The sequence below is a fragment of the Dermacentor silvarum genome, chromosome 9 (genome assembly GCF_013339745.2).
Source record: "Dermacentor silvarum isolate Dsil-2018 chromosome 9, BIME_Dsil_1.4, whole genome shotgun sequence".
NCBI classification, from domain to species: domain Eukaryota; kingdom Metazoa; phylum Arthropoda; class Arachnida; order Ixodida; family Ixodidae; genus Dermacentor; species Dermacentor silvarum.
The window spans coordinates 108,305,905-108,377,263 of record NC_051162.1 but is presented as its reverse complement, the minus strand read 5'-3'; the positions used below and the strand labels follow the sequence as shown (position 1 = coordinate 108,377,263).

General features: G+C 44.5%; 4 protein-coding genes across 4 annotated transcripts; 2 read left to right on the top strand and 2 right to left on the bottom strand.

The window, feature by feature from the left end:
* The first annotated feature begins 5,569 nt into the window (after nt 1–5,569).
* LOC119464091 (uncharacterized) lies at nt 5,570–9,723 on the top strand. The gene is made up of 4 exons (XM_037724923.2): nt 5,570–5,786; nt 7,573–7,726; nt 7,893–8,025; nt 9,407–9,723. The coding sequence occupies exons 1-4, from the start codon at nt 5,654–5,656 to the stop codon at nt 9,479–9,481; spliced, it is 495 nt and encodes a 164-aa protein (XP_037580851.1). The 5' UTR covers nt 5,570–5,653; the 3' UTR covers nt 9,482–9,723.
* An 8,177-nt stretch (nt 9,724–17,900) lies between these two features.
* On the bottom strand, nt 17,901–19,857 carry LOC119464090 (uncharacterized). The gene is made up of 3 exons (XM_037724922.2): nt 19,637–19,857; nt 19,162–19,315; nt 17,901–18,113 (listed from the first exon to the last, which is right to left on the bottom strand). Exons 1-3 carry the CDS (start codon nt 19,840–19,842, stop codon nt 18,000–18,002), a joined length of 474 nt encoding a protein of 157 aa, XP_037580850.2. The 5' UTR covers nt 19,843–19,857; the 3' UTR covers nt 17,901–17,999.
* Nucleotides 19,858–27,086: 7,229 nt separating this feature from the next.
* Nucleotides 27,087–31,521, bottom strand: LOC119464089 (uncharacterized). Its single transcript, XM_037724920.2, has 4 exons — nt 31,280–31,521; nt 29,332–29,509; nt 28,315–28,447; nt 27,087–27,279 (listed from the first exon to the last, which is right to left on the bottom strand). The coding sequence occupies exons 1-4, from the start codon at nt 31,371–31,373 to the stop codon at nt 27,166–27,168; spliced, it is 519 nt and encodes a 172-aa protein (XP_037580848.1). The 5' UTR covers nt 31,374–31,521; the 3' UTR covers nt 27,087–27,165.
* An 8,612-nt stretch (nt 31,522–40,133) lies between these two features.
* On the top strand, nt 40,134–63,058 carry LOC119464906 (uncharacterized). Its single transcript, XM_037725779.2, has 4 exons — nt 40,134–40,579; nt 47,905–48,091; nt 60,715–60,856; nt 62,824–63,058. Exons 1-4 carry the CDS (start codon nt 40,414–40,416, stop codon nt 62,908–62,910), a joined length of 582 nt encoding a protein of 193 aa, XP_037581707.2. The 5' UTR covers nt 40,134–40,413; the 3' UTR covers nt 62,911–63,058.
* Nucleotides 63,059–71,359: the final 8,301 nt, after the last annotated feature.

The window sequence follows — 71,359 nt, the reverse complement described above, 5'->3', positions numbered from 1 at the left end:
TCGTAATTTTTACCGGGAAGCGCTTGCGGCGAACGCAATGCGCCAAGGCCAGCTTTCTGGTTCTTTTTCCCCCGCACGGCCAGTGCCGCAGCTGCAACGGATGCGCGGACGTGAGCGCCACCTGGGGGAACTTCAAGTTGGCTTCCTCCGTTTTCCTCCTCATGCTTCAGCGGCACCCTCCGCCTCCAATTTCCTCCTCACCCTCTATTCGATCTCGCCGTATTTCATCTGCCGCTGCGCTCCGCCTTCGCTCTTTCATCTTTCGCTGTAGTCGTTCGCTCGGTTACGCCACCGAGGCACGGCGACGCTCAACGCAGAAACGGGCGCCTGAGAGAGGCGCTGTAAAAATGTTACCTCGTATTAACGTATTCTAAAGAAAGGAAATGATTGGCGCGAGAATACCCTACAGCTGCGCTGTTGACATTCGACGGTGGATAGACAGATAATTTCCGACAGAGGAGACACGCCCTTGACTACCCCAGAAAGGTGTGGCAAGCGGCTTGCGCCGAGTGTGCGGATGAATAGCGGGACCGTCACAGTATTGTGATATTGCGGTATGACGTTGATAACAATAGGCGGCACTGTCGCGTAAAATTGCTCAGTCTTCTGTGTCTGAAACGAGGAAGCGGCGTGCGCAGGGTGCACTCGTGTTGACGGGGCTCTACCTCGACATTTTATTGTCTCCTGCTTTCTCTCGTCCTCCGCTTTGTTCACTGAGTGTCATCGAGAAAACTTGGACGAGCGAGAAACTAGGGCCAAACTGCCTATAGCACCGTTCGTGAAGCTACGAAGCTGTCCTCAGTTATAGCAGCTGCAAGTGAGGCCACACCTACGACAGGCTTATGAAGCAATGATATGCGCGGGCTACGACGGCACCCTATGGAGTAATCACTGTCGAAAGCTGCAAAATAGGCGCCGGCGCGCTGAGCGACGTTTCGCAGCTGCGTCTATAAATCACGAACCGGATACTCGCGGTTTCCAGAACATTCGCACCTATAGTGACACTGCACGCCAAAGTTACGAGTAATCAAGGTATGTAGTTCCTTCTCGCAACAAGGTATCCTCGGCTTTGAAGATCATCTTCCGCCAACCATCTAATGGCCAGCACCCGTGTGTTACAGCAGTGATGTGGCAAAATACAATAATGGAACAGACAGAACATTTAGTCTAAACTACAACCAAATAAACGGCATTCAACAGGCTTTTTTGGGTCTCTGAAATGAATGTACAGCTTCGAGGGTTTACGGTAGCGCGATTAAAAGACAGGACAAAAGACGACCCACAGGGGCAAACAGGGCGCTAACTTCCAACAATGTTTATTATCGAAGACCAGTTCGCACTTATAAACCAAGCCATTATGATTCACAGCCACGTGAACACTTAGACATTCAAAGCGAGAAAATTTTTATACAGTGATATGCTAAGGCATGCGCAAAATTTTCAATTCTTTATCAGAGAGAGCCAATGACGGTTTATTCATACAGGATTCTCCAAAGGCATCAATCTGTTCAGCTTCTACTATAAGTCTAGTAAATTTGCACTTACTTCTACCAGTAATGGTTGTTGACTCATAGAGAGGGGAGTAATGATGTTGCTTACAATGAAGGGAGAGCAACCCATCTGATGCAACTTTGTCGACTTTCTTTTTGTGTTCTCGGAAGCTATCATTAATGCATCTGCCCGTCTGCCCGATGTAATACTTTCCGCACGATGTGCAAGACTTCGATTATATATCGCATACCCATATCGTGCGGAAAGTATTACATCGGTATTACAGGTTTAAGTGTTCGCGTGACTGTGACTCGTGATAGCTTTGTGTTTTAGTACGAACTGGTCTTCGATAATAAACATTGTTGGAATTTAGCGCTGTGTGTTTCCCTGTGTTTCTTCTTTTGTCCTTTCTTTTATTCGCGCTACCGTAAACCCTGCAAGATGTGTTACCAACAAGCCCACATTGCAACCCTCGTGAATGTAGAGCCTCCCGACTTTTTAGCTATATCGCGCGAGCGTCCATCACGCGTCATTTTAGCGCCTTTAAGCAGCGATAATCAGCGCGACCGGCAAAAGTACTCTCAAGTACACTAAGCACTCTCCTGTGCAAGAGACGTCTAATGCGATGTTCCCTTCAGGACGACGTACGACCATATTTGTTCTAGCGCGATATAGCTAAAAATGCGGGAGGCTGTACTCCAGGATTTTGACGTGGAGCAAATGACAGAAAATGCGGCACATGCAAAATATAACAAAGTGTCGGTACGCGAAGGCTACCAAGAATAAGTGGTGTGTGTGTGTGTGTGTGTGTGTGTGTGTGTGCGTGTGTGTGTGCGTGCGTGTGTGTGTGTGTGTGTGTGTGTGTGTGTCTTTTGCGCTCTGAAGCAACTTAATAAGAACGTTAACGCTGGCAATTGTCGCGGGATTTCTGAAGTGCAGTGTCTTCCATAACGCACAACCGAGAAACTGACCTCCTTATCTCAATCTTGATATTCTTAAACAATGTCCAATGTATATTCGTTGAAACATTCGACAGATCGTCTAAAAATATCAGTGGAGTAAATCTTGTCTCAGTGACATTTCAGGAAGGTTAGGAAAATCTACTGGATTGTAAGCTCGATAAAAGGATGAGTGGCAAAAATAAAGGAACAAGTGGCAAGATTCAAGAGCGAGTAAAGCGGTATCGCTCAGCTTCAGACATGGTATAGCTGAGTAAAACGGGTGAAGTATTATTCTATACATTCAACTATCTCAAGGTCACGTATTCCAAAAGACTGGAAGGAACTAAGGCAGGAAATTCTTTATTCGGAGAGGTTTCAGGTGTATTGTAATTCAGCGCACACTGACACGAATTATAAACATGACGCTATCAACACATCCAGGTCATTTTGTGAATATTTCCGAACAGCTTGTTAATGCCTCTTCAAAACGATATGACCAGCTATTTATATAGTGTCAATGCAAACCGGACCGCCAAGGGCGCGTGTTCACTCCCGACTGCTATAATTTGCAATACATTGTGTGGTTTATATTTGTTCAAGTAGGTATATTCGCTGTTTTTTCTGTGTTTTGTGGAAGCTTAAAAACGTGGTCGACGTTGTCTGAATAGTTACTCACGCGTGGATACGTATAAATTATAGGCAGCTGGCACAAAGCGCCCGCATTGCAATCGACATTAAAACCTTCCGGAAGTACCCATCTCACAGTGACTGTCGACGCTAGTGAGATTACCATTCAAGAAGTGTAGGGCCACGTGATATTTCTAAAGCAACCTTTATTTACAATTTGTAGTGGGGGAAGTAGACTAAGGATGTTGATCGCAACAATGCACCCACGCGCCACATCGCCACCACAGACCGCAGCGTGTACAGCTTTGGACGCCACAAAGAAAGCTTCAATAAACGCGGCATCCACAAACGCCGACAGTTTGTCCCGCTGGCACTGCCGAGCTTGAGTCCAGCTCGTCTGACTTCGAATGAACTACGGCGCGATTGCGTTGGCGTATTCTTCAGGCGTAAAACTTCTTCAGGTGCGTTCTCACTTTTAACGCGAAAGCGTTAAGGACCCCATGTCGCAGAAAATGCAGCGTCGGCGTCGGCGCACTAGCGTCCGTGCCTGAAAAAATCATCCCGAACAACCCCGACCACGCCGGCCCTCCGCGTGGCGCTGAGGCGTTAGTGAACAAAATTGAATTTCTCAAAGTAAGATGCGTCAGAAAAATCGTAAAGCACGACTTAACCACAACCTACAGACATGATAGCGTCGGATTGTAATTCGAATGTACGACAAAACATAATGCGGTTACGAGGAAACTGAAACACAAAGCTCTTTTCTAGCATTCCTACCATACTAACAGCGGCACGCCAGGATAGGGTACTCGCAAAAATCCCATCCAGTTGGCGCTCGCCTCCTCGGCAGCGTAAAACGGCAGCGGCGCGCAGAGGCGAAGGTGGAGAAAAAAGCAAGCTGCAGTTGCCCGGCAAGCCTAACAAGCATTCAAGGATCTTTGAATTCTATCGCGTTTCATTCTTCAATGCGAAGCTTAAGCGTGCTCCAAATTTTTATCAGTTGGGTATGTAATTTCCTTTTTTTTTCGCGGGCTAGATGGCAACAGCGCGTCAAAGTGGGTGCAGTAGACCACCAATGGTAATCTCACTAATAAAGGCATAGGTCGCAATGAAGTTTTTTAATAAGCTCTGGACGTAATAATGAGCGACTTCATAGAGCGAGACGAATTACAGTAATCGAGGGGGTCGATATTCAGCAACAACCACATGAAGGAAAAAGACCCTGAAACCAAAGAATGCTTATTATGGGCAAAGAAACTGGTCTTTTTTGTTTAGTTGAAACTTTCATTTACTTATGAATAATGCTGAACTTCGCGCAATAATATTCACGTTCTGAATGAAGGAACAAACAATTCGAAGAAAAGTCAACTTGCTGCCAGTGTGGAATAAACCAATAAACAAATAATAACCAGTAAATCAACCAAACGGTAATTTACCGTGCCCAGAAACAACCCTAAGGTCAGAGTGCTGGCGCACACATATATAACACATAAAAACAGAACTACAGGGGAATATAGGTAAAACAAACAAAAACACAATGAATATGAAGCATACTTATGAAAGAAAGTGAATATTAATATAAAGCATTTATTTCCATCCGTGCACTGATGGGTAAGACAGAGGGAGAAAAAGCTCGTCATGTCTTGACTAGCTCTCCCCTCTCCAGGAAGAAAGCATACATATTTTTGCTGTGTTTCTTGTTTTGATTTTCTGTGTTATGTTGGCAAACAGGGGTTAGATTACTTTACATAGCTATTGAAACAAGCAAGTCTAGTTAACAATAAATATAGGCAAATGACCCAGAAAATGGCACAAGTCACAACTGATAGTTACAATTTTCAGCCTAATCGTCAGGCACAATAGCCAGCATAAAACATTAAACGCAGTAAATACACTTGTTAGACAATCAGCGCAGAAAATTACAAAACGATCACTACAAAATTAAGAAAAAATACGTAGTATATGGATGATATATTAAAGTATGCAATACAGAGGAAGTCTTTTAATTAAGTATATAGAAGAATTTTGATATCTATTCTTTACTCCCTCATTTAACCCTCATTCATGATTGCACTACAAATCAGTTTGTAAATAAATCTGTTTACCGCTATCTTTCGAATCGCATCAATATTCTTGGATTCATATGGTTGAAAAACAGATTCGACATGCACGATTTTCTTATTCAGGTTTTTCGGATGTCCTATTACACGCTTGCTTTTACTTTTTCCGTACTCGACTGTATTTCAGCACGAAACTCGACGATAATTGGTAAAAATGAAAGGGTGTTTTTTTAATTTTTTGCGACTGCTGACGAATGAAACTTTTCAGTGGGAATTCTGCGGAAGGCAACATGTTTTTGCCAACTCCAGCGATCGTTGGAGCGATTCGAGAATTCGGGCCCCACATTAGCACGTCTGCGTACACTCGCTCAATGTGTGTTGTCGCGAGGTAACCGGGGCACAGTCGAAGCCACTCGCATACTCTCTCATGCTGTTGCGCAAAATAGAAATAAACACGAATAGTGCGCAGCTGTTGCGGCTGCACCCATTTCGCTGCCATCTCGCTCGGTGCGTGTTATCAGCCACACTGTTCACATGGCCCACATCGAGACTTCGCTTCAACGCCGCTGCTACACGTCGACGATAGCAGCTTTGGGCCTCGCGGCACTGTTTTCCTTGGGCTTTGCCAAGCCGACCCTGAGACGCTATCCGCTTAACCCCTGCTTAAGTGAGTATCAGTCTGAGATGTAATCACGTTTAGAAACTCCTCCGAACTTCGAGTGAACTTGCACCGTAGGTGTCGGGCTTTTAGTGTCGTGCTAGCTTAGCTTGTCGTTCGCATCTCGTGCTTGCGTTCAAGTAAACTTGCTGCTGCTAGCTTAGTTTAGTGTACCACAATCCCAGCGCTTAGCAATATCGAATGTCACGTTCGCATCCATTCTTTGAAAGTGTCACAATACCCGTTGCCTCTGGCTTATTTAGTATGGCGTGCTCCATAAGCGAAAGGTGCGTTCTGCTGAAGCCTAAAGAAGTCGTGATTGCCTTGTGAAGCTTTAGCTTTGCATCGTACGTGCATTTCGTTTAGCTTAGTATAGATCAGATCAATTTCACATCATTCTGTGTGTTACAGGGTACTTAGGTAAGCTAGAGTAAGCACGAGCGTGCCGCGCTACTAATGCTTAGCCTGTCTAGACTAGACGTCGGGTATGCGTACGGTATCTAATGGCAAATCTATCAATCAATATTTAATATTCAACATAAATGTTGCAAGGGCGAAATGCTTTTATGAGAAAGCTGATGGACCTATTTAAACGAAATGCGTTGCATTTGAAAGAGCAAGATAAAGTCTAATATAGGAAGCAAAATTTTAATTTAGGACAGCATGTCTTACTCAAATTGCCAAAAGCTCGTATGTATAAAACAAATAGAAACACGAAGTCTGCAAATCCCTAACATTGCACCAAAAGCAGATATCAAAGATTTGTGAATTGCGACTGCTGGAGCATCACAAGCGGACAAATCAGATATCACAATTCACGCCTTCCCTGAAATAGTTATGTTTACAAGAATTTTGCCAAAGTTCTGGTCACAAATTAATGCTACATTTCAGATTGGTATATAATATATTCATTTCGCCAGACTTATATGTAATAAGTGCGTTTACAAAATTGTCAGAGTCTTTATTTTAAGGCTGAGTTATATGTTGGCAAATGCGATACTTGAGTATTTTTAACTTATCCTTAATTATTCTACAACATTTATGGCACGAATTTAAAGCCCACTTCTTACAGTTACTGTAATCTAAGGTACATTTTTTTTGTACTGTCATGCCAACCTCATCTGAATTGGCACACCCTGGTTCCAGAAAAAAAAGGACACCTCCAATCTCATGTATTCAGAAGGAAGATCCCAATACTTTTCTTGTCATGAATTTGTAGTTTCTGTGACCGACTCAGAAAGTTGCAGAACGTTGAATCGCATTTTTGTGCATGTTTATCTATATATTTACCCCTGCTCTCCTTTCCCTAGCACAAGGTACACAACGGGTAGGACTTATGCTCGCTAACCTCCCTGTATTTGCAACTCATTTTCCCCCTCCCTCCTGAGGTACAGCTTCCTCTCAATGCACTGACACGTATCTACCGATGCCATGTTGCTAGGCTTTGTAACAGCTGTCAGTGTGCGTGCACATATAACTTTGACGGCGGTAGAACGCCGAGTGAGTGTGTTTAGGTGCACGTATTTTTCGTTATTCAACCTATTCAAACGAGTTAAGCGAGGGCCGTAAGTAGCAGCTGCGTGATTTTATGGTTGTACATGTGAAAGCTTAATCGCGAATGTTCTTTTTGGTAAATGTCTTTGGACCACAAGTTGGCAACTCTTACCCTTATGCCCCAATTCGAGAGTGTATGAGCTTATCATACGTCGATGATCTCGGCACTTTCTTGTGGTTGTACAGGAACATGCAACTTGTTTTTTTTTCGGTGTTTTTATTCGTAACGTGTTCGATGCAGCGTCCGCATCGGCCAGGATCCAAAATGTCGTAGTCCAAAGCAAAATGGACCGAGGACAGGCACTGCTTTCCTTCGACGTCATTGTGACAGGACGCCTGGTGGACCCTAAAGTTCGCGTCACTGCGCGTGGCGAAGAATTGAGCCCTCTCACACCGTGAGTATCAAGTTTTCTATCAGCGTCAATAGATTTTGTTCCTGTGGTACTACTATACACTTTAAGGCGATTGGCTTTTTCCTTCATTCATTATGCTTTTCCTTTTGAATAAGTCTGAGCATGCGAGAAATTCGCTGATCGCAGCTCCTGCCTGTTATCATTGTAGGGATTACCACCTGTGCGAGCTACTGAAACCAGGACCCAAGGGCGCACCCTCAAAACCGTGTGACTTCAAGCCCAATGTGTACCACGCGGAAATACAGGTTTCAGGTTACCAAGCGTTCTACTTAACGACGGAGGTAAGCTTTTGCAGAGGTATCGTTTCCGTTTTACAAACTCATCTACTGAATCCTCAAAATGCAAAGGAGTGCAAGCGAATCTGAGCAGAACAGAAAATGGTAGCGGAGTTTGCCTCAGGAGAAAGGTATTCCCGCACTTCCATGGTAGAGTAAATATCGTCGCTGCCTCGATATTCATATACACCCACTTTTGCTTTTTCTCGTATGTGCGTGTAAATATTCCGCTTAGATCTAAGTTTTCTTACAGACTGCGTCTAAACGATATTTATGGTTTTTGGATTATTTTCGCACGTAATATTTTCGTTTTTGCACTAAGGTATGCTTTCCCATTAACGGTCAGGCTTTAGCTTTCGAAGCCTATTTTGATCCATGTTTCTGGTGAAGGGTCCTGCTATTGGATCCCTCAAAGAACTTCATTCCGAACGTTTCCAAATACATACGGCTGGGATAGTGCGGGGTGAGAATGAGTAACAGTGAAAATTCTTCCTTCTGAGATATTACGTGCCAAAACCAGTTCTGAATATGAGGCACGCCGTACTGGAGGGCTCCGGATTAATTTTTACCACCTCGGGTTCTTTAATGTGCACTACAGCGCAAGCACACGGGCATTCTTGAATTTCGCCTCCATCTAAATGCGGCCGCCGCGGCCAGGATTCGATCCCGCGATCTCGTGCTCAGCAGCGCAACGCCTTAGCTGACTGAGCCACCGCGGAGGGTGAGTAACCGTGAATGGTGTCGGAATAAAGTACTTATGTTTAATTGCGAGGCACCTAACAAAATCGAGTGAAAAAGTGTCATTACTTGCGATATGATTATATGGCACACAAACCCTTCAGTCTCTAGCCTGAAATCACGTCTGCCGAGCCCCGTCGCTCTGGCGCCGGAAGCTTGGTTTGAAATACTGAAAGCGCCTCCATGAATAGTATTTTACAATGCTCAACTTCTGTTTCATTTTGACATGACTGCCCACTAACGTCGTATGTTTATTGACATGGTCTATGCCAATACCCACTTCAATGCATGCTAAGCGATTGTCTGAGCACTCGGCCTTCCCTAAGTAGCACGTTTAATTCTGGAATCCCAAGAAACTATTCGTTAACGGTTAGTTATAGGTGAGATATTTGATTACGTATACAATCTGACCGTTCTTCACTGCCTCGTGAAGCATGTCCTTCACAATTCACTTTCCGTGTGCACTCATACTGTAATAAAAATTTACTGATTTCCTTCAATCTTTGCACAAAGGTCACTGTAAAGCATAGTCTCTCGAAGACGAACGGATCAATTTCTAATGGTACAATTTTCTCGATGTTTAATATACAACTTTATACGCGCATCACTCATCACCTGCGCCTAATATGATTCACTCGTTGACTCACAGGGTGGGAAGAGTGACGTGCGCTTCGAAGTCATCGACAACGGAGCAGTCGTGGGATGTAACTCGAGTGAGCCGTGACTGCTCAGCGTGGACAATGATTCTCTGATCGCTCGTTTGAGTGAATTGAACGAACAATCAGCACGTCCTGTCTATGCACGATGCGGGAGGCGTACAATGTTCTCTCAGAGCTTTAACAAACAATGTTCCGCTTGACCTGCTCTCGGCGTCAGCGAGTCCATCTCTCCTGATATGGTCACAAGGTGGTGCAGTAGAATGAAAATAAAAAAAAAACATGCCAGATTGACGCCTGCTTATACGCCCGTAAAGGTGACGGCGTTGCGCACGAAATGTTTCAATAAAGTCAGTGTCCTTACCTACCAGTGTCTGTTGTAACACTTGCTCTCGTCACTCAAGACTACCGAATGCTCATAACCCCCCCCCCACACACACCGAAGCGGGTACTGGATCGTGAGGCTACAGATGCAGGAACGTTAGTGATCAGTTCCGAGTGCGTGTAGTACTTGTTTACCATGTGTTTTTTTTTTATTTTGATGACCTGTCTACTCAGAAGTGCTAATCCACCATTCAATACTTGCAAGGAAGGAGAGCATGTTTGCGTGGTCTTGAAGCTGTACGCCTTGATGCCTCCTGTGCGAACGCACTCCTGAAATCCCTGTTCCGGCGCTCTATGCAAGCAATGAAACAGCAAGCGGGTACAGTGAGCCTTGAGCTTAAGGGGAAGCTTTAGCTCGGGTGCAACTCCAATGCCGCGTATTGAAATGCATGCAAACTGCAAAAGTGCGTTGATAAGATAATCCATCTGCCAGATTTTGATGAAGTTTATTTCATTTGAGAGAGAAAATTGAATTCTAGTGACTGCTGCAAGCGGAATTTCGATTTATGGCCTGAATATTTTTACCGAATTGCCTAAATGCAGTAAGTATGAAAAATATAGAAGCACGAAATTCACAAATCTTGTAAGCCTGCACCAAGAGCAGATATCACAGTTCTGTGTAACTGCAATCATTAGGAATTTCCAAAACGGACAAATTTTATGAAGAATAATTTATAGCTTACCTGAATTTGTTACAGGGTTTAAACGTGTTTTGTGAAAGTCCTGCTCAAGTGTTGGTGCTGCATTTACCAGCTATGTATAAAACATTAATTTTACCCGTTTAGATACACTCTTGATGGAAATGACACAATTGTGATATCATTTTTCATTTCTGAGTTTAAGAGTTGTAAGTAAGTTGTATATTTCACTTTCTGAAAATTTGTGAACTTTCAGGAATTTTTATTAAAAATCGACGGCCAAAATCAACAATTCCTTTCGCACAGTCACTAGATTATACCTTTTTCGTTCAACTGCAACAAACCTTATCATAGTTGGTGCAGTATTTGCGATAAAAAAATGATTTCACCGTTCCCATGCGCTTAGATCGGAGCCCCCGAGCTAAAGCTCCCTCTTAAAAACACCTGCCCACACTTGCATAGACTCCACGAAATGTTTCCCGACAAACACAGCGACAGATGTCCTGCGGTGGACCTGCGTTCCGACCAGATCTGAGGTGCAGACCAGACTGAACGGGTCGGTGCTGTTCCTGTGGTGAACAAGCGTTCGAGCCCAGCGGTACCTGATGACCTACCCAAACACCTACCCATCCTTACATAGACTCCACAAAATATTTCCCGACAAACACAGCTACAGATGTCCGTGGTGCGACTCCACCCCGACACTAGAACAAATCACTTACTAATGCACGCAGCGTCCGGCAGACGCCGTCCCGTCGCTACTTAACGACACACTCGGCAATTGGTCGTGGGAGGCCCGACCCTCCGAACTGGACTTGGGAAACCAATTGGCGACCCTCGACCAGGCCCGGCGCGCCGCAATAGCCAGTGGGGCCCTGGAAGAGGGGGTCCACCCGCAGTTACCAAGCACAATCTTTATTTAAATAAAGTTTCTTCTCTCTCTCTCTCCTCTTAAAAAGTAGCTTTAGCTTGGCGGCTCCTATCTAAACATATCGAAACGGAGAAATTGTTTTCCTCGTCAACCAAAATACCAAATTTGATGAGGTGTGTTGAATTTCAAGAAAATGATATCATCTATATTGACTGAAGGAAATTTATTTTTATGCCATCGTTTCTTTTTTCAATTGCTCAGCATCTCTACTTTGAAAATTAAAAACCTAAGTATTAAGCTTACAACTCTGCATTGTGAGAATAAAAAAGTGTATCACAGATCTGTATATTGCACTAATGATACATCTAAGGCGGATTAAATATTTCAGAGCAAAAACCGCTTTGAAATATATACCACTAATTTGTCAGTAGGACTTTCGCAAAATTGTCGGAAACATTGTAACTTTTACAAAAGTTGTAAATTTATAGATAAGAATGAGTCCGATTTAGATGCTCTAACTGATGCAGTTTACCTAACTACAATGTCTGTTTTCAGTGTAGCGTTCAAGATTTGTAAACTTCGTGCACCAATTTTTTTTAAGACTTACCCAATGTTTTTGCTTTTGCAAACACTTCCAAGCTCTAAATCCAAATTCTGTTTCCTGAGTCACTAGAATTTAACTTTAGATCTGCAACGCAACCAATTGCATGCAAACTGGTCCAGCGGTTGTGTCATAAAAGCATTTCTGAGGTTTACATGCATTTGAATAGGGAAGTCTAATTGGACCCCCAGCTAAAGCCTTGCACGCAGGGTTTAAGCCGGGGTGGGGGGGGGGAAGGGCCTAGCCTCCCATCCATTCTGTAAGGGGCTTGTTCTTAGCTCACCAGGTTAACCGCAGCACTGCGGCATCTATTCGACAAGCTGCTGGAGGTGATGGTATTAGCAGCAGTGCCTTGTGCAGGGTAATTCTAACTCTCCAATTGTTTGATTAATATTATTATCTCCATTAATCGGCTGACGGGCCATGATCAAAAGCAGAAAAGCAGGTGTTGTGCTGCTGCATTCATTTCCCCAAGGCACTGCACAGACGGTCACCACCCTTGTTCCACTAAGATTCTTGGTGCAGCACACTGTTTCATGAGCCACCTCAGCGGGAAGCTACCTGCTCGTGAATTCGGTAATGTTTCTCCGTGCGTATATTCTTTGACCTGTTTCACTGCCGGATCCTATGATTACACAATCTTCTCATATATATATGAACGAAACGAAAGGAAACCTAGGCGCCCGATTCTCATTAGTCATGTCATACGAAGCCAACAAAGACACCAAGAATGTCCTTCGCGCCTTTGTTGGCTTCTTATGGCATCAATATATATATATATATATATATATATATATATATAACTGAAGAAAACGTTCTGTAGGTCCGGGGCATAAGTAGTTGAAGAAACGAAGGGGAATACTTACGAAAATTGCATATTTAATGGTTTAACGTTTCGGCCGTCGACCAGTATGGCGCGTGCATGCTCATATATATGAGCATGAATAGTAAAAACCAGTCAAAAGACGAAGGACAGAGAAGAGACGTGGCACACAGGACGACTGGACTAACAACTGTGCTTTATTGAAAACCCCCGTCTCTCAGGAAAACCCGGCGAGCATGCGCAGCTCAAAAGCCGACACCCACACGCAAACAAAGGTGATTGCAAAACGCCACGTAGCTAACGCCAGTGCCATAGGAAACTAAGTTCCTTCTGCATCAGTGAGAGAGAGGTAGAACTGATGCAATTATCCCCTTGCAAATTGATATGATAAGCTTCGAGAATTTCACGCTCCGCCTTGCCCTTGCCCCTACCAAGGATTTTAACATTGGAAACGTCTCTTCTCTGTCCTTCGTCTTTTGACTGGTTTTTACTATTCAGTATGTACCAACTGACCCAGACTGCTACTCTGCTGATATGAGCATACGCGCGCCATACTGGTCGCCGCTCTCATATCCCCCCCCCCCCTCCACTGAAGGCAGACTAAGCCCTGCTCGCAAGTTATTCTGCAGATTAAAACTCTCACTCGCCCGAATTCGTTCATACTTCGGGAAAATGCAGGGCGACTGGGACGAAGACAGGAGAACACAAACACTAAGGACAGGCGCTTGGCTCAAGCATTTGAGTTCTCCTGCCGTCATCCCAGTGGTGTGGCGTTCCCGCTTATAGTCTGAAGGTGCACGGCTACGCAGAAGAACTGCTATATGCAGCACTCGCTCCTTTACGCCCTATACCACACTGCTCTTGAACTGCATTCGTCATGAAGCGTATGCATTTCAACTGCAACGCAAACTGCATTGCAGCGGCTTCAAAGAACGAGCCTTGCGCTCGGATGTTCCTCTCAACAAAAAGCACACCTGTAACATGCGCATTCGCTCATGCTCGAGCCCAATGCCACTTTTCTATGACGCTCCCAACTGCTGGTGTTTACTGCAGTCGGCATTGCGGAAACTCTGCGGAATGTGAACAAACCGGCCAGCGGCCGTGGCTGCTGACGCACACAGGACACTCGTTACATGACGTCGCTTCTGTGAAAGTACAATGTTTATGTGAGCATCCGCGAGCATTCGCACGATCGATCACTTCCGGTGCCAACCCGCACAATGTTCGGAGCTCACGTTTGTCCACACTGTTGTGAGGTATGCAGCCGTCGTAGCCGCTCACATGCCGAAAGCGCTACGCTGAAATTGAGTAAAAACAAAACGACACAACGCAGCTGTGGCTGCAGCGGTAACTTTGCCGCCGCAGACGAACTATGCGCAGATCTTTTTTTTTTTTCTTTTATTTATACCTTTCCCTCATTAGGGTGGGCCACGCCAAGTCGTCGTCACTGTGCATCGATAAACGCAGTGTCGAAGCCTCAAAACCTAGCGTTTTAAAAGAGCGATAGCTCATTTCAACAGTTACTCCAATCAAGAGCGTGGCCGTCATGACAATTTACAATGAAGCGGGAGCCACAGATGCCTCCATATATGACAGTGCTATTTCATAGCGTATGCGTAAACATTAAATGCAGTACACTCGCCAAACACCATACAGTAGTAGCAGCAGTAGCAGTATGTGTTTTATTGTCCTTTTCAACAATACTGTAATAATATACAGACAGAGGAATCAGAGTACAATGCTGGATTCATATATATATATATATATATATATATATATATATATATAGGGTTTAATGTCTTCGTATTAATTACAATTATTGACAGCATACAAGCAGTTGTAGTACTGGCACCACATATACCAAAAAAAGCACAGTCAACCACAAAAGTTTAGGAACCACGTGATCTGAGGAAAGTTTGAATTTCCAAGCAGCCTGTAACAGTAGCCAGTAAAACCGTACATGAAAATGTTCGCATATACTAGTAGATGCTGTAAATGTGAATATCAGGCTGTGTTCTGAGGCCGCGGAGATATTCTGCTTTTTCGCAGATCCCGTGGTCCGTAAACATTTGTAGTCGACTGTACGATAACATATCGTACGTACACCACAGAAACACAATTCAGTACGGTGCACGCGCAGTGAGGACAACGCTATTTATTTACGTTTGTAATGCGTTTGCGCGTGTTTGCAAATGCTACCTAATACTATCTGTTCTTCAAAACATTAAACTTGCGGCATTGCGTGTTTTTCCCCTTCTTCTACCTATCCATTTCTGTAGCCGCTTTTCACTAGTATCTGCTGCAGATTCATTTGCGCTTACCCAACTTCTTATTTCTTGCTTAAGTGTATTTTGAATGGGTATTTTGAATATCCGATCTTGCTTCAGTCGAGTAGTTTTATTTTCACGAAAAGAGATTTTGGTCGAATCATTTCTTTAGAGAGCACAAAATGTGTAACCCGAGTCCAATATTTCGATTTGCAGTGTTTGTTTTAACATCATGACTGATAATAACAACGGTAACATTTTTATGCTTGATCTATTTGTTGTTGTTTTTTTTGTTAATTTAAAATTATATAAATTATCTTACGAGTACATATGACTCAGATGAACTTTGTTCTTTTTCTCTCGTTATGTTTTTGTTATTCTTGTGCCCCGAATCACAAGGCAACTACGATGTTATGGGGTACAGTAATCGAAACAACGCAATTCAACTCCAACTGTCCTCAAATCCTAAGGCCGAAAGGACGCTATTCACTTCCACATTTATCGTTGTGCGGATGCACACGGAGCACCACGCTGATAGTTACAGCGTTTAGAGGTCGGTCGTCCGACTGGTTGAACACGGAAATGGCGGAACATCTGCCTGACAACACAATGACAAGGCCATCAAAGCATAACTGGGCTTTTTGCGATTCACCGGCCTCGGTGAAAGCACACTGGGCTTTCTGCTGTTACCTCTTCCCTTTTGTATTCCTGCAATTTTTCTAGTCCTTCAATGAAGCGGTGTGAAAGAGAACCGTTACAGTAAATTATTCTTACACCTTCCTCTCATTATTCCTCCCGCTGGTGATCGGCAATCGTAAAAAGACCAAGACTCGATTGAGGGTCCTTCAATAACAAAACATGTGCTGGACGCTAGAAACATTGTGGATATAATGACATATGTGTACGAGCTTTGACCACAAAGAAAGGGCAGGCTGGACTTCCGCCCACATTGAAGCCCACCACCAACATCTGCTTCTCTTGGGTTTAAGACCGCATAACAGGTCCTTACCGTAACTATGAAATCTCCCAACCCCGGGCACGGGGAAATAGGCCAGTAAAATAAACGGAAGTCACTCAAACTCCCTCTCTAAATATATTTATATATTTATTTATTGAAAGTACCTCAAGTGCCCTGTACACAGGGTTTTCCTGTGTTTGTGTTTTCCTTTGGGCTTCACTCGGACTCAGGTTCGTCAGAATTCTACCACGCCGGTCTCACTCGGACTCCAGCTCACGGTTGGTCTGAGTCTGTGGAAGCTGACTAATTATAGTGAGAGGGACAAAATAACAATATTATTTGTCCTTCTCGTTCTCTTCCTCCTATTTCTCTTCCCGGTTAGTGAGCTCCCGTTAGACAACAAATTATTTTTCTTGGTAAGTGGCCCAAATCACAAGGTGCTCGGTGCAATATATCGTCCCACTGAGAGCATTTCGTTCGCAGAGCCCAAGAACTACCGCTACCTCGGTGCCACAGCGGCCTTGGTGATGGCAGATGTGTGCTGCCTCACAGCTGCCGTCTATTGTGGATCCTAAAAAGCTCCGATCGCTGTGCATTGCTTCCGAGATAAGCGACGGGGCACCGCGTTGACAGTCACGGAAGCCGTGTTTCTCATTCGCCGTAGAGCTTGCAGGGGGCGCAAGTCCCGCGCATAGGGCCACACATTCGGGTATTTTCGGATTGCGCTGGCCGCATTCGTTTTCCAGCAAGACGTATCAGCCAGATCAGCCATCAATCATAGCCAATTTCCGCAGTTTTTGGACATAAAAGCTCCATCAACTCTATAATAAAGGCTCACATAACACACACATACACACACATGCATACTTACGTACGACTACATAGGAACATGCATAGATGTATACATGCGTACATGCTTCCTGTGCTTCTGCGAACAGCAACGCTGAAGTCCCTGTAATATTGTTCAAGAATTTGAGAGTCTGGGACCTTTTTTCCCACCATTACCTTCTCCGTTGTGCAAACCGGAAGCTTGCTGGTGGCCCCAAAAGTCTCGACCTTTCTCATTTCATATTCACTCTGTCATTTCCCTTTCGGTCTTTCACAAGAATCAGTTTTACTTCTCGTAGCTCAACCAGGCGAGTTCTTGGATGAGTTGGTTGATGGTGCGGGATAAATTAATATAGCACGAAAAAGACGCGGACAGGACAGGGAATAGCACAAGCACTCACTGAAGTACATCCTAAGGTCCCTAAAGTTTTCTGGAGGTCACTGAAGTTTCTTAATGTACATCAGTTGTTAGTGGGCGCTGGTCCTGTTCGCTATTTTGTCCGTGCCTTTGTTGCGCTATTTTAATTAGTTGCGTATTTATTCTCTTGAGTCAACTGTGTACCTCACACACACACACACGCACAAACACACACACACACACACACACACACACACACGCATACATGCATACATACATACATACATACATACATACATACATACATACATACATACATACATACATACATACATACATACATACATACATACATACATACATACATACATACATACATACATACATACATACATACATACATACATACATACATACATACATACATACATACATACATACATACATACATACATACATACATACATACATACATACATACATACATACATACATACATACCTTATGCGACCTACTTTCTCATATTTAGTGCAAGGTCTAAATCCGGTGACCAAGTCAGCACTTAGTGCTGCGTCAAGATTTCAAAGCAAACTCTTCAAAGCGGAATACGCAGCTGCGTCCACGAAGTCCCATAACAGTAACAGGAATTTACTGTTTGATACTTTGTTTAACTTCTAAGACTGAACCCCTGATGGCCACGAGAATGTTGATTTTCTAGCGGTACATCGTAGAAGTGTAAAACAAGTCGCAGTCGCTCCCTTCAATCTTATAGCCGTGCTCCTTTCTTTCCATTTATTGTGTCGCGAAGCGGTGAACCGTTCAGGTGGTTGATGAGCCGAATTTCGCAGAGAGTGCCGTCTAGTACCATTCCTTCACCTTTGGCTTCGTTGGGTAGAGCACCATGAAATGGGCGTGGCACGCGACCACCTTGGTTCCGCTCTCAAGTCGCATAGTCCCGAGAAGTTCACCGTTCTGCGAGCAGAAGAACATTCACGTCCAAATCCACGCATAGAAAATTTTACGGTGAGAAGCGAGGTCTCATTTGTCAAGGCCAGCTCTGACAGAAATACACCTCGCAAAAGTCCATATTATAGCACATTGCTGTGATGGTCTGAGAATATCGTCGGAAAACCTGTGGGAGCTTGTCCGGGCCAGTGACTTTTTATGCTCTTTGTTGTGGTGTAAACTATACTGTTTCAGCGTGAGTACAGACAACGGGTGCTTGTCGCATGACCTGTGACAAGCACTTCTCCGCCGACCTTCTCCAAAGGCCGTAACCGTTGGGCAAATAAGCCGAAACTAACTGCACAGTTCTGCTTGTCATGCTTATAAATATCTGTGTGTGCTAAATATAGAATGGTAAATGTTAAATATTTAATGTAAAAATATCTAAAGAAATCCACGTGGAAAAACACAACAAAACTATTTTCGCCGTCACGGCCGCAGATCGGCCTTTCATAAGTATTGTCTAACGCGTCTCACGCGTTTTTCAACGTGAATTTTGTCATATATATATATATATATATATATATAGATAGATAGATAGATAGATAGATAGATAGATAGATAGATAGATAGATAGATAGATAGATAGATAGATAGATAGATAGATAGATAGATAGATAGATAGAGAGAGAGGGGGGCGGGAAAAAGGAAAGCGAGAGGCCCGATTTTTATTAGTCATATCATATGAAGCCTACTAACAATGACACCAATGACAGCATAGGGGAAATTATATGCGGTTCTTAATTGAATTACAGAAATGATAAGTAAATCGAAATGCAAGTGCATCAGAAAGCAACTCGCCGCACGCGGGATACGAACCCACGTCTTCGGATTACGCACGCGTTGCTCGTGCCAATTCAGCGACCACGGCACCGTTTTTGCCTTCCAATTTCCGGGGTAGTTATGTTTATCCCTGGCAGTGTTAGCCAGCCTCACCACTCACAGCCTTGGCGGCGGATGTGGATCATTCTATACGTATAACGGAGAATTGAGCCGCGCTTTAGCGCTTACTTACCCCAATGTGTTTGTTCAGCTTCGGCGAGAGCTTGAACTCCAGCGTGCGGTAGTAGGTACCCGGGGGGATGGGACACTTGGCAGTGTTCTCTGGCTTTGTTCCGTTACCCAAAAGCCTCGTCGTGTTCTTGTTCTCCTTGCAGAGGTCGTACACGCTGCAACAAACGAGCCAAGGACGTCATGTTACCTGCTCCAAGTTGTCGAATAGCTTACTTCCTTACTATGTGGTGCACCCTGCGCTTTGCTTCCTGCACCCGGCGCTATACGGTTGAACACCGTAGAAGGCTACAGCGCGGAACCGATGAAGACAAAGACAAGAGAGGCACACAAATTACACAGACAGAGCGCTGTGTCTGTGTAAGTTGCGTGCCTCTCTTGTCTTCGTCTTCGTCGGTTCTGCGTTGTAGCCTTCTACAAGAGTTCATCGACGGAGCGGGGTATATTTGCGGGCATATGTTCCCAGACACATTGCTTACCAGCTTCCGAACCCGTCAATGCATGGCACGATGTGGCCTTCTGGAGTGAACAAGGCAGTCCTCAGCTTCAGGTCCTTGAGGATCGCATCGTAGACGCGCAGCTTTATCTTGGCCTTCATAGTTGAGCCTACTATGGCATCTCTTGTTGTCAGGCGTGCTATCTCGGCTGTGTGATTATCTGCGTTGTGACAAGGGGTTATCGGCATGTGCCTTAAGCACCATCTCACGCGATAAAGAGCCTTTGTAAATATAAGGCGTACCATTCAGTAGATAACTTCATTCGCATTTTCCACGATTTTGTTATCTTCACTGACTGTGTAGCCACTGGGCAGTCAAATGAATATACCAGTATGCCATCATCATCACCAACTTTTTGTATGCCCACTGCAGGACGAAAGCCTCACCCAGCGATCTCCAGTTACCCTTGTCTTGCGCTAGCTGATTCCAACTTGCGCCTGCTGATTTCCTAATTTCATCGCCCGCCTAATTTTCTGGCATCCTCGACTGTGCTTCCCCTCCGTTGGCACAAATTATTTAACTCTAAGGGTCCAACGATTATCTTCCCTACGCATTACGTGGCCTGGCCAACTGCATTTCTTGTCTTAATGTTACATAGAATATCGGAAATCTCCGTTTGCTCTCTAACCCACACCGCTTTCTTCCTGTCTCTTAACGGTACTCCTAATATGTTTCGTTTCATCGCTCTTTGCGCCGTCCTTAATTTCTTCTCGAGCTTCTTTTCAACCTCTAAGTTTCGGCCCCATGTGTTGGCACGGCTAGAATACAATGATTGTACACTTTTCATTTCCAGAAACGCCATTTGGGTTTACCTATATGGTGGCATTTGTGATTCCGTACATAAAGGTATTGAATAGAAAAGTATACAATACCAGTTTTGTACTGAACCACAAGTGCCGCCAATACAGGTGAACCAAAATGACGCTTGTAAACATGTTTTGTCTGCTTAGTCTATAGGTTGTTTCAGCGTTCACGTATGATAAGCATTTAAACTTCCTGGCATTGAAAACATTCGTCGCTAACTCCTATAGGGTGCCTCGCTTGTGAACGGTGCCATGAATTGTCAAGTACCCGAGATTACACTAAGACCATATTTCATGGATTTCTGATCATTTATCTACACTAGTACTGCCAAAAATATTGGTTTAAATTCTCAAGCAGAGTATCGAATGTGCCTCGCCGACAGGAGCCTAAAGTGCCCTCTTGACAAAGCGCACTGGAGCAAAAACTCCTTTTCTCACGAAACAATATGAGCGGACACTTTTTGTCCAAACTCGAGATTTGGTAAGGCGTCACCAGCTAGTTTTCTTCGAACTTAGCACCCATTTTCCGCCTTCGTTCCGAAACACACAAACGATCTAGCTAAGTCACGTGAGCTACTTTTTATGTCACTGCGCTTTAATATTGTTATAAAAGCTTCCCTCCGTGTTTCTTGCGACAACGAAACACATGACCTTTGTTTTGTTCTGTCCAGCAAATACAACCAAGCAAATGTACGATAAAATTTTTCGGAAGGGAATGTTGCAACTCCTGGTTCAAGGCGCAATTTTATATCAACTACAAGTTGTTTTGTTTTGAGGAGCACCATATGAGCTCATATTGTATCCTCGTGAACGCTATCTAGAACTGAACGCCCACTTTCTGATTGGTGCGTTTTGCCCTCTCATTCAATCACTATGACATTTTCATAGCACACACTCAAAGATATTGACGCGGGTGGAATATTATTAGACCTTGTGCATGTATTTGTATGCTGCAATGCAACAATGTCAAGATGATCTGCCAACGAGCCCGTAATAGCCAATCGTATCGGCATTGTGAACTCGCGAAGTGCGCAGAACTCCACCTGTTGATCACTTGTCGAGAAAATATCTGAGAAGCTCAGAACCTACTCCTCAAGTATAGCCGTCAGTCTTCAAGGGACCTCCTTAAACGCGTTTCGTGGAACGTGTACTGAAATACGTAGAGTGCTGCATGAGGCTGGTTGTTCCATCAGAAAATTTGCATGATAAGAACAGCGCAAAAGGCTTGTTCGTACAACGCAAAAGATTGTATTGAGAAATAGAAAGACGGGCACCAGTGCACTGACTGACAACCACCAAGCCCTCAACAACTAACACAGCTGTTAGCGTTGGCCAGCTAGTGCAGTCGTTAATCGACGCTGAACTTGGAACATGGCTGTTAGCAATAATCAACTACAAACATAGATGTTAGTGTTGGCCAACTAGCATGAATTTGTCAACGTTGACCAAATAAAATCGCTGTTAGCACTCATTCGAGTGTCTTTCTATTCCTCGTGCCATCTTTTCCACTGTTGACTGTTCACAAGTCAATGTCCAAGCTTGCTGCCATAATTAGGTCTCCACGCACAGAGGTGACACGGGGACGCTCGACTTACTGTCACATCTGAACATAGGATGGTACTGCACGGGGCCTTCGTTTCCACCGCCGCCGAGGGAGCCCAGCAGTACTGCAACGATGGCGAAGGTCATGACGGCTGGCTGTTGCCTAAGCAGGTAAAAAAATTGTAGTCCTACGGGCTGCGACTCCGCGTTGGACCCCCCTGGAGGCTATTTAACTGGTCTTTGTAACCTCACCTTTTCTTGGCATCGACAATGAACTAAACTCAAGTAAAAGAACAGAGCCCAAGATGAAAAATGACTGAATAATTAGAAACTGGATGTCCGCGCAAAATGCCGGCAGTTTTAAGACTCACAGCTCCCGGCTGGTGGCTCATCCTATCCTTTAGGTTGGGTATTAAGTCATTAGGAGCGTCGTTAGCCAATCGCAACAAGAATGGAAGTCCCTTTCCCCTCACTTTCTCTTCGGAACATCTGCTTAAAAGAAACCTCGGATCTGGGGCAGTCTGAAAGAAAAGTGGAAATAGAAGTAATTTTTAAGTACTGAAAAAAAAAAAGGTTTGATAAACATTCAGTGGTACTGCATTTAGATTCTGATGAATTGCGCTCCATCTGGCTTCTACGAATGTCTTATGGGATAGCCTTCATCCTCAAAAGTATGGAAAAACTTGTTTGAACCCATTCTCCATTATTTTTAGGTAGAGTGACATGACAGAAGAACAAATTTATCGGAAGAATGGACGTCTAATAACGTGTAGGTGTGAACAACGACACTCGCTTTCAGTACAAAGGGTTTCTTAAAATGTTCATTATTGTGGCGGCAGATCGGCAGCTGCTGGAGATAAAGCCGTAAATCTATGTGCAGCCTCTATAAAGGTAGAAGCAAAAGCCACTTCTGCACTGGTTTCATTTCGTAAAATGAGGTGAAGCATGTAGTGGGAGACAACACTGCAGTTTATTAGTTCATGTTCTCATTTCTTCCCCGCAAGAAAACTATATTTATGGGACTCTAGCTCTCCACAAGTAGGAAAAGTAAGCCTGCTAATTTTATTTGGTAGGACTGCCCTTACTCCTGCAAATAAAATCAAGTAAATGAAACACAATGTATCATTTTTCCGACTTTTCTTGTCTGCACTTATGTGCACCCTATTAAGCGAATAAATTTAAGGGTCCCCTTCTCTGGTTTCTTTCTGGTGGGCCTACTCCGAAGCCAAACGTTTTAAATAATATCATTACCTGTATTTATGGAGACGTCGGCATCCGTATGCGGCTCCAGCTATTGATTTTCTCTGACTTAACAGATGTGCACAAAGCGATGGACATTTTGCAAACAAAGAAATCAAATGCAGTGACAAGTTTTTAATTTCATCCGCAATCCCAAAGCCACACGCACTCAAGCAACTATTCCTTGTTAGTTGGCCATATGCAAACGTTCCTGGAATTGTAGAAATGACGGTTACCTAGTGAGATTAAAAATCTGTTCGCAGTGTTTTCTGGCACGCGCCAACAAAACTTAAGCTCTGAAACGAATTATCTTGGCTTTGTCTCAAAATTAGAAGGGTACTTTTGAGTCAGCTCAAATCGCCGTGAAAACCGCAACATTTTAAGAGCGGTATAGTTTGAATGCATGACATACAGGCATTCAGGGCCGGCCGATTGAGCATAGGCCAGCGTTCCTCTAGGTCACCCATTTTGATAATTACTAAAAAGCCTCTCTGACAGCGTAACAGGAGCGACAACACCTGTAATAGCATGATTAGAACCTTGAGTCAAACTAAAGCGCATAATCACATCCCCATACAACATCTGCAGGTAATTGTTCAAATAGTACCATCTCAGAGCATCGTTCTTGTTTACTTTTGTACACCTCGCTATCTCTCGCAGGTACTTGTTACCTTAACGAAAATATTTCAACTTCCACTAAATGGGATTCTATGGTCGAGAACTTTAAAAACAGTTTCCTTTTCCTTACGCCCAACGATAAAGTAAGGTTATTGTGATTGTATTCAGTTAACTTCTCTGAAGACCAGGCCACTATGCTGTCCTGAACTTTATAACCAATATTCTAATTACGGAGTTATAATAACGTTGAGCTGCGCTGCCACCCCAAACCTTATCTATCACCTCACATTAAATGGCCCAAGTTTTACTACTTCCGTAGGTCTAAATCAATATCGAGAAGCGGTACCGTGAAGATGTCGCCACGTTATTTTTTTACGTTTTATGTGCTTAATGTCTATCCGCTTGTACTTGCTAGAAACTACCATGCTGGACTGTCGACTAAATGAATTCCATTGTCTCATCGTAGCCCAATATGTCCAGGAAACAAGTCTAACACTACGTCCGCGCTTCACCATTACTTTAAAACAAAGCCAGCTCTAAAGAATACACTTGAAGAAAAAAAAAGTTCATCACAGCAGCAGTAGTAGCGCAACTAGAGTGTTCGTCATCGTCATATCAAGGGCTGATGCCGTCGGCCAACTTAAACCCGGGCATTTCTTCCTTTTCTAATCGCACGTCTTGCCATACGGCGCATTATTTAAATAAATGCGTGTAAAGAAGGTGTATAAGTGGCTTGTGGAACTTATTGAAGAAAGCAGCTTATTTGCATTCAGGTATTTCACTCAGAAAAGTACTTGTTCATTAAGAAAGCTCGAAGTTCGTCAGACATAAAATGCTAAACATGATCAAGAGCAATAACTGGATGCTCTGCAAGCATCCAGTTATTTATGCGTCCCAAAATTAACACTATCAAAACACTCCTAAGCGGTCACCTACAATTGACACGCCTATTCAAGCTTAATTCTTCGCACGTTGTACATCACAGCTGTGGTAGAACGCCTCGAAATCTGAAAGGCAGAGAAACCACACAATGCTTAAGAAATTATGCTGCTGATATACATCGCAGTGTTAATTCACGCCAATCTACATGCAAAGCACTTCAGGTTGGCAAGAATGATGCAATAATGTTGCACAAAGGAAATCTACACCATGATTTGCATATTTTATTGACGTTAAATGGCTGGACGTTCCTTGTGTTTTTAAATAACTCCAATCAAACGAAAGAAAGCAAAATTGGAGCCTAATGCTAAACCAACTGGATCTGGCAAGTTATTTTCTGCGTTTGGACAATTCTTTTGGGTTTTGGTTTTTAGTAGACAACTCTCTCACACGTGCAAATAACCACTGCTCGAAAAAAAGTTTGCTACCCATTGTTTCTTCTCCTCTAACTGGAGTCACGGTCCCGCGGATACTTCTAATTATTTTACGTACTATATTGTTTTTACTTTTATTGACTGTCACTTTGCTAATTGTAATTGCATATATCTTGTTCTTCACTTTATATTTTACCACCTTTATCATCAACTAGTCGCCAAAACCAAAATCAAGTTGGCTTGTGCAGCGAAGAAAATTGATCTTTGTTGGATGGAGCACGTTGGTTTTCTGAACTCATTCACAGCTACGAACAGATGTTTCTTCAATTTCGTTGATAATAAGCCTACGCCAATGCAAAGGTTAATAGTTACCTTTAGTTGTTTTTATTTTGAAAGAGCTTCTTCCTTCTATGCTTGGTACCCTCTCCGGCATACATCCAGAAATGAGAAGAACCGGTAACTGCATAGTGTCATTTGTGGAGCAATAAGATTCGTTAAGTTGTTGGTTATAGTTCGAATTTCATGTTCAAATTTATCTGCTGATAGTGACGACCTAAACCTGTTTGTTTAAAATTAACCTTCATTTTACTTAATTATGTGCGAGCTCTTAATTCTTCGCTTCACTAAAAATTTAGACTGCTTTCTTTCTTTACTTTCATCCCAGCCAAAATGCAGAACTGAGGTTTTCCCTCTTGCAATACTGCTTCTAAAAGGCAGCATAGAAAATATAGTATAAACTTATCAATAGGCTTTTTATAAGAAATAATTGTGTGAGTTATTCAAATATCTAAAACCGTATAAGAACCAAAAATGATACGCAAGTCACATCCAGATGCTCATTCCTGTCTGTTTTCTCCAATATCCTAGTGTGCACTTTAATAAAACATAAAAACAGCAAAAAGATATAAAAATACGCTGCCTTCTTTGCCAATCTGGCATCTAAGCTAGAACAAGTGTACGATCTGATAAAATGGTTTCCGCCGCATTGACCATAGGGCCATGGGGTGCTATTAACCAATAAATGGAGAGTAAATTCAGTAGTTAAACGAATATCTAGGAGTTTCTAGAAATTTCCAGTGTCAAGCAACGACTTCCTAATAGTGGAGCAGATATTAGGTTTCAATCGACGTAATTCGTTACTGAACATGCCGAAAAATTGATTGCGGTGGCTTGATTTGTCTTTCATTTGTTTGTGTCACGACGTGCCGTATAACCATGCTTTGTCTCCAATTTTCATACATGTTGGTGCTTGCCTGTTTGACTATGCTGATTAACATTTTAAGGCCTTGCGAAACTAGGCCTTGCAACTGCCATTTTGCTTATCGAGTGCACCATACTAGCCCAGGATCTGTCAAAATCCCAAAGCCAACATATTTAACTTGAAACGTTGTCAGACGTTATTGACTCGCCATAGTAAATTGATGACGTCATGAGAATCGAACTTTGTCCTTTGCAGTCAAACATTACTTTGCTCAGTAATTACTTCGAATAGGAAACCATAATGTAAAGGACTCCTTGAGTGTTCCGCCATTCAGCAATAGCAGCGCTTCAATTTTCTTCGCGGAAAAAATAGTTTATAGAATATTACCTAGCAGTTACATGCTTAAATGAACTTTTCTCAGAAGTAATGCGCGCTCGCGCACTCATGGATGCGCTTTCGCGAGAACCGTTCAATCACAACGACAAGCCTGAGTATAAGCGACATGCAACACGTTCTGTCGTGCGCAAATCCAATCTTTGAGCTAGCTGCGGAGCGAAAGAGCTTGAATAAAATTAAATACTGCAGAATAAAATTACTAAGTGTCATCTTATATTTTTTTACTAAATGTGCTTTCAATGTAAGCATGTCTTAGTGTTGCATGCTGCTCTTCACATACACAGGTGGGTTTAATTTACTTTTCACACTCGGCATTGTCATCCGCATATATTCACTTTATTCTTCTCAACTCGCACTGCAGTTCTCCGCGCGCCGCTGTTTCTTCTTAGGCGAGACGTTCTAATCCCAGATGTCCGTTGTTGGCCTGGTCTTGAAAACTGTCAAGTGAAGGGCTTGGCATGAAAGCTTCTTGCCCTTGCTCTCCAACATCATGGCTGCAATGAGGTTTCCATCCTGGGCAAAAGAAATGAAGCGGGGAGACATTAATTGACACTGTCGACCATTGCGAAAGTGGAATTTCTGAGCCCGTGAGTGCTTCATATGGAGCTGTGAGGGAAATAGTTTGCTAATGAGACAAAATAATCATGGGACTGAGTATCTAAAGTTTTAAAAACAAACGTACGACCCCAAAAGGCAACGAAGCCAAGGAGAGCATAAGGGAAAAGGTGCTGTTTTTATTTATTCGTGATGTAGAACAAATATGAGGGTGGGATTAGTGTGTGCTGATAAACTTCATGTTCGTGATAAAGTAAAAGGAAAGCTAAACTGACCGAAAAGTGGCAGGTTTATCCAAAATCTTAGTATGACACGTGCGGTGCATTAGCAAATGAGCTACGGCGGCCTAGTTCCTTAATCTCTTCAGCCTCGTTCACTATTAACCTACATTTGATTAAAATAAAAAGGACAGTTGTTTTGTTTTATGCTTTGGTTGGCTTCTCTGTCGTCATTATAAGAAAACTTGCAAATTAAAATCGTGGTAAATTTTATTTCATTTTAGCAACATTATTAACTTTAATAAAATGACTACTCTTCTTTGCAGCCTTCTAATTATTTTTATAACTTCACAGAATGTGGCCACGGCGCGCCGACAATCTTCAGCTGGGCTAATGGAGCAGAATTTTTCTGTAGAATGACAGCAAGAGACGCGACATCTTTCGAAGGCAATAAAATCTGAGACGGGAAATTTTTGGTCGCATTGAACTTCGTTTCTAAAAGTGCCCTTTTTCACAAAGCAGGTATTTAATAGATTTTGGGGTATCAAGCGATTTCGACAAATGCACGAAGGTGGTGCTTGCACATTTCAGGATGGCTGTGTGTAATTAGGCTTAATGGTCGTGAGTTGACCAAACTTGCATCATTTCGTGTTTGCGGTCTGTGGACCTTAAAATCAGCTACATGTAAAGCGAACGCTACCCTAATAAAACCCGGTCGCCACGGCCTTTACGTATCACAGAGACGTTAGCACGAGCCCCCGCACAGAACACTTACGCCGATATGCTTCTCCATTTTAGGCGAAACCCGGAATACTAAGTTGCGCCAGTAGGTGCCGGGCGTCACTGGACACTTGGTCGTCCACATTGTCACCTTGTTCTCCGGCACGTTTTCACAAATGTCATACACGCTGGAAAGAAAAGCAGGGCGTAAGAGGTTGGCGGATGCAGCTTTTTAAACATCATTAAGGTTCGCTTTTACATTCCCTGATTTCTGTTCTTTTTTTTTTTGAAGACGTCTTAGCTGACTTCAGAAGGCTATGGGTATCTTGTAACCGCTTCCAGAAAGAAACGGTCACTTAGGTAACTTGTAGATGTCGTAGGAACATGCCAGTGGTGTTAGATTATACCTCGTCATGCCGAGAATGCGTAGTGATAGTCAGAAACTGAGGATATCATAACAAACTAGTGTAACTAGCCTAACAAGAGGTGAGATGTCAGTCTCGGTATCGCTTTCGCCCTCGGCCGTGCCCTCCACCAGATGGCACGGGGTGCCCGAGTTCGATCAGCAGTCCTGTCAGCAGGCGAGATAAGGAAGAGACGTTTAGAGTATTGGATGAAAAAAGGCAGGGAAAAGATTGATACGACCGGATCTGTTACAGGCATAGGTAGCGGTACCAGGTAGATAGAGATGTTTTGAGGAACAAAAGGAAGGTTAACGAGATGTATACAAAAATGCTAGAACAAAAAGCATGTATAACATACCTGAATAATCAAGCAGGGTAGGTGAGTATTTGTCACCGCCCCGTTTCATAGGGGAGACCTATAACTAATCATCGTCATCATCGATAGGGTGCGTTGCTGCGAGCGTGCTGACGCGTATGACGGGAGGCAGGGCACGCACATCAAGGAAACCTAGACTTCTTCAGTACTGCTTTGAATTGTTGAAAGTGCTAACCCTTTCCTTCTACTACCAACTCCCCTCTCGTGATTTTATCGTGGCCGATGCAATTCGTAAAGACACAAGCCACTGCCTCTTAACATGAGCCAAGGTTTCTTGTTTTTTTTTTCTCACCACGAGCCGAAGCGTTCTATACACGGAACGACTGTGCCTCGAGGTGTGAATAGCGCCACCCTCAGCTTGAGATCCTCCAGGATGGTGTCGTAGACACGAAGCTTAATCTTGGCCATCATCTGGTGGCCGATGACGGCGTCCCTGGTTACCAAGCCCATGATCTCGGCACTGTAGTTTTCTGCGAAAGTATTAGGGCGAATAGAACTTATTTAGAACCGAGTAAGGGCGCGTGCAAATTAAGGACAGCGCGGAAAAATTTACTTCTCTGCGTGCTGTCTGCCACTCATGGGTTTTCTCGAAGCATTAGCACCTATCGCAAGTTCCTAATAGTTACCTATCCATCAACGCGTCTAGTTACACTATTTCTATGATAAAGCTTTGTCTTGGGTACGCTGTTCTACTGACAAAATTTGCTACTTGCATCGTACTCAGAGTTGTATGATATTTCTGTAGACATATTTCATTTGCAAGTTAGTGTGGTAATTTTTTAATTGATGAGGTTTAACAACCCAACCCAGCGGATATGAGAGATGCCACAGTGGAGGATTCCAGAACAGTTTTGAACAACCGATGTTCTTGAACCTGTACCTTAAGTTAAGTATATTCCTTCCCGTCGAAATAGGGTTACCATGGCCAGCAGTGGAACCAGTGATCAATTATGCGCACTAAAATTATTTAATGGCTATCAAAAGCACGCTCAATTACGTTGGGCTAAACAATTTATAAAATTTCATTTTGCAACTTGAATGATTTTTCCTTCAATACCCTTTGCTGGAGATGGGCAACAGTGATAAACTGAAATTTATCATCATTACGTTTGCACCTGCAGCCTTCGTTTATCTAAACAATTTAATGCCACGCTCATTCTTATCTTTTTAAACAGTCACGTTGATGATCGTCGTTTTTGTTTGTTCAACTTCAATATTGTGTTGGTTACACTTTCCCGGCAAGTATCAGACATTTTCGGGCTATTGTATATTCTAGAATGAAATAGCTTTGATATGTTCTTGTATAAGGTTTTGTTATTTGATGCACAGTGCACTTGATAAGCATTGCTAATGAAGTTGGAGATATGGCAGTATAAGTAGCTACAAAGTTTGGTAAACACCAAATATAGACGCAGCAATCAATTTAACTTAGTACTGATGCTGGTTATTTTCAATACGACTGTGGTGCGGGTGAATGAATAATTCAACATTACCAGGAATTTATCACTTCTATAAACTTGAAGTAAACGTGAATATATACTGACGTTTCCGTGTGTGATTTTATAAAACTGCAATTTGTGTTTATCATGCCGAGAAGGCTCAATGTTAACGCTGTTTATGTACAATCTTTTACGCACATCCTGTGTATTTTATGATATGTTAAAACTTTGCTGCAGTTCAGTTCAATTCCAGTGCTTTTAGAAGCAAGACTGCAAGTGAAGGGTGATCGTAGATATCGCATCTCTTTGAAGTTAAACCAAACTGTAGTGCATCGAATTTTGCGTTCTCGGTTCTTCGCGGTTATATTCCGCTTTATCTTTTTTGAACTCTCTACCACATTGCATTAAACACTGTTCATCACTTGATTCATCTCAAAAAGGAACTTTTTTCTTACAGAATTATTCAGTTTCACAACGATTATTTTAGAATACTGCTCATTTTTATACCCGGTTTCGTATTTCGTGCTTGTCCTTGCATTTATTTTCATGCTCTAATATAAGTAAGCTTACTGCGGTTAAAATTCTCTTTTAACAACAACTCCGTAATGTTTAAGAAGGAGTCCTCCTACAGCCTGGAGCCATCGGACCTCCGTCTGTATATTTGTTTGTACGCTCTTTTCTACTGCGAACCTAATACACTTGAGAGAAGGTGTCATCATATCAGCACACAAGTCAGCTGTCTCACTGGTGTGAGTGGGAGAAGAAAATTCTGCGCGAGCACCTTAGGAAGTTTCAACTTACGGCTGCATTTGATTAGCTGGTGGTATTGTACCGCGCCGTGAGCGAAGCTGACCAGGTAACCTAAAAGCACGGAGGACACCGCAAAGGACATCATGATGGCCACGATGGCAGTGGACAACAGGCACTCCACTTAGCGAGTGACGAGGGTGGAACTTTTTAAGCCTCTGCTGTCAAAGGCCCTTATGACCAAAAAACAATAGTTTCGCAGTAAACAAATGACCTGATATCGTCCCCGCACCTACTGTTTCCTAGCAGTTTTGAGGCGGTTGCGGTGACGATTCGACGAGACATTGCAGCTGAAGTCCATGAAGCTTCTCTGGCCACCTGTTCCACGATGACTGCACGTCTGGCCTTTGTCTACGCAAAGCTATTGTTTTCATTTTTGTGCTGCTCCTACTGGCGGTTTTTCAACTGTCGTAAAGAATTCCGTGGTTCCTAAATGTCTTTCTAGCATTATCGCACTATTACTACAAACTTCCACGCGTACGCTATATAAATCAAATGATTCCTAGCTTGCTGCTTTTATTTGTAGTAGCTGCGGCGTTCTTTCTTTTGGGGGCCCGACAGATGTCGAAAAAGATTTCGAACTTCGGCAGAGCTTCATGTGTTTGACGGGTGACAGGTATAACTAGATGAGCTCCTTATTTTCATACTCACCTAGTTCTTCGTTTCGTACAAACCAGACGCTCACAGAAGGCACAAAAGTGCCTTCTGAGCCGATGATCGGTGGGGACGGTGTTCTAGTATAATCTGTTCATTCAGAGGACGATCATCTAGTTTTCAGAGTGCGTTAATCATAGATTGTACGAGCGCCTTTGACTCTGCAGTATACCGCCCGTGCACGTCTTCATAACCCCACCCTCTCTCTCTCCCTTCTTTCTCTTCCCCTTCTCCCTTCCACCAGCGTACGGTAGCCAGCCGGACTCTCGACGGGTTAACATCCCTGCCTTTCTTATATCCTCTCTCTCTCTCTAGTTCATTTTCTCGGTGATTTGTATATGACACCGTAGAAATAAAGAATGATCGGGCAATGCCACCGCCGGTCCTTATATGAGCTCTGTTATGCTAGTGCGAATTCAGGTGTTCAGTTAGAGTAGTCATTCTTAATGTACAGCCTCCCGCATTTTTCGCTATATCGCGCGAGCGTCCATCACGCGTCATTTTAGCGCCTTTGAGCTGCGATAATCAGCGAGACCGGCAGAAGTACTCTCAAGTGCACTAAGCACTCTCCTGTGCAAGAGTCGTCTAATGCGAAATCGCCTTCAGGACGACGTACGAGCATACTACAGTGTTCTCGCGCGATATAGCTAAAAATGCGGGCAGTTGTACATCGATGTTCATTATATAGATAAAGGAAACTTCAAGTTCACAAATCAAACATCTGTACCATATCGAACGTCACATAAACAATAACTGTCATGATTCATCTGTGACGCCGTGGATCATAGCCCACCCACAGTCGGGCGGATGAGGTGCGTCATCCTTACTCTCGTCACAGAATCACGTGTATAATATATAAATGAAAAGCACTTGCGGGAATATATATTACAGCGCTTTCTCGTTATAAACAAGCACGAATATACACAATGTTCATGTTGCAAAACTGCCTCCTACAAAATTTAAGGTTCACAAACTGTCATCACCGTCCTGCAGACTAATTTTTAATCCGTGCTTTAGTAGCGCAGTTAGGAATAAATCGCACCTATACTTGATGTGCTGAAAGGGAATTAGATTTCTGCTAAGGAGAAATAAGTTTCTGGATTTAGTGCAGAAGCTGTTGTTTCTTTTTATCTCAATAGCAAGTTCTAATTGTGGCGTCTTGTACTCAAAAAGCGAGATATGGATTTTTATGTGCAGCCAAGTGTATTTGCAGTTATTTATGACAAATACTAACCAAGATGTGCGGAATTATATCCGGTATTGCTCTTTTTCTTACATAGACCCCTTAAGTCAGCTAGATATAAACTAAACAAAATTAATTGTCACGTTAGTCCTATTTTTCAGTACTTTTGGCCTTTTATAAGTTTTAAAAACTCGCGTGTGCAATTCCATCACTTCAGCTAGACTATCTGAACACCTCAACGTTACATCACGTAAGTCACAAAATTTCAAACGAATAACTTTCTGCTTATTTTAAAGCGTACTTTGCAGTCGCAGAACTGAATGCAGGCCCTAAAAAGGATCGTGCTGATTTACCAGGAATCGTCCGACAAGCAACACTTTGCAATTGGGGTTAGTATATTTGCAGTTCTGTTTGATGCCTGGCATTTTAAAAGCTCACATGTAAGTTTACTTGTTGTTTTTTATGTGTGCGTGTCTGCAGTTTATTGCCTGTTTATTAGCTGTATACTAAAGGGAATGTACGCATGCTCCACCAGAGCCGGCTATACCAAAATACGGCGCAGAAATTGAAACTAACCCTTTTTTCACAAGTATACATATGTCACAGTCACACAACCATATTATGCCTACAAATAAGGTAACTACAAACCACACAGCAAATAAAGCTAGCAAGAAAGTCTGTTTTTTCTGTTATTTGGTCATCAGGGTGACGGGGCTAGTCAAGCTGCTCTCAAGCAGCTTCTTCCCTATTTCACCTATCCAGTTATATACATTCATCACGTTCCACTTGAATTAATAGCATCATACTCAAACTCAAACCCAGCGGTTAACAATGCATCTATCTTGCGCAGGAGTTCGCCCATCTATCTGTCCTGATGAAGTGTTCCTCGATATCTCCAAACGTCACAAGTGGTGCTGATGTCTAACATCATCTAAGAAATGCACACATATCTATTCTACTGGGCGCTTATCTTAGAATGCGTTTTACACTATATTGCGTAGCTCTTAGGTGGCCTTCAGCATCTTAAAAGAGAGACCACATAGCACCTAGGGCAAGCAAACAATGCAAGTTCACAACAATATAGAGGTTTGAAGAGATCGGTAGTGGTTGAACTATAGGAATGGTGAAACGTTGGCTCCCAGCGACACTTTTCTCATCTGCCACGGTGGATCAGGGAATCCGGTTTTTAACGTAGAGCTCTGCGCATGCGTCCTTCGGTAGGACGTGTTTGCTATGCTATGAAAACGTGTCAAAATGTATGTCGTGTCAAAAAATATGTGCACAGGTTTGCCGATGCACTCCTCTTTGACGGTTTCCTAGTTGCTTTTGAGCCCTCGCGTTCACAGCCACGCCTGCTTACAAATCGCTTGTTAGCATATAGTTTCCGAGCCCTATTAGTTCCGGGAGCCCATCGTATATATCTGCAGTAGCTAAATCATTAACCAGTGGCGTTCTAAGAACTTCCTCGTCTTGTGATACTCGAATCATTTAGAAACTACTGAGTGCTTCCTGGACACCATCGAAAACTATGAACTTTTGAATCTACGTTGGGAGCAGCGTGTAAGACAATTTTTCGCCGCCGCCGCCGCCGCCACCGCCGCAGCAGCAGCAGCAGGATGCTCTACTCACAAACATACCGCTTCTTAAAGGCTTCTAAAGAAATGTGTCGGGGAAGGTTATAGCTTCCCGGCTTTTTCGCGTGCCTATCACATAGGATCTCAAACCTAACGAGCCGCATTCATGACTTTTTTTTTCTCTGAGCGGTGAGAAACACTACCACACTATCGATGATGAGAGCAAGAAAAGAAACGCAAACGCAAAAGCCGGAAACGCAAAATAAAATATAATTGGAGAGTTTTGTTGGGTCCCCACAAACCCTTAATAGCTCTGCACTTCTGAAGGGTGTTTAATCTGCGGCATTTCCAGGCTGCATCTGATTGCTGCACTTCCGAGCTGGCAGGTGATTACTTTACCTCTTAAATGTTACTGCATAATAAATACGAAGAAAAGCAGTAATTGCACATTTACTGCGAATGAGACACTGTGCCGGATTCTGGACATTTCCAAAATGTCTTCGTTCGTTGCTATTTCTCATTTTTTACCAATGACTGAGTAACTCCTTCATCTATGTGGTGAAGCTTACATCATTCCATTTTTATTTTTTGTCTGCTATAAATAAAGCGATCAACGCGAACATGAAAAGAGTGCTATCGAAACGTTCAAGCGCGCAAATAGTATGCGATTAGCGAGATTTAAGTTCAGAGCAAACATTTGAGGCAGTGCAGGGCCGGAATTCAACGTGCTGCATCATTCTGTGTTTATGAAGAACGCTAGCATGGAAAGGGTGCTAAGAGGCAAGGATAATTTTTTCCGGAAGTCGGGTTCTCCCAAACTTTGGTGGCACGTACAAAAATAATTGATTCGCCGACGAACATAACACATTCAAAGCAGATTAATATGCTTGCATTTGTACTTTCGCGTGCTTTGATAGGCAGTACTCAGTGCGGGAAATGTCAACGTGCATGCTAGAGTGCTTTTTTAATTTTTTTTTAATGCGAAAACACCCGTGTACTTAGATTTAGGTGCAGGTTAAAGAACCCCAGGTGGTCCAAATTTCCGGAGTTACCCCCCTACGGCGTGCCTCATAATCAGAACTGGTTTTGGCACGTAAAACTCCATCATTTAACAGTGCTTTTTTTTCACCAGCTTTCCATAAAATGCATGCATGTAAGCTACGCTGGTAAACCCACAGTAATTGTACTAAAAAATTCACTTGTGGTCACTCGAGGATCCAGTGAGCGGGGGCAGGGGGGGAGGGGGGGGGGGGGGGCTGAGAGACTCTTGCAATGACCGCGAATGGCCGTGAGCATCAACATTAATCCTTACAAAAGGAGATTACCGAGCTCGATTATGCGGCAGAATCGTGGTATTCCTGAATAAAAAATGTAACCAACATTTACCCACGCCCCGAGAGAACGTAGCAATTTCGTTCGCAAGCATCGTCTTGAATACGGCTATAGAGAACCCTGACCGAAGTTCACAGCCCAGACTACTGCACTGACAGGGGATTCGCTTGGGTTGACTCCGCCATCGCTCCAGCGTCAAGAGGAAGCTTTAGCTCAGGCCCATCTCCGATGTCGCATATTCAAATACGTGTAAAACACTTTCCTGAGGTAACCACTGGGCCGATTTTATTTAAGTTTGTTGCAGTTGAGAGAGAAAGGTAAAGTCTAGTGACTGTCAAAAGCATAATGTTGATTTAGCGCTTCAATCTATCAAAGCAATTTTCAGAATTTGGTACGTTTGAACTAAAAAAATAGAAGCATAAAGCTTCCAAATTCGTAGCTCTCCAGCAAAAACAGATATCAAAGTTCTGTAAACGGCACCCGTTACAACATTCAAAGTGAACAAATATAATACACAATTTATATCTTACGTGAATTCGTTACATTGTTTACAAGGGTTTTGCAAAAGTCAAATTCACATGTTATAGGCCTATTGGAGAGCCATGCATAATAAATCAATATTGTCTGCTTTAGATGTAGTATTCTATGCAATTTACTGAATTGTGACATCGATTTACAGTGTAACCTATTATGGGCTCATTTCAATCGCTTTTTTGGTTGGCGCTGGTGTCCGCCGCCGCCGCTGTTACTGCCGGTGTCCGTCGCAGCTATCTCCAGGCTCCTACCAACACCACCTAGATAGCACAGGCCTACACACTCCGATCTATGACGTCATGCTACCTGGCCCGAAATTTCCATTGCTAAGACTGGCGTGACGAAAGCAGTGACGTCAGCATCGCTTTTGCTTACGCGGGAGCATCCCCTTTAGATTCTATGGCAGTCGGGCCAGGTAGCAAGGCGTCATGGATCGGAGTGTGTAGGCCTTGTGCTATCTAGGTGGTGTTTCTCCTAACCACTACGGTGGACTGGCCATCTTGCCAGTCCGCCATAGGTCCTGCTACACGCAAGATGCAGCAGTTGCATCTTGCGTGTAGCAGGACCTATTTGCCACCACCCCGTTTCAAAGGGGACGCCAATAAATCCTCATCATCAACAGAATCTTATCGTGCCACCTGCCAAGGGATGTGACATGTGCGCCGCGTAGTCTCGATAACTGCGTTTACTCTTTGGTACGCGTTACGGGGCTCCTCGCAAGGCACGAACCGCTGCTGAAGAAGCGAATCGTAGAGCTATACGCGCGCGGCTGCAACCAGGCAACGTCGGGCTCAGCAGACCACTGTACAGAGGGCAACGCAAGCCGTAGCTCACCGTCGACGCCGGGCGGGCCGTTCAGATCGTACTCGTGAAAACGACCCAAAGGGACTTCGCCGCGTATACGCTCTCGTGCGTGCTGCCGACAATGGAGATCCTGTGGGGCCGCTCCTCCAGCTTACACTGCGACTGTGCTGTTTATGCCGAGCAGGCTTGTGACATTTCTTTCATTGCTAATTTAGAGAGTCGTAAACTTCATAGCGTCGTTTCTAAGAATTTGCGATTTTCAACAGTCTTTATTTGAAAATTGACGGTCTTAATCAAAACTTTCGCTACCAACTGTCACCAGATTTTATCGCTTTCTTTTAAGTGCAACAATCCTCATAAAATGAGGTGCAGTGCTTTCTCAGCAAGACAATTTCTTCTTTCGCATAGAGTCAGATAGCAGCGCCCGAGCTAACGCTTCCTCTTCAAATAGATGGACGCGAACGCTAGCAAAGTTTTTCTAACAGATGAATCGCCATTTAAGGACTGACGCTTCAGTTGGAATAGTCGAAGCAGTGCCGAAGCTTTAGCAGTGAATAAACATGACTTAAGCGGAAGAAATGGAGCTGGGCAGGCCATGTAATGCGTAGGACGGATAACCGGTGGACCATTAGGGCTACAGAATGGATACCAAGAGAAGGGAAGCGCAGTCGAGGTCGGCAGAAAACCAGATGGGGTGATGAAGTTAAGAAATTTGCAGGCGCAAGTTGGAATACCCTAGCACAGGATAGGGGTAGTCGGAGATCGCAGGGAGAGGCCTTCGTCCTGCAGTGGACATAAAATATAGGCTGATGATGATGAAACGTGACTTATCGTTCAGCACATGTAGGATGAGGACTGCTAATTAAATTACGGGGTTTCACGGGCCAAAACCATGATCTGATTATGAGGCACGCCGTAGTGGTGGGCTCCGGAATAGTTTGCCTCACCTCAGGTTCTTTTAACGTGCACATAAATCTAAGTACACGGGTGTTTTCGCATTCCGTCCCTATCGAAATACGGCCGCCGTGGCCGGGATTCGATCAAGTGACCTCGTGCTTAGCAGCCCAACGCCATCGCCATTAAGCAACCACGGCAGGTAAGGGGGACTGCAAATTCGAATTACACACAGGAAGTCTCCTTCCTATTTACAGCGAAGCTGTATCGCCTAGGTTCTGACCAAAAGTGCATGCGTCGACAGGGTCTGTAGAAAAAAGTCGCGTCGACAAAATTGGATCCATAGTAGCCCGCTGCACACCGGCGGGGCTCCGGGGCTCCGGAGTGGATGGCGGAATAATAAAACGTCATTGTGTACCCACCAATGCCTGTGCCTCGTTTTCTTGTGACGTCGACATCGCTCTAGCGACGTTATCAGCAACTGTACTTTGGTCTTGCTATGGCCAGGACGCGCGTAATCCGTACTGAAGAAGAAGAACGTGCATGGAAAGAGCGCCGGTCTAAGCAATAGCGTGAATGGGCGCAAAGGCAACGGGAGGCCGCTATAGCCGAAGGCGTGTCGTCCGAAGGAACCGTAACGTTGGATAGCCGCTCTGTGACCGATGAAGAAGAACAGCGTGCCCGGGAGAATCGCCTTCGCGAACAGAAGAGGAGGTGGGCGCGAAGGCACCGGCAACCACTTGCAGTACATCGCAGCGACCACAAAGCAATGGTGACAAAGTAAAGAGAAAATAAAAGACGATAACAACATCGAAGTTATGCGTATGTGTCTTTATTCAATCAATATAGCAAGTAATCGTACATAACTAAATATAATTGTCAACAAGTACAGCTTCGCTGGTATTCCATCTTGACATAGTGGAAGGGTTCTGAATTTTTTTACAAACTCACTATTGCTGAGCCGACGTACTCCTCTCATTGTGCAAAATCAGCCAGCGGGGCCATTTTGGCATAGCGGTGATATAGTTCGTCATGCAGCACTACACAGAATGACGTAGTCCACGCTACAGTCCCTTTCTCATCATCACACGAGCAACAAAATTATACAAACTAGCCTATTTTCAAGGTTTATCACGTTTATAAACAATCCCGCAGCCAAATAAAATAATCTTTTAAGGTAAATCTCAACAGTACAGAGTTCTCTCAACAACTGCCCTTTAAAAGCCGCTGAATGACGCTCCGACTAAAATCTTAAAGCTGCCCGTGTAAAAAAATTGTGTTTTAAAGTGGCAAACATTCTTTTTTTTTAACGCTATAACTTTGGTTTCCTGCTAGACCGTGTTTAGCTGCAAGTACGGAAGACATTTCTCGGCTGATGCACACGGGAGGGCTCTTCCAAGTCCTTCACGCACAAAAGAAAACATAAATAAAACCCTGGCAAGTCGATACGCGCCCTACCGAGAAGTATTTAGCAGGCCCATTCGCTTCGCTCAGAAGAGCTGTCTTAAAGTGTTCCGCTCGTCACATTCTGGTGAAAACGGCCGCCCAACACCCCTCCCCCCCCTCACCCATTAACAAACACGTGCGCACGTTTTCTTTTGTGTGTGTGTGTGATGGCTTGCTACGAACAGCAGGGATTGAAGCACCATCTGGAGTGGCCGGATGATTTGTCAATTTTACTTCTCCGGGAAATCACGCGTAAAGATAGCCAAAAAAAAATAACCAAAAGAAGAGATACGAGTTCAGCACGAAGTGATTACAGAGCCGAGTCTGTGAACAACGACTCAGACGTAGCGGCTTGTATTCGGGATGCAAATGTTCTACAATTTTTCGTCACGAAGAATTCATCGGACGTGCAGCGATTACAGACATGAGTTGCAGTCATTGAATCTTTTTTGTCAGAATGCCACCACGTTTGTTCCACAGCAACGCGAGGAGTGTTCAGTGCAAACGATCATTATATGTCGACGCGGCCGGTTGATGCTGAAATCCCTTCAACGACCCGCAACGAGTCAGGCGTTCCAAGTATCACGTCAAGCCGAGTGCGCGCGCAACTGTGACATTTTTGCAGCTACACACGCATTATTACTTTTTTTCCTATTTTATCACAATATGTATTCTGCCGTGGTTCGAGATCTCCGACCCTTAGTCGTATGGTGGGAGCCGTTACTGGATCGACCATGTTCACGGCGATGCCTTGCTGCGATTTCGGCACGCTAAGTCTTGATCAGAGTCTGAGGATTGCAGTACTCTTCACCATTGCCGTGACCCTCGCGTCCAGCAACAATGAACAAAAAATCCAATTTAAGAGGTGCCCAGGTGAGTTCTCATCATGCAGAACGCATTTCTTTCTTTGGTTTTTGAAGGGACAGATATGGGGCTCTTGGTGTGTAGTGAGAATCCTTGTCAGTGGTAAATGCTGGTGACTTAATTGTGCTGATTTGGTTGTATTGCGTCTCGTAAACCGAGAAGCTCAAAACAATGACGCAACATAAGCCGCAGGAGCACCCACATCACAGCGCAGTGTTTACCAGTACTGTTCTATTTTTCAGCGCTGATATTGAGCAAAAAGCTAGACAGCTGTGGAGTGCTAGCCAAAAATAAAGTAAACTTTTTAAGCAGTAACACATCAATGTTGCGACTGACTTTCTGCCATCAAGTGCACAACACCGCAGGAATGCATTATGTAAACTGAACATTCTGTAATACCTGTGCCGAAAAAAAATTTGGAGGACGCTAAAGCTTCGCCTTCAAGACTGGAACGCGATAGCATTCAAAGATCCTTGACTGTTTCTCACACTTCCGGGCAACTGCAGCTTATGTAACCGTAATGTTTACCGGGAAACGCTGGCGGTGAACGCTATGCACGAAGGCGCGCTTTTTGTTTGAAACGCAGCCTCTTTCGTGGGCCGGCCTTCTTTTATTGTTTGCACCTTTAATATTTCAGCCTGAGAACATTTAGCATAAAAGGCGTGCGCTGTCGGTGTTTTGTTTCATGATAATTGTTTGTGGGCTGTCACTCTCAAAACTCCGAGGAATAACTTTGTAAAGAATGCAAGACAAAGTGTGAGCAACTTTATTGGTAAAATATATTTGGAGGGCCTGCGTGGTTGGGAAGGATTCTCTCGTCCGCGGCCGGCAATGCCGACGCCGACGCCGGATTTTCTGTGCCGCGGGGCCCTAAGCGCTATCGCGTTAAAACCGAGAACTCTCTGCACAGTCACGAGCAATATGAAAGTGAACTGCTATTTTTTTATTGCGATAGCAATTATATGGACACTCAAAGAGGATTTCTGCCGTCGCCGTCGCTGTGAGGTTCCGTATGACTGACGTCAACGGCGATGAAATCGTCGCCGCGCCGGACGCTGTATGTGCTAGCAACGCCTCCTTTATAGGAGGCGTTGGTGCTAGTGAAAGAGCGCGAGGGACGCGCGCTTTCACGCGGAGCGAACGCACGGCGGAGAACAAACGCGCGTTCTGCGCCGTGCTCCCTGAAGGGCTGCAGAATTAAGCGTCTCTTTCCTCCTTTACAATCACCATATATAGAGAGCAAACGCGACTTCTTCCGTCGCGCGGAAAGCCGTTGGAGGGGGGGGGGGGGGGGAAGGGAGGCGACGATTAGCTGCGGCACCAAATGCGTATTTATATAAAAAGTTGTCGCAGTTTCACCTGAAAGGCGAAGCATCAATTGCGAAAGCAAATTTGTAGAGAGCTATACGGAGTAATGATATCAGCTTTATCAGCTGTATAAACTTGGACATGCAGCAGCACCGGCAACGCGCAGAACTGTTGTCGACGCCGTCGGCATTTTGCCCGCGTTCGCTCAAAATGCCTGCGGCGTTGGTGACTGTTGCCGGAGCCTCTGATATAAATAGGCACTCCTCCCCCCCCCCCTCCCCCACGGCCTCTCGCGCGTCGGAAGAAGACGCGATTGCTCTACATATATGGTGATTGTAAAGGAGGAAAGAGACGCCTACTTCTGCAGCCCTTAAGCGAGCACGGCGCAGAACGCGCGTTTGTTCTCCGCCGTGCGTTCACTCCCCGTGAAAGCGCGCGCCCCTCGCACCCTTTCACTCGCACATACAGCGTTCGGCACGCGGCGACGATTTGGCGCTGAGCCGTGCTCCCTCAAGGGCTGCAGAAGATAGCGCCAACCTTTCCCTTTCCCTCAAGAACCACTTACCACCGGCGACGATTTCATCTCCATTGACGTCATACGGAACCTCACGGCGACGGCGACGGCGACGGCAGAAATCTGCTTTTGAGTGTCCATATAATTGCTATCGCAATAAAACGTTGCGAAGCGAGAAGGTGGTAAAGACTTCCAACGCTGCTCGATGAGTTTCCCGTTCTGGGGCGCTATTCTGTAAGAGTCTATAGCTAGTGGACTGTCCATTTCGCCATTTCGGCGACCGTTGATTCGCTGCTGCTTGAAGTGCAGGAAGGTGCCAGCCATTCTCCTTCCTGCACCTCAAGCAGCAGAAAATCAACGGTCGGCGAAATGGACAGCCCACTAGGTAGACTCTTACGGAATACCGCCCCTGATCTCGTCGAAGACCTCCGAGCCGCCCCCAGAGGCCCTGGCAACAGTCACCAACGCCGCGCGCGTTCGGTGCGAACGCGGTCAAAACGGCGACAGCGTCGACAACAGTTCTGCGCGTTGCTGGTGCTGCTGCATGTCCAAGTTTATATAGCTGGTAAAACTACTATCCTTACTCCGTATAGCTCTCTTCTAAGTTGCTATCGCAATTGATGCTTCGCCTTTCGGGAGAAACTGCGACATTTTTTTAAGCAACGATTACTCGTGATATGTGAATTGGAATTGAACTTGTTAGTGAGCAAAGTGTAGCTTTTCCAATTGACATTTAGACTTACTGAACACTTTTAAGCGAGCCATGCGTGTCTAATTACTACAGCCTCGTGAATGCCAACTTTAGTGTTCCCTTTCATATTCATTGAGAGCTTACGTAATATTCAAATACACCTGGATGTTCCTTAACGCACAGCGGGTTAAATCGCAGCTGAATTGAAGCTTTCGCTTGCCGCTCTATTTATAACACTTACCAAAGTGCCTTAACGGGTATGGACTTCTGGAGCTCTGCACAAGGTAGAGGATTCAATAGCGAGTGGCACTGGCTTGGTCTGAGGTTTCGATAATGAAGCAGGGCACAAGCGCTGAGTTAAGGATATTTTGGTGCCCCATAGACTATCCCGAAGGCCAAGAAGTTACCACGAAACTCTTCATTGCAGCATCCCTTAGTGTGTGTCTTTTGGGCGCAAAGCCCAGTAAAATATTACTTTCCATGGTGCAATTCGGCTCGCATTAAGAAGGAGGGAATTTTCCCAGCTGATGCAGTTTTACGCTCGAAAGTTAGACACATGCCGACACCATGCAATGCCTCTGTAGACGCTTCAGGACTAACATTTACGCAAGACAGGTTGCCAGCCTCGTAAATATTATCTGCATTCCGTCGACATTGAAATGCCACCACCGCTGTGGACAGCCAGACCTGTGATCTATTTCACAACAGCAGAACACTACTACCCGGGTACACAGTGATGCATAAGAAACTGAGGAAAACTTGGGATACCCTCGGCAGCTGGCCCGAAGTAGTACAAGTGGGATCCCAATGGGCTAGGAAGCCTTGTCAAGCTCGCTAGGGCTTTTACTTCCTGGCTCTCCGCTCTTTGAAGCGGAAATAAAGTGATTGTTCGTTTGATTGATTGATGGATTTATTGATTGATTGATTGATTGATTACCATGCCATCGCCTTCACGATCGAGGCTCACTTTCATATTGATTTCAACTTTGTCATCGTCATTGCCTTCAAAACTTGCCTTTAATTTTCCTCCTTGTGTTGAACGACTAGTTGGCAGGAAATAGCCTTTTCTACAGAGCAGATTCACACTTACTTTATCAGATGCATACCACCATAATATCCGCGACAAAAGCTCTTGATGAGCGGCAAATACAAGCAGTCTCATTTACCGTGTAATTCGTACACATCAGCATTGTTGCGATTGGGGGCACTCATCGGAAAACGTGGAACACCTTCTACTTAGCTGTCCCCGATAGGCCTCATGCGAAACGTACTAAACCGAATTGATGACCTGGCACTTAACATACAAAATCTTCTTGAATAGTTCAATAATGAACTACTTTGAAGTATTCGGTTGAATTCCTAGGATATAGGGACACTGTCAAAATGTTGATCTACGGTGAACTCTAGTCTTTATATTCCACACGCGTGCGCATGTGTGTGTGTGTGTGTGTGTGTTCATGGGTGTGCGCTCGTGCGTGTGTGAGCGTGACTGTGTATGTGCGTGCGTGAGTCTGTCGTCCCTGTTGGTGGCTACTCAAGTAAGATTCTGTGTTTGTGTGTCTATTTAGGGAAGTACGTTGACGCATTATGTAGTTCGTTGGGCGCATAGAGGCAAAACTGTCTGGAAACATTTTTCTGTCTTTCTTAATGTCACTATGTGAAATGCCCGGCAAACACTAGAAGGCCATTTCGCACAGTCTATAGTTCATAAGCCCATGATAAATGTCACACTTATTTTTGTGCTCATTATTTTTACTTGTTATTTATCTCTTTTATTTATTATTTATCGATTCGCATACATTTGTTTGCGGACTGATACACCTCGAATGTATCACCTCACCTATCATCACAATTTATTCATTTAAGAGTTTACCTACCGTTGTGAAGAAGGCCGTGACGCATTGCCCTTGTTTCCAATATTTCCAATCCATAGTAAATTTTCACTTTCCAATTCAAATTAATTTGTTAAGAACATGAGCAGGGACAAAAATATCCGGTGAGCTTGACAGGGGACCTGACCCCTTTAATTAGTATGACAGCAGTGCAGCCCACATAAGAAATATGAAAATAAAACATAAAGTAATCACGAAAAAAATACAAACATACATGACTACAAACAAATATACATATCTACCTATACACACGCATATATATATGTATATATATACATATTATAAATACACATACATCAGAAGTAAACGAGCTCAGTGCAGCACATTCTTGGACAAGTACATACTAACAGATATGTGCATGTTCACATTTATATCCGTACCCATACATACATCGATTCCTGTTGGTAATACAGCCTAATTGGAGAGTTTGAGTTGCAGGAGACTTCGAAATTTTGAGAAATAACTTTCTTTCCGAGATTGCACTGTGTAAAGTAAGGACTGTTCGCCATAGTTTGTTCTAGGTTTGGGTGCCAACCACTTTTTTGCTCGTCTCGTTTCCCAGATGTCCGTGTTTCCGAGAAGATTATTAGATCATATATGAAGGTTACGCTACTGTTTTGCTTGAGACAAGACCGATAATTTAAAAGCTGCATTGCATTCGCAATGCAACGAACGGCTCTTTTTTCGGAGCAAGTGCAGTTTCTTTATCTGAGACATATGCCTCTTGTGCGCCAAGTAATATTGTATTTTTTAGAAAACTAGTGAGTTATATAGCAGCTGACTAACTTTACCGAGAAGCATATGCTTCATGGGCGAGATAACACCTATTGAAGAAGCCATTTTAGATTTCATACATTCTGTTTGCTCATTACCATGTTGATTCTGTAGCAAAAATTATTCCTAAAGACTTCACGAAGTCAACGCTCCTAATAATTATGTGCCCAAGTTAACATGCATACTCTTATCTCTTGGTTTTTGACCTTTTGAGAGCGTAGACGACAACTTCACTTCAAGAAACGTTTATTTTTAACTCATAATAGCACATTCCTTTAATTTCGTAAGTCATTCATTTACCTTGTATATCGCTATTTCAGATCTGCCAGTTATGAAAATCGTCATATCGTCTGTATATGAGATTATTTGGACTCTACTAACAATCTTTACTATATAATTATATAGACTAAAAGTAATATTGGCTCCGTTATGCTTCTGTGCAGGCACCTGTGTATATTCTCGGAGCTGAAGACGATGCGTTATTAATATTTATAAATTGATTTCTGTGTGAAAGACACGATTGGAATAGCGTGTGCCGAAGTCCCCGAACTCAATATTTGTTTAACTTATACAGCAACCATTCATGGTCGAGCAGATTGAATGCCTTTGCAAAATCAACAGAAATGCCAGTGGTTAGTTCTGTATTATTGAGTACTTCTATGATAATTTTCGTCTGTGTCCGAAGAGCTGCTTTTGTCGTTCGGTGCTTCCTAAAGCCGTGCTGAAAATCATGGATGTGCTTGTTTTATTGATGTATTTATTTGTTAGTTATTTACTTAAGTGCCCTAAAGGCCCAGTAGGGAATTACATGGGGGGGGGGGGGCAGTACAAAATCGTTGCGTCCTTCATAACAACACCGGAGCAAAAGAAAAAACACATACAGGTCATTAAGACATGAGATTAGCCTTATTTGTAGCAATTTTTCGATACCTTTTGAAAAAATATCCAGTATTGACACAGGGCGATAAATAGCGTGTTTTTATTACCCTGCTGAAATATAAGTCTTACTTAAGCCACATGCATGCCTTAAGAGTCTACGCTGAAGCTTAACATCACGTTATAAGTCTGCGTAATTACGGTGCATATAATGTCGAGTAATGGCAATGTAAATGTGTTCAAGGAACAAGCTGCTTAGAGCAACTTTTAGCCCTGAAGGCCATCCATACTTTCTGGATAAATTAAGATTGATTGATTGATTGAGTACAAATTTGACGGCTTCTACTTGAATACTGTCGGCGTCTCTTGATTTGCGGTTTTTAATTTCGCTTCATCAATACTTCTTTTTGGGCGAGTTGGTACATCTTGAAAGTTTGGGTGACAGCGCAAACAGACGACCACAAGAAGGAGAAGAAAACTTCTGCACGGACAGTTGATGTAAGAAATAGGGAAGGTTTGCTATTTTTGTCTTGTAAAGGAAAACCATAATCACTACTAGCGTGGTTGTCCTGACAGCATTGCTGAAAAAACTGAATTATTAAAGGCTGTGGGTATATTATCTCTTTATATTATCGGTATAATTATTGAGGCATTAGGATGCAATAGACTATTGAGCTTAAGAGTCTTAAGAAATTAAAAATCTTGGCTGTTTTTAATTTTGATGTGAGTTTGTTTCTATAAGATTTAAACTCCTGAAGAACTAGAAGATCCTTTTATTTTACAAACTTCGCGTATAAGCTGTTCTCATACTCTAGGTCAATCAATAAAAATGATAACGGATAGGGCGACTAAACACGCTCACGCACTTGATTGATCACTGCCACTAACAGCACTGCTTAATGAAATGCGTACAAATTGAAGACGTCTTGAAAAGAGTGTAGGTATTTATTTAAACATCTTGTTTGTGTGTATTCTAGCAGCATACCTAGTGATGCGCCAAAACGTCTGTATGAAACTTTTTTTTTTCTTTCTTTTCTCTGGAGCCGAAATGGCTTAGATTATTATATTATATGTCTGGGAAAGCACGAACCAATGTTCGCATACTTCGTAAAGTGATTCTTACATTTGGCCCGTAATTCCTCATATAGTCTTTCGCGGTGTATTCTGCTGCTGATTTGTGGGACTTCCGCCTATGTGCCACGTCGTCTCACGCAATCGAAGAGACCCCGGAGGTAAGGCTTCTTATAATCAATTTTGACATTTTATACCTCGTTCACAGACCATCAGGATGCGAAGGACATTGAAATAACGAGCGCCGTAGCGAGAGACGTGGAAGTCGGAAAAACCATCAGCGTCGACGTGACCGTCTTGGCTAAAAAGGAATTCAAGACAGATCCTAAGCTCGCCTTGACTATAACCACGTCGAATCAGGTCAAACTGCCTTGCGTGTTCAACGTCGGCTCCTGGTACGTACACGACTTCGGAAGACTACCTGTAGCGACCACTCTTTGACGGTGGTCTCGACGTTGTTAGCGACTGTTCCCCGGATCCACTTCAGAGGTCGCGGAACGCAGAAGCGCCCATTACAAAGCGAGTTGAAGATACATGGATGCCGACATAGGAAGGGAGGGGGGGGGGGGGGCTAACCGATAACAATAAATCACTTATTTTCTCTTTCTAGAAAGCCACTGCACTGAGCAGCTGAGCGGGGTGCATGTGCCACGATTTGACACATTAGCAAGAGTTGTTCTTAGAAGGTATTGAAACAATGGAGATGCGTAAACGCGATATGCATATTAACGGGTCCCTATCAAAACGTCGAAAATCAAGAGGCCGACTTATGAAAAGGCAGAACTTCAGAACGCTGAAAAATTGAAATGCCGAAAAATCTAAATGCCGAAAAGACAAGACGCCGAAAACCACGTGAAAAAGAAATGACGCGATTTATGACTACTCTGCATTTGTTCGTTTTCTGCCATATCGCTTAATTTCCACTGACACGAGCCTCCTTAACTGGTTCTGCAAAGGCACCGGTATCAGTAGATTAAACTTGTGTAAAATTCCGTATTTTTCTATCGGTCGTAAGGATAGGCATATCAGTCGGACAGGAACAACTCTATGGGTCAGCAGAAAAAAGTGTTCAGAGTACAAGAGCAGCAGCAATGTGCAGAAGGGCAAAAGCAAAACTTAGCTGCAACGACGGTTATGTTTACGTGCTTGACAAGAAATTAGGTTCTAGACACTATTGGAAGGCGCGAGAAGCGAGGCGAATGCAACGCTAGAGTGATTACCGACCGTCCTGTAGAAAGTACGCACAAGGTCATCTCGAAGACAGTGACCCACGCAAGCCACGCTCCGGACACCTGCAGAGCTACAGTTCTTAAGCGTCTTCCGGCTCATCACCACCATGAAAAGGGAGCAAGCTAGAGTCGAAGACCGACATCGAGGGAGCGATCAGAGGCCAACGCCGCGGCTCACAAAGCACGAAGCAAAAGTTGCGCGGAAATCGTTCGGCAGCTGCGCTCGGCAACCGAGGCAATGTCGACGTCCAAAGTTTTCCACGCGGAATTGCACACACTCTTATCTGTCTGAAATGCAATAAACAAGGAATCGCTCTGCTATGCGATGAGATATGCAGAAATATAATTTTTCCTTTTTTTTGAAAACTTGAACCATGAGAACGGAACCTTCCATAGCTATTAGAAAAGAGGGCGAAAGCACGTGCACATCGTACAAGGCCGGCGGAACCTTTATCTTGCCGAGATACTTTATATTCCACTGTAGCTAGGTGATGCCGGCATTTTGATGTTTCGATGTTTTGAGTTTTCGGCATTTTAAATTTTCGGTTTTTCATATTTTTCGGCTTTTTGAATTTTCAGTGTTTAAAATTTCGGCATTCCGATAATTTGTCATTTTGATTTTCGGCGTTTTGAATGCCACCCCATATTAACTGTGGTAAATTAGCGCAAAGCGACGGACAAAAAGAACAAAGTTAACAAGGTCGGGCGCTACTAGCAACTTGCGATACATGAGATTGGTATGTTTCTTCTTGACAAATGTTTCGAGCACTGCAGAAAGAGTAAAACGGATCACCTGCTTTAAAAAATTTTGTGCTACAGCAAAAGACATTCCACCTATCGGGACTTCAAAATTCGTAAGTACTGTATTTATTGAAGATTTGCTAAAGGCTTTAAGCTGTAAAACGTAGAGTATTAGCTGCCACAACCTAAGGTTATATACAAGGATACAGTATTAATAATACGATACTTATAAAACAGGGATGTAGTGTGAGAAAGGTGAGGTACCTTAGATGTTATTCTATTTACACCTTTATGTAGCGAAGAAACTTTGCTGAATATCTTCTCATTCTGTGATTTCCCCAGAATACTCGTATATCCCCAACTAAACTTTATGCCCGGTGAACGTTTTTTTTTTCTCGATGTAATGCAACTGGTACGTGGACGCAGAGGAAGAACAAGAACACCACACTGATAAATATCTGGTTCATTACCTTACGAGTGAAGAGGCTGAACGTAGAGTGAAAGATGCGAATAAGAGGAGATCAATGAGGAGAGGACAGTCATGCGGGGCAGCCGCCTACCTCTTCCCCGCCATCGGGCCGCCACGCCGCGCCCTCCTCGCCTTCCTCCCGTTTATCAGTGGCCCTGTCAATAGACGCACGCGGAGCAGCCGGAGGGGCGAGGGAAAGAGCGCGCGTCAGCAGCAGAGGCGGAGAGACGCATAGAAGCAGCGCCGCCGGCCTAGCCTCGTTAGCCTCCCAGCAGGGCTCAACTCTATAGTCGGGTACAACTTAAGAAGACAGGAGAGGCCCCGCCCAGATGACCGAAGCGCAGCAGCCGATTTCATCCGCGACTAAAGAAATAGTCCCGCTGACGCGACTCGCCCCGGCTTGAAGCACGGGCTGCCATGTTCCCCGTCGGCGGGGACACCGGCCGTCCGGCTCATGACGCAAGTCTTTAGTGCGCGCCCATTGGCGGAGGCTCGTATGCATCCGCCTTTGAGGGGGCAAATGCCGCTGCCTTCTAAAGTTGTACCCGACTATTACAGTGGCTAGAATAGGGAAGTGTGATTACCGCCCGGCGGCTCCTATGGCAACCACCGTCGCCGCTTGTGATGCATCCGCCAGAGGGCGCTCGCACTCGTTTATACGTCAAGCTGCGCGCCCGATACGAATTGGTCCGCGAGTTTCTCCCGCTTTCTGTTGGAAATTCTCGTGCGAAGTAATGTTTCGTGCTGTGCCGACAAGTGTTCAGGGATGAGCCGCCGTCAAAGTCGCTGTTTTGTGCCTGTCTGCACGACTGGTTACAAATCGTGCAAAAAGAAGTCGCTCTTCGGGGTACCGTAAGACGAGGAGACGTACCGAAAGTGGCAGCGCAACATACCTCGGGTGAACAAGCCACTCGAACGAAATGCCGCTTTGTGCGAACTGCATTTCGATTCGCAGTTTGTGTCGCGTCACTTTGAACACATCATCAGTGGTGAGCTGGTGCGCCTGGAAAGGAGCAGGCCGGATGCGCTACTGACGATCTTTCCAAACGTCCCCAAGTACATCTCCAAGCCAGTGCCTAAGAAAAGTAATCCGAAAGAAATGTTGGACCCACAGTTTGCACCTCTGCAAAAAAGAAATAGCGAATCGACGTGGCCTCACCCGACACAATGGATGAAGCACCCACGCTTGCCGCCAACTCTGGATTACCAAAATGTGATCGTGCCTTCCAATCAGTGGGGTAAGCACATTTTTTTCTGAAACTTCCCTTTTTATCGCATATAGCGTCTGCATACTGGGGCCAATCATGAGCTTGCTTCGCGCCCAAAAGCTTGTGCTGTTTCGTTGCGGGGACAGCATGATCGAACACTAAGTGTTTGTACGTGGTGTCGAGCTCTCACTTGATGAGCACTGCGATCCTCCATCCCTCCTAGAGGCTGTTGACAGCATGCAGCTCTGTTCTGACGCTGCGCGGTCGGTGGAGTTCCCTCTTGCGCGCAGCTCCAACATGACAAGCTGGCATGAAAGCCTCTACCCCACGAAGTGCAAGGGGCTTGTAAGTGGCCCTGAGAAGTGCTGCATCGCCTCCAAGTACCTCAGGAGCCTATTGCTCAACCAGAGGTGTCGACCTAGGCAGCTAAAGCGTAAGGAAAATTACGCCAGGAAGCTATAGGCAAGGACCCAAGCTACGGCACGCCGCCTAAGAGCCAAAGCGAAAAGCTTGGACGATGCTCTCGCGCAGCAAAAACAGGCAAATCACGCGATTGAAGAAAGTGCACTGAAGAAGAAAATCGAGAAGCTCCCACCCAAACAGAAGACAGCAATCATGCAGTGCTTTGAAGCTGCAAAAATGATCAATAATTGCACCATATTTTGCTTATAACATACCAGTTTTCAAGAAATCTTGCAAACGTGAAAATTTTGAGCGAGCCAAGGCAACTCTTATGTAACATAATCATCGGTGCATGCCAATTAAGGGCAGTTACATATATTTAAGTGAAATCCGATTGCATCTTTCTTTAACGAAAAACTCGGACTCAATTCATCTTTGCAAGCAAGAACAGTTGTTTTCGTTCAAGCGTGCGTTTATAGACAGTAATTTCTGCGTAAAATAAGACCGCAGTGAAGCAAAACTCGAGGCGTGTCCGCGCGGCCTACGAGGTAAACATGCCAAGACGGCCTAGATCTCGCAAGCAAATGACATGTTGTACGCGAATTTATAGGGCTCATATGTCGCTATAATATTGCTGCGATCTTCGCGAACACGAGTGGCTGAGCAAGATGTGCCATTCGAGGTAAAGAAAAGGTAATTCGCATCGCGAATCGGGGGCGCTTATCCGGCTAGTCGATCATCGGGCCTGGTCGGGCGACGTGAATACAAGCGTCAGCGCCGCCTTGCGGCTGCATCTGAAACGCGCACGCGAGCGGCGGGGCCTTCGTCACACTTCCCTATTCTAGCCACTGTACGACTATAGTCGGGCGCAGCTTCCAGCATGCTTGCCACGCTAGCGTCGCAGCCGGGCCCAACTATACTCGGCGGGAAGGCGGCATAAAGGAAGGTCGACTCGCGCAAGAGAAGAGAGATAGCAGGGGCTTAGCCGGCCGGGAGTGAGGAGAGGCCGCGAGCTCAAAGAGACGGCGACGCTCGAGTCAATGCTGATGATGATAGTTCTTTTCTACACGCGGGCACGATCCTGGGGGACCTAGCCCTTAACATCTTTGCTGTAAAAGTTTGAAATACACTACACTAACAACGCCAGGGCTCGTTAGTTCCTTGGTGAGAGTGACTGCGTGTTATAACTCCTCCTTATTTAGATTTGTCATGCTTCAGAAGAGAACACTTTCACACTGATCGTGCCCAAGCCAAGTGTGTGCTAGAACTATCCAAAAGCTGTCACACGCACGTCACAGACGCCATATTTCCCATAATTTCATATCCAATATTCCCAGATGAACATATGGTATCCTGTATAAAAATGTGTATGTTGTCATATGACATATTAGTTTTTTCTCGTTTTTGTTTGCGTTTTTTCGGGCAGCTAGGTAGGCTTCCTTTATTCTTAAAGCACACGTGTGCTGCCAGTGACTAAGCCCAACGGAATAATCGCAGTCGGTCAGTCCGGCATATGGCACGTAAAACAACTCGTTTTGAAACGAACACTACGGGAAACGCAACACCGCTGGCCTGTCGTCTGTTTGCACATGGAGACACCATTTGTGTTGGAAAAGAGATACACTTGAAGCGAAGTGTCTTTTTTCGCCCACGCGACACGGCATGGGGAAAGTATTGTAAACAAACGCGGCGCTCAACGCAGGCTACAAAGTAGCGGCTATAGAGTGTTTGAACAGCGGCTGACCCATACAAGGGGCGGTGAACTCTTGCGTGTTCTCAGGCCACGTGAAAACCTCCGCGCTTCTGCTTCAAGTAACTCGACACAGCGAATGCTGGCTCCAAAGATGTGGCACTTACGTCATTTTGACCGTTGTGCGAAACCTCAGAGTGTCTGTGATATCGTTGAGCGTCAATAGCGTAACCAAAAACGAGGACCATAACGCGAGAGATGTATTCAAAGTTTAGTTGTTATTCTAAACGTAGTGGCTGGCTCTGGGAGTTCAAAAAAAAATGGGTCAATGAGGACAGAGCTATAAGCACTAGAAAGGAAAGGGAGTATGCCTGACACAAAAGGGGTAACGTTCTGTAACAGAAAATGCAAATCAATCATATTCAAGCTAATATGTTTGGACGGAGTGTAATTGAGCAGGCTATCCACGGCATAGACTGCATTACTGTCGTATTTAAAGTGAGAGAGTAGGTACCCAAGGACATTAAACGCGGGTAGCACATAAGGATTGAAAATATTGTATAGGAAAAGATGGGGAAGTGGGAGGTGTTCTTCTCGAAAACTTTATTGAGTGAAATAACTACTAGTCTCCTCGGTTCTCATGCTTTGCCTTTTGGGAGGGGGGGGGGGGGGTTGTCAGGGCTAAATGCAGCACTGGAGCTCACTTGGTTAGCTCAAAGCAAGCGTAGTTCCAGAGATCTATAATGTCTTCGAGACACATGGCTTGCAATGAAACCACGTAGGATGATGATGAGCAGCAGGAGGAGGATATTTATGATGATGATGACGTCAATGATGAAACTCTGCTTTCCTAAGCGAGAGGTAGTTCAATTGTAATTCTTCGCTATCATCCTCATCATCATAATCATCAGGCTATATTTATGTCCACTGCAGGACATAGTACTGATCAAATAAATACAACGCTGAGCGCAAAACAATAACATCAAGGAACGTTGGCCCGGTGCTACAGAACGTCAGACTAGACTACCTGAAGTTCAAGTAAGCTTCAAAGCAAGTAAACAGTTGAGCTAGAGTGGGCTAGCATTACCCCGCAGGGGCGTCTGCGCAAGTAGGCGTTTGGTGAGTTGCGCCACCACGTACCCGAGCACACGAGGGTTGGACCCTCCCGCGTGTAGCCGTGCGCGGCTTAGCCGTGTCCGGGGAAAAGGGGATCCTGGGGGTTGAGTCAATACCGGGGTTTGGACCTTTATGGCCCCTCGGTGGACGCAACACAGCTCTTTGGCCTCCGCTTCGCGTAGACGGCACCCCCGGACTGACCCACCCGGGGGAAATCGGTAGTTGCCCTATCCTGTCCTTTTCTACAATCTTTGTCTTTTTCTCTCACTTTCAATCTTTCCTGTCCTCTCTTTATTTTCCTTTTACTTCCGACTTCATGGGCAGCAAGGGTTAACCTTGTGCATTATATCCAGCCTTGGGTATAGGTATTTGGTTATAGTGGGGATGCACCGTTGGCGTGCCCAGAACTGAATCGTTTGTCCTGTGTCGTCCCCTAGTTGGGCTCCATGGTGGGTGGCGGCCATCCCTGCCGAATATAGCTATCTTTTCATGGAATACAATTTCCCTTCACTCCCTGATCGCTCCCTCAAGAGGGGGCGCACCGATGAAACCTTTAATTTCTTCATGCAGCCAAAAGAAATCTTCCCAAAGTATCATGTAATTCACAGTCAGCACGAAACCAAGACAGTCCGCACAATATCTCCTTTTGTTGTCTCAAAATCTTTGACAGAATCCCTAGGCCCAGGCTACAAAGTAACTAAGATGGGAAGCGGCGACCTTCTTCTTGAAGTTCGTGACAAGACCCAATACAGCAAATTATCAAAACTCATTGCTTTTGGAGACATCCCTGTATCAGTTGGCCCACACAGATCATTGAACACTGTCCGCGGTGTCATCTCTGAAGATGACCTAATCGATCTTAGTGAAAGCGAGCTACTCGAGGGGTGGCAAGATCAGAATGTAGTAAAGGTCCAAAGAATCACCATCAGGCGCGATGACAAGCAAATCCCAACAAAACATGTAATCATAACCTTTGGAACGAGTAACCTCCCAGACTCGATAGAAACTGGATACTGCAAACTCCGTGTACGGCCATACATCCCGAATCCGCGCCGATGCTTTAAGTGTCAGCGGTTCGGGGATGGTTCGCAAAGCTGCCGAGGGCGCACCACCTGTGCAAAATGTGCATCCAATGAGCACTCGTCTGATACCTGCACTTTCACCACCCACTGTGCTAACTGTGACGGAGATCACCCAGCGTACTCCCGTTCGTGTCCATCGTGGAAAAAAGAAAAGCAAATCATCGAACTAAAAATCAAATTCAACCTATCATTCCAAGAGGCACGTAAACGTTTCTCGACGAACAACCAGTCTAATCCGTCCTACACCGATGTGGCGCGCCGGGGGGCAACGTCACATCATTCGGCGGCCGCCCAAGTCACACGGAGTGTGACGGCGGTCACGCCATCAGCCCCCCTGGCTGGAGCAGCCAGTGCTGTTCCGCCCCCTGCCAAGGAGGGCCAGCAGACCCGCGGGTCTGGGGGACCCAGGGCCACTGCCCGTGCAGATAGGCCCGAAACCCGTGCAAACGTGCCCGCTGAGCGGGCACTATCCACCGCCTCAGACGAGGTGATGGATACAACAAACAAAACACCAGCGTCTCAGACGCCCAAAGAACGGCGCAGCTCCCTCGAGCGCGCCGGGAAGAAAGGGAAAACCCCCATCACGGGGCCTGGAAAGGCCTCGTGAGCTAGCCTAATTTACCTCTCTTAGACACACAGCACAAAACACATATAAAATGGATACACAGATAGTACAGTGGAATGTTAGGGGTTTACTCCACAATCTAGATTACATTAAGGAACTCCTACATAAGTACAATCCAAGGGTGCTGTGTGTCCAAGAAACACATCTTAATTCTTCCCACACGAACTTTCTCCGGCAGTATGCCATTTACCGAAAAGACCGCAACGACGCCCTTGTCTCGTCGGGCGGTGTGGCCATAGTAGTAGATAAAGGTGTTGCTTGCCGGCAAATACAGCTTAAAACGCCTCTAGAGGCAGTTGCTGTCCGTACAGTACTTTTTAATAAGATGATCACAATTACCTCTTTATACATCCCCCCGAACTACCACCTGTCAAAACAGAATTTCACAGTTTTATCTGTGAACTGCCCGAGCCTTATATTGTCATGGGCGATTTTAATGCACACCACACCCTTTGGGGAGATCGTCGCTGTGATGCTAGAGGGCGCCTAGTAGAAAGCTTCCTCCTCTCTACAGGTGCATGCTTACTAAATAAGAAAGAGCCTACATTTTACAGCATGGCAAACAAAACATATTCATCTGTTGATTTAAGCCTTGCATCTAGCACGCTCGTACCATACCTAGAGTGGAACGTGATTAAGAATCCATATGGGAGCGACCATTTTCCCATTGTCATAAATTTAACAAAAGCAGATGAGTGCTCTCCACGGGTCCCCCATTGGAAAGTCGAGTCAGCCGACTGGAAGCGTTATAAAGTACTAACGCGCATGAACTGGGAAGACATCTCTACACTTCCTATCGATGATGCAGTGGCGTATTTGACAGCGTTTATTGTTGATGCGGCGTCAATATGTATCCCCGAAACAAATGGATCGCCTTCTAAACGACGTGTTCCCTGGTGGAATGATGAATGTAGAGAAGCGCGAAAAAAACAAAATAAGGCTTGGAATCAACTCCGCGACTCTCCGACTACAGAGAATCTTATCAGCTTCAAGAAAATAAAATCTGAAGGAAGAAGAACACGCCGCCGTGCCAAAAGGGAAAGCTGGCAGAGATACATCTCCAGCATAAATTCTTATACAGATGAAAGAAAAGCTTGGACTAGGGTAAACAAGATAAAAGGCCGTGAAACTCATCCTCTACCATTAGTGAACACACAAGGAGACACTCTTGAGGCCCAAGCTGATTCTCTAGGAGAACATTTTCAGTACATTTCCAGTTCATCCCATTACTCAGATACATTCCTGAGACACAAGCGACAAGCGGAGCGACTGCCTCTGGATCGCAAAGGAGACAGAAATGAACCCTACAATCGTCCATTTAACATGGCAGAATTTCAGGCCGCACTAAATTGTTGTAATAAATCTGCCCCTGGAAAGGATCGAATACTTTACGAGATGATAAAACACTTAAACCCCCAAGCACACAAAACACTCCTATCGCTTTTCAATGCCATATTCTCTGCCAGCTATATTCCGTCCGCCTGGAGGGAAGCAATAATAATACCTATTCTTAAAGAAGGCAAGGACCCGTCTTCAGCCAGCAGCTATAGGCCTATAGCCCTAACAAGCTGCTTATGCAAACTATTTGAGAAAATAGTAAACCGACGCTTGATTCATTGTCTTGAAATCAACAAAATACTAGACCCTTTTCAATGCGGTTTTAGAGAGGGTAGATCCACAACTGATCACCTTGTCCGCATCGAGGCGAACATCAGGGATGCCGTTGTGCACAAACAGTTATTATTATCGGTATTTCTAGATATGGAAAAGGCATACGATACAACTTGGCGTTTTGGAATTCTCCGTGATCTGGCTGCAATGGGAGTCCGAGGCAACCTCTTGAGAGTGATTGAAAGCTATCTATCTAATCGCACGTTCCGTGTTAGGGTTGGTAATATCCTATCTCGTCCATTTACTCAAGAAACGGGTGTACCACAAGGTGGTGTACTGAGCTGCACTCTATTCGTTGTGAAAATGAATTCGCTCCATACTGTCTTACCTAGTACGATGTTCTATTCGGTGTATGTGGATGACGTACAAATAGGTTTTAGATCATGTAACATTTCTATCTGTGAGCGACATGTACAACTTGGGTTAAACAAAGTATGTAAATGGGCTGACGAGAATGGATTTAAACTGAACCCTCAAAAAAGCACTTGTGTTCTAGAGGTATACTACCTGACCCCTGCATTCATCTTAATGGACAACGGCTATCTGTGAGCCATGAACATAAATTTTAGGCCTCATTTTAGACACTAAATTAACATTTATCCCCCATTTGAAATATCTGAAAGCGAAGTGTCTAAAGACAATGAATCTACTGAAGCTATTGTCCCGGACATCTTGGGGAAGTGACAGGAGATGCCTTTTGAACCTCTACAAAAGTCTCATTAGGTCGCGCCTCGACTATGGAGCTATAGTATACAACTCCGCTGCACCTAGTGCTTTGAAGATGCTAGATTCGGTTCACCACTTAGGTATCCGTCTTGCTACAGGTGCCTTCAGGACTAGTCCTGTAGAAAGTCTGTACGTTGAATCAAACGAATGGTCACTACATCTCCAAAGGACATACTTAAGCTTTGCCTACACCCTGAAGGTTAAATCAGATAGCCAGCATCCATGCCATTCTACCATTCGCGACATGTCCGCGGCCAGGCTGTTCTGTAACCGCCCGGCCACTAGGCCTCCTCTGTCACTTCGGTTGGAAGCACTGTCAGAAGAAACAGGCGTCCCTCTTCTGAAGAATGTTCTAATGGGTCCTACTCGTCTCCCACCGCCTTGGGAGTGGAAGAATATACAGTGTGACATTTCTTTTGTTGAAATATCGAAACGAGCACCTGATACACATATACATTCACATTTTCTTGAACTTCAGGATAAGTATTTTTGTGCTGAATTTTATACAGACGCTTCGAAGTCTCCTGCTGGTGTTGCCTATGCAGCTCTAGGACCATCGTTTTCAATATCCGGTACATTGAATCCACATACAAGTATTTTTACGGCAGAAGCGTACGCGATACTCTCTGCAGTTCAACACATAAAACAAATGAATCTCCCAAAAGCTATTGTGTTCACGGACTCATTGAGTGTAGTCCGAGCTTTAATGAGTGTACGAGAAAACAAGAACACTGTTTTTAACCAATTGTATGCAGTGTTGTGCTCAGCTTATACGGCTAAACAAGTCATCGTCCTATGCTGGGTGCCTGGCCATAGTGGCATAAAAGGCAATGAAGATGCTGACGGGAACGCTACCTCAGTAGTTTTTAGCGACGCCGACAAGAACATACCAATTCCTGCCACAGACCTTAAACCATACTTACGTCAAAAGCTGAAGAAGCACTGGCAGAAACAGTGGGATACCCAGGTATTCAATAAACTGCATTTTATCAAACCAAAATTAGGGCACTGGATATCAGAGAAAACAGCACGATACAAAGAAGTGCTCCTCTGCCGATTAAGAATAGGTCATACCTTCGGCACCCACTCTTACCTACTGACTGGAAGTGATACTCCGTCATGTCGAAGGTGTGGCGACACCCTTACAGTGCTCCATGTCCTCATTCAGTGCAAGGAAATAGAAAGGGAGCGTAAAAAGTACTTTTATTCTGCATACCTCCAGCATATCCCATTTCACCCAGCATTCTTTCTCAGCAACGAACCGCTTTTTAACTTAAACACAGTTTTTAGCTTTCTAGATGAAGTTAACGTCTTAGAAGTAATTTGGCCAGGTCATGCGTAGCAAAGCCTCGCCTTCGAGGCTGTAGCCGCAGTGACATGTCTTTTACCACACGCCTCTCAGCTCTATACTTCAAGAGCCCTGTGGAGGCAGTAGTCCTTGTATGAAACCTATTATATCACCTTTTCGTAGTAAAACTTTTATGCTCATTTTTTATTTTGTCATGAATCATTGTCATTCTATTTTACGCAGTTTACAGCGACCCGTTCTTAGGCCTTTTTACAGCCACATAACATGTACATTAGCAACTCAATTTAATCACTTCATTCATAATACATAAACATTTTATTACCATATGTCATGGCGCTCTTTGGCCATAGCTGGCCCTTGCGCCATTAAACGCCACACATCATCATGGGCTAGCATTACTCAACGTCCACCCTCATTACGTTTAATGATATAGACAACTAAATATTGCATATCACGAATGAATGCAGACTGTTTTCGACTTCTATTCTGCCTTCGAAACATTGGCGCAGTGCATGTTAACAAAAAAAAAGCTATGCACCACATTATTGCACACCAAGTATCAAGTTGTGCTCCACCAAATCTTTAATGATAACGCACAAGTCAACATTAACGAAAGCCGACAGAAGACCGCAATTGACGGTTAATACGCAAGCACGAGAGTAGAGTACATGCAGGAAACGTGTAGACGTTACCATAACAATTGGCCGTTGTTGCTTGTCCCTTGTACTCTTATTTTTTTGTCAACTGCAGTACGTACAAGATGTGCAACGGCATAACCCCTCTCGAGCGATTTCTGGCCGGTGTCTGGGACAACAAATGCCCAATCGAGGCGAAGGAGCACAAGAAAACAATGTCCTACTTCATACCGTGGATCGCAAGATTTGCGATTGGGGTAAGTGGCGAAATACCTAAATGGACACTAAAGAAAAAGAAAATAAGTTGACTATACGGTATGAGTGAACTGCGCATCTATAATAGGTGGTGCCCGAATTCGCGCGTCAGCGACTGCTCTCATCGGACAACATGAACCGATCTCAGAGACTATGCTTTTGTTGGCTGCACGAGACGGAAGCCATTCAGGAGCCACAAACACACCCTAGACGCCATGTTTTAGATACAACCTAAAGGTGATGTCCAAAATATGCCGTCTATGACGTTTTTCTGTTCTACAATCGCTTCCGGCGAATGCAGTTAACAAAAGCAGAGCCTTCAAGATCAGCTTAGAATACTCAAACAAAGCCGTCGCTGGGGAGTAGATTTGGACACTACCTATGTCAAACAAGGGTACTCTTGCTGAAGAGGATGCTTCATAAGAAAAAAACGAAACAAAAAAACGAAACCCATATGGCGACGCCTCCTGGACGTTCGCATAAATGCTTGACGTGACGTCATAAATTCTGACAGTGTCTGCGCATGCCCAGTTAATATTTTTATCGGCACAGATGGGTCTACATCGTATTCTATAGGCGCAAAAGAGTGAATTTAGCAAGTTTCGAGAAAATGAACTGCATCTGGGTGGCTCAAATGCGAGACAATGCTTTAGATTCATGACGTCACACTAACGTACCGGCGGTGGGATTTTGGCGCGGAATTCAAAATAAATGGAAGTATTGCCTTCATTGTTTTTTTATATTATTCAACTTATTACCATCATATCAACGAAAATGAGGTCGTGAAAGAGAAAAAGTGTGTCACTCTGGATTGGTTTACAAGTAGAAGGGGAACTGAGGGGCCAAAGCTTTGTTAGTTATGATCACATGAAGCCAACAAACAATGGAATTACGAAAAACATATGCTTTGCCTCGCTTCCCTTAGATTTATTCTTTCTGGGCTTGGTATATTTCTCTCTGAAGTGATTCAGTCTTTCTAATTTGCGTCCCTTTTAAATTAGTGGCTGTGTAGTTTACAAAATGTCGTCGTAGCTCACCCCGTCGGACCAGATGCCTTCCAAACTTCGCGGGATAGTGCGTATGAGCTTGTATCGATCTAGCAATTTGCTTCCCATGAAACGATTAGTCGAGTTATGTGCATGAACGAAGATGGATAGCTTGGGCGATTAGGTACTCATTCATGTTGAGAGGATCAGAACAAAACTGAAAAAAAACAGAGGACGAAACCAGAAAAAAGGATACTACAGGCGTCGAATCGCATGTAACATTTATTTTAAACATGCTTGCAAATCTATCTTGGAAACAAGAAAGTATTTTGTTTTACAAGCACGGCGACATAATAAACGAAACGTTCGAAGCATAATCAAATAGGCAGAAATGTTCAATTTGGTCTTGTCTCCTGATACGCTTCGACACTTTATTCATTGATAAACTTTAGAGGCGAGCCAGCGCTCGTAATATTTTTGCCTTTTCCTTTGAACTTTTACTTCGTTTTCTCTGTTAAGCTACCAACTTCTACATACGCGAACACATTTATCATAGAGTGCAAGCACCAACATGCCAGTATCGCTAGCTATGAAATATTTTCATGACATTTTGAAAGAACCGTACGTAGGGATAGTAGAATTCGATGTGCACTTGAACACCAATATCACTGGCAGGGATAACTCAGCATTTTCCGAATTACCTGCTTGAACATGAATATCCGCATTGTTTATTATATGCGTACACGCTTGTCTTGCTTCCTAAAAGTGAACGAGTGATATGTTTTCGCACAGCGCATAAAAATATTGTAGTTTTACTTTTGATCGAAACCTCAGGGTATCTCGTGACAAATTTGTTCAATGGTTGCACTAATAGTGATTGCTTTAAAAGCGAACGGCATAGTTCCCTTTGTTCAAAACAGGTTCTTCAGAAACGACATAAGTGGTTCCTTCTGGGTTTTCATGTCTTTTTCGCCATCTTTCAGGACGGCCGTCTTCATTTTCGTGGAGAAATGACGGATGGAGGCAAGCTGGTCGGTTGTCAAGAGTTCGATGTTAAAATAAAAGTGTAGCTTCGAGAATGATGCTTGCGGTTCTCTGTGAGTCCCGCACAAGGAAGCCCGCAACCAGAACTCTTTGCTGTGGACCTTTTCCGAATGCGTATTGAAGCATCTATCTTCGCTTAGCTCGAACATGATTTGTAAAATAAAAATACATTCCTCTGAGAGTCTCTATTGGAATGTGGACTTCTTGTTACCCCGCATCTATGGATCAGCCTGTCGGATACATCTCAGCTGCGCTAGAAAAAAATACTTTTCTGGCTCTCGCTAAAAAAGTGTTTTCTTTAAAATTCAATAGCATATCTTGCACACTTTTCATAACGCGACAGTGGAACACACCCGGGTGCGTTTGAGCAACGCCCCCCAACTGTTTGAGCAACAGTTGAAAATTTAGATCTGGGCCTGAGTGAGATGTTGCCAAAGCCTGATGCCATTTCTAACTGTTGCCTAAAACACAAACCACTAAATTGCTTCCTTATATAACCTTGAGAGAGTGTGAACGAGAAAGAAGAAAATCATCCGTCACCATGGCAACACAATTTATTACCTCTCATATATGTTCTCACACTGCTTCCATTAAATGTGACCTTTATGCGGCAAAACATTTCGCTTTCTTTTGTTTTTTAGTAGCTGCCACATCTTGAGTGCCACGGCACCCGAGCTTTCAGACTAAGCTTTGACACAAGAAGGCAATTAAAATTTAGCACCGAAAGGCAGGAGTTGCAAATTCAACTGACACGGAAACATCCAGCATATTGTTTTCGTTCTAATTCAGGGCGTCGCACCTAGTGACTCCATATATCAATCAGAAAGGCCTTTATTGTATCGCAAATTATATTATCAATGACATTATTATAGCTGCGTAAGAGCTACCCCGCTTACGTATCTTTTATACTTCTTATTTACCTTGGTATCCACTCCAAATTAGCAGCCTACTGCGAATTGATGGCATTTGCACTCGTAAAATAAAGCTGACGACGTCAGCGTTACGCCAGATTCGTCGACCCTAATTAAACTTTCGGCTGTGTCCTTCAGCACAATTCTAGCACCTTCAGACAACAGTGAGGCATTACCTGGTCCTTGCGCCATTAAACACCATTCATCGTCAACAGTCAGGCACGTCAAAGTTTTTCATAAAGGTGGCAGTGACCACCGTCCGTAATATCATTCAAGCCTTTAACAATTTGTACCGCGATACAAGAAAATGTTTCATTCCAGAGCTCGTTGCCAATGCAATTGGCTCTGTGGCCAATGCACGTGCGATATTCTCGTGTGATGAGCGTCTTCGGCCCAGTATTCTTGGCAATAAATACTGCTGTCGGCCATAATAACGCGCAATTTTTTCTACCCCCGCCAGTGCTGTTAGGCATCACGCTTCTAGTCCGGCAGCTGCAGTCCGCAATTAAAGCCGTGGATTTGCCTGTCACATGTTACGCTTGATATGCAACACTTTAAAAGCGCTGTCTGTAGAATTGGGAAGGGCATACAGCACGCCAATAGGATGATGACTCTGAGACTCTTGAGAACACTACACCTTTCTTTCTCTTCAAGACTGCATCTGTCGACAAGATTTGTGGACAAGATGCGGGAAAGTTGCGATAAGTCTTCTACAGTGTCTTTTTACCTGACCAGGAACTTACTGTCTCGTGCAGTAACTCCGCAGGAGTTATTGAATTCCCTGTTTATGGCAAAGTAATAGGGTGGCGTTGACCCTGCTTCAACAAAAATTCAGCGACACCTCCCTGAACGGGAACTGTCCAAGACTTGCGTAGCATTATAAGGCCGTTGGCTTGGTGAGGAATGTGTTATGCTCGGTAATGATCTGCAGGGTGGTTATGCTGATGTAGTATGCGTTATTTATTTATATATGCGTGAGGAGTACGCACACCAAGATTCACATATTTACATTGCCGAACATATACATTCCGCACCACGCCGACCGCCATATAATGCTACGCTTATCTTCGACAGCTACCAGTTCAGGGAGGTTTCACATAATTTGTTTGCGCGATGCCCGACGCGGCATAACCGGTGCTTTAATGCCGCCATTGGTAGTAGAGGGGGTACGGCTGCGCATGCATGCGTAAATAATGCGCGTGTGGCATATCCTCTCGTTTTTGGTCCGCTTTAGTCACCTGCCATCCTCACTGGTCGGGTGTTTACCAGGGGTTGCCATACAGCTTGATATCCCTTTTTTAGTACGGACTTGGACATCTCTGGCATAGGTTTAACGCCTCCTTTCTACGTATGGCGTGGGGGGGAGGGAAACGAGAGCGTACGGGCCGTATGATGTTTTGCACCAGTACGCTTATTGTTATCGCGTACAATGAGTCGTTTGTCACTGTACTCCGGATGGCAGTTATCAACCGCACACACAATGGGGCTGAACTGTGCATTCTCGCCCTGTATTGGGAAATAGATTTTCTGGCTTCAGATGGAATTTTTCGACCGACTGGCCATGCAATGCTACTAATTAACAGGAATGAAGGAGCATGGTAAAACATGCCTGGTTCCACATTCTTGCTGTGCATCAGCGCTGAGTTTAAAAAAAAAAGCTGAGTACAAAAAAACTGTCAGCCCTTCCACTGGGGTGGAGATGGAAGACCAGCGAAGCTGTACTATGGTGGGAACTATGTATTTCCAATTATGACTATTAAGATGTGATGGTGTAATTGGTTATTTGAAGCATTAAAGAATGAGAAATATATATATATATATATATATATATATATATATATAACCAGGTGGCTTTCATTTATTTAGCGACCACAGGGACCATGGTCTTATAGTCGCTACGGTACACCGCCGTAGGGTGTACGGCAAAGGTTGGCACGTTCTTCATAAGCACGTCACCAACGCTGCGCGTGTTCCGTGCGAATGCGGGCAAAACGCCGCCGCCGTCGACGACAGTTATGCTCGTTGTTTGTGTGACCGCACACAACCGCTGTCAAAACGCTGGCGTGAGCAAGCGCGCCAGCAGCAGCGAGCGAAGGTTCATGCAGTCTATCGCTTCAACGGAAACTGAGCGGTGAAAGCACAGCACATACCAAGTAGGAGCAATGTTGCAGATCGCTTTCAAGATACGATGTGCGCGACCAGCCCGGCGCCGCGCGAAGTACAAGTTGCTCGCAGAGCAGAAGCCGCAACCCCTCCCTCCCGCGCTGCCTTCCCGCTGTCCTCCTTTCGCGTGGGAGATTGAGTCGCCAGTTCCCCTTGCGCCCGGTCGCGAGATACGCATTTGGTGCTGCAGCTAAACGTTGCCTCCCCTCCCTCCCTCTCATCCCCCCACGGCCTTTCGCGTGACGAAAGAAGTGGCGTTCGCTCTCCGCCGTGCGTTCGCTCCCCGTGAAAGCGCGCGAGGGTCGCGCGCTTTCACTCGCACATACAGCATACGGCCGATCAGAATTTTTTTCTACATCCGGACGCGACCATCGAAGAGTGAGCCCTTAACAGCTTCGCTGTAAATAAAAGTGCTGGCTCTCCCGTAATCTAGAGTAGATGTAAGCATGAAATGGCTACCGGCAAAGCAGATTGATGCCGCGACGTAGGCCTGAAAGCTTATTGAGCCGAAGCGAACCTGTTTTGAACTGTACTTCGTTCCAAGCCTCGTCTCGGCCAAACAACCATTGGCGGCCCGCCGGACGCTGCCGGCCTGGTCAGGCAGCTTGGTGCCATCTCTCGAAGGAGGCAGCGCAAAACCCGCCCCGCGGAACTCATGGACCGTTAGCGTTGCAAAGAGCACAGGCAACCCTGTCTCGGCGCCAAAAGATGACGATCAAGTGTATAGTGCACTGAATCTGCCTTTTGAACGCCGCTATCGGAACTGACAAATTAAACTTCGGCGTGCTAGAAGTTGCAGCTTGAGTAATAGTGTGTACAAGCATTAGGAAGAAATCGGAAGCAATATTTTTTGTAGCTTGTTTGGGCAGTAACTCGCGCATGGAATGCGGTCCTGTACAATTGGTTGAGGGCCAGATATCGTATTTTCTTAAGTTTGGATAGTTGCCCGGATCTCGTTTTGCTCTCCCAAAAAATGCCCGGATGTTCTCGCAGGTTCTCGGTTTGTTCTCGCGCCAATTCTCGTCTTGAGTGCTCGAATAACGGCTCTGTATTTTTGCACAAGGTCTCTTGAAGGTCGCCGACAACGGGAGCTTAAAGCATTTCATGCTTAAAAACGTGGACATCGATCATCTTCTAAGACACAGCTCAGGAAAATTGTAGGGACCTTTACAAGCCTTGTCCATTTTTACTCAACCAGTTGGCACCCTTAATATAGTCCCCTGTTTCAAGGTCTGTTCTGTAAATCCTGACAAAACACCGTCCATGGTTCAGGTGGCAGGTTACCAGAGCGACCGAGAAGCCGTATTCGCATTGCGCCTCGTACGATGAGCTGCTAGAGACTGTCTTTGGGGGAGCCCCATATTTTGACTTCGTTTTCGAGAGACCTCCAACTTTCAGATGTAGCAAAAAAACTTACCCATTTTGGGAACTCTAGGGATCTTTCTCACACCCCAGTGGTGTACGGCAACTCTTTAAATGGAGTTGCATGTGGGCCTTGCAGTTACTCCCCACGACATGGAGTCACCAGTACTGTCCATGATCAAGAGCTGTAGAACAGTTTCAAAAAATACAATTTTACAAGGAGCTGGAGATTTGAAGTGTTCAAGGCTGGCCTAATAAGGGATGTCTGAGGCTGGAGTCAATGTTTCTACAAGGCGACTGGCCTTCTTAAGGGCAACAAGTAGCTAGGTAGTTGTATAAAAAGCAGTTTGTATGAAGAGACGACAGCCATTCGTGACATTTAGCATGCTAGGGCTGATGGTCAATGACACATCCTTCGTTCTAGTGAGAATCATTGCGAACTGGCCCTCACATTTCTCTCAGGCTATAAATGTTAGCGAATGTGAACCCTAACTGGTATGCTCGAGTCGGGCGCATATTTCTGCACACCTAATTTCATCCGCGATATGCCACGAGGAAAACCCCGTGATCCGCATACCGGCATTACACGCAATGTAAGCTCGGGGAATTTTCAGTCCCAAAACGACAGCGGACAACGGCGGAACGCCGTGAGTCACGCCCATTCTTCACGCGCCCGTGAAATTCTGCGCTCCTACGATTACCCTAACGCAATGCTTCGGTGGTGCTATTCAGTTACACCGGTTTCCCAGTACGCCGCAAAGCGGCAGTGAACGACGCGTTAAGAATCCCGCGAGAAAAGCAGGTGCGAGGAACGCTGTCTCTCCGGCACGTCTTCAAATCCTGTGGCATGCAGTACGGGTGTGCTAATTCGCTCCTCCTGTGTATGCGAGAACGTGATCGACTTCTCGCGTTCCCCGTCAATAAAATTGGGCAAATAAAAAAACAATCCTTTTTTTTCTGAAGGCATCAAGGAAACAGCATGAATGCGCAGCTAGCCACCTTGATCGCTATGGCCGGCATCTCTGGCATGCACGGTGTTTTGTAAAGTAATACCACCGCGAAGCCCCGTGGAATGCTTCGACGCAACCAGCGCCTCCTCGTACAGTGTGCGAATTGCCACAGAACACGAGGTTCTTTTTTTTTTAGCTTGCGGTAGGCAGTGTCCAGTGTCACACTTAGGCTGGGGGAAAGGGCAGCGCGAAGGAGAGAGGGTGTCGGGTGAAAAGCATATTTTGGCGGGTAAGAACAAGCAAGGTGCCCAGCAAAGCGCCCGCAGTTAAGAGCCGGACGGCGTGCGGACAGTGCCAAAGACTTGGAGGTATAGCGGCTGGAGAGATCCTGGTAATAGTGGCAGTCGGACAGTTCCTGCTGGGGCTCCCAGGATAGGCATCAGGGAAACGTTCGAAACACTACGCCATCTCTTGACAAGAAGGTTCTGTTTTTGGTGGAGGCGGCGGCAATCGTGAAAGTAAGTCTTGGCTCGCCGGTGTTACCGAAACAAACTGCATCAGTGTAATGTAAGCATAAATTGAAGTTCGAACAAGTCGACAGTGACTAGCCTGCGCTGTTTGGTCTCCATGGTCATACGTGTTTGTAAAGGTGCCAAAATTCAAGTCACTAAGGTTACGTTTACGCTAGGATTTGATACGATTCACGGATAAATCATTTAACTCCTGTGCATATTATGCGTAACCGCTGCTCTTATTGCTTCTTTCTTGTGCGAGGTGCAGTTTAAGCTTATGGTACGTATTTTGTTTCGTAGCGAGAGCCTTCTTGTTAACGGAAGCGAGCGCTGCGTCCAGACAGCGCAGCATCGCTAACACTGTTGGAAAAAGAGACTTAATTCTGTAGGGTTTTTTTGTTTTGTTTTTGTTTTGTTTTTAATGCGAAAACATTATATGCGCGAAAATGCGTCGTAGTCGGCGTAACCGAAAGATGGCACCAAAAATGGCCGACGGCGCAAAGAATCAAAACACTTCAAAAATGCTCGGATTGATATCCAATTTCTCAGGGAGGTTCCTGTAAATAAAGTAAATTGATGGTTTTGAAAAGAAAATTTGGTACATTTCGGTTTGGTACACTTCGGTTGAAAAGAAATTTGGTACGTTTCGGACCCGGGCCTCAGGGGGGCGAGACGAGCTTGCTTTCCCGACGCCATAGGGCCTCCACGGTCCTGGCTGACTAAAGGTGGGCCTGTTGCGCGCGTCATTAGCCAATGGGGAGGATGTGGCGCCACGTCATATGTGTATAAAGTGACCGCCTTCATCACGTTCCAGAGTCTACAAACGGTAATGCGTTCGCCCTCCCACACGTAAGCAGTCGTAGGTGTCTCTGCCGTCTTTTTTTTTATTATTTTGCAATACCATGGATTGAAAATCTTCTCCGCGTATATTATGTGTGACTTATACTGAGTTAACGCTGAACTCTAATTTAGCCCTGGTGTCCTTTATTATTCTTTATTAAACGCACTCACTTCACTCAGGCGCTGAGTACACAATGTTTTGTGTACGTTGAATGAGCAAAAAAGTATGTTGTCTGCAATGTGGGATTTTTGCATTATATAAGTTTGATTGATAATGGTGATGGATTGTTTGCAATTGATTTCATAAAACCAGCGACTGCATAATAGAGTTCTGCAGTTTTGGGTCAGTTTTTACCTTTTCTCTGTGAGTAAAAATATCTTAACGTTAAAGCATGCAGGTGACATTTTTCTTTCTTTGAATACGTAATGCCGAAGACAAGGTGTCCGTCAGGGTAAGGGTAATCATCATAGTGGTCCGACTACAAGCTTGATTGACGCAACTTATTTTTGAACATTACCCAACTGCAACACACTTCCGACGGAATTAATTAGCAAAGAGGCTTTAGACGATTTGGTTGCGTGCTAATTGCTGTTTAATACTTCTAAGGATGAGTCGCTTGCTCTCTTGTACGTAAATAGGGTGTTCAAAATTAACGGACACCACTAAAAGTGGCATACCTTGAAAATTATTCGCCACGAGCAGCAAAATAGTGTCACGTGGTAGTGAAATCAGTAGATGGACAGATGTTACCGCAAATTGGCAATATAAATCTAAAGCCAGTGTGTTAGATATGACCTTCATGAGGTGTTGAATATGTTCAGCCTGGTTGGATGGATGGTCCTCAGCGAAATGGCGCAACCCACTCTGGGGTATCGGCCATGAATGAGGCGGTCCAATTTTTCAAGAAGATAAATATAATTCGAAGAGAATAAGGCAAAACAAAATTAGCAACTGAAAATTGAAATTTATCGTGACATTGGGCAAATATTAAGTGAATGATAACTAAATGATATTAATAAACTAATGACTATAAATAAAAACGATAATACTACAGTTACGCATTCCACACTGTTACACATCTTTTCCTTCGCGGTGCCTTTGCCTGCAAATGTTTTTCAAAGGTTTTGTGGTCCCAAACGTCTGGGAAAAGCCAAGAGTTCTATCGTGCGGTCAGTTTCCCGCTTCAAATAATGTTGTAGTAACTCTAAAACGAAATATTACAGCTTTTATGACCTATGTACATAAAATCAAATTGAAAAATGCATTCAAACACTAAGTTACCAGGGCAGGCAGCCCATAAGGTGAAATAGGGCAGAAACAAGCTTCGTATTACTGATTGAACTCAACCTGTCTTGAATAGATATTTACAAAATTGCATCAACCATAAAATATTTTCCGTAATTGTCAAGGATTTATGAATGTTTGTTTCTTACGAAAGCGAGATAGTTTTATTTAGAACGATTGTAATTTGATCTAAGATGTGATGAAATATTTCACGACCAGTGTGTCGGCACCAACACTACCGATGGGAGAAGTTAGCCTCACTGACCCATTGAAGTGAATTGTCGATGTCGGTGTCAGATCAGGCACCTACTTTGTCTTCAGGTGTCCGGTGGGCACGATTTTCTCGATATTGACATAGAACCTATTTACAATAGACTCTTGTCCAGCGACCTCAGAAGCCGTCAAAATGGCATTGCGGAATTGCAGATGACAAGAGCAGTCTTGTCACTGTT

What these genes read in the sequence shown, in the direction of transcription:
- LOC119464091 (XM_037724923.2), top strand. Translation starts at nt 5,654, where the DNA reads ATGGCCCACATCGAGACTTCGCTTCAACGCCGCTGCTACACGTCGACG. An exon ending in TCCGCTTAACCCCTGCTTAA is followed by an intron (nt 5,787 to 7,572) that starts GTGAGTATCAGT and finishes TGTTCGATGCAG; the next exon opens with CGTCCGCATCGGCCAGGATC. An exon ending in GAATTGAGCCCTCTCACACC is followed by an intron (nt 7,727 to 7,892) that starts GTGAGTATCAAG and finishes TTATCATTGTAG; the next exon opens with GGATTACCACCTGTGCGAGC.
- LOC119464090 (XM_037724922.2), bottom strand. Translation starts at nt 19,842, where the DNA reads ATGCCGATAACCCCTTGTCACAACGCAGATAATCACACAGCCGAGATA. An exon ending in ATTGACGGGTTCGGAAGCTG is followed by an intron (nt 19,316 to 19,636) that starts GTAAGCAATGTG and finishes CGTTTGTTGCAG; the next exon opens with CGTGTACGACCTCTGCAAGG. An exon ending in AGCTGAACAAACACATTGGG is followed by an intron (nt 18,114 to 19,161) that starts GTAAGTAAGCGC and finishes TTCTGCTCGCAG; the next exon opens with AACGGTGAACTTCTCGGGAC.
- LOC119464906 (XM_037725779.2), top strand. Translation starts at nt 40,414, where the DNA reads ATGGTGGGAGCCGTTACTGGATCGACCATGTTCACGGCGATGCCTTGC. An exon ending in CCAATTTAAGAGGTGCCCAG is followed by an intron (nt 40,580 to 47,904) that starts GTGAGTTCTCAT and finishes CCTCGTTCACAG; the next exon opens with ACCATCAGGATGCGAAGGAC. An exon ending in GTGTTCAACGTCGGCTCCTG is followed by an intron (nt 48,092 to 60,714) that starts GTACGTACACGA and finishes TGTCAACTGCAG; the next exon opens with TACGTACAAGATGTGCAACG.
- LOC119464089 (XM_037724920.2), bottom strand. Translation starts at nt 31,373, where the DNA reads ATGATGTCCTTTGCGGTGTCCTCCGTGCTTTTAGGTTACCTGGTCAGC. An exon ending in CCAGCTAATCAAATGCAGCC is followed by an intron (nt 29,510 to 31,279) that starts GTAAGTTGAAAC and finishes ATACTTTCGCAG; the next exon opens with AAAACTACAGTGCCGAGATC. An exon ending in ATAGAACGCTTCGGCTCGTG is followed by an intron (nt 28,448 to 29,331) that starts GTGAGAAAAAAA and finishes TTTTCTTTCCAG; the next exon opens with CGTGTATGACATTTGTGAAA.